The sequence below is a fragment of the Haliotis rufescens genome, unplaced genomic scaffold, assembly GCF_023055435.1.
Source record: "Haliotis rufescens isolate VD_foot unplaced genomic scaffold, xgHalRufe1.0.p SCAF_14, whole genome shotgun sequence".
Lineage (NCBI taxonomy): Eukaryota > Metazoa > Mollusca > Gastropoda > Lepetellida > Haliotidae > Haliotis > Haliotis rufescens.
Window position 1 is genome coordinate 5,396,130 of NW_025963824.1, and position 72,089 is coordinate 5,468,218.

Sequence of the window (72,089 nt, forward strand, 5' to 3'; positions counted from 1 at the left end):
GTGAGTTAAGATTCACAGTCACATCGGCAGTATTTCAGCCATATCGTGACTACAACTATGTAAACATACATACGAAATATGTGTAAACTTTCTAAAATACCTGTCAACAAAGGACAGTAAAAAAACTAGAGTATCACGGACATATTTAAAACTAGTATGGAACGATAAAACGCTATTACAATACATAACAATACATGATAAAAACGAGCTAGAGATCGCCAGCATCCAAAGTTAGGCCACCATACTAGGGACCGTGGGTACTGAAGTTGACTTTTTTCCTGTTTGATACAGTTGTAAATATAATCTATTACTCAACATTTGTAAGGTCAAAAAATAGTCATCTTCAATAAAAGGTGTCGTGTTACCAGCGACCATAAAATAGATTTGATGGTGTTAGGGTACCTCTGCTTGAAGGGATGATATAAATCCTGCCGGGGTCCGTGCAGGAAGCTAAGGTGCTGTAAGTCCCCATGGTCCCCAGTATGGTGATCTCCTTTCAGTGGCTGACGATTTCTAGCCCATTTTTATATTGTGATGTTCATTAATGCTTACTGTTTTTATTATTCACAACTAGTTTTAAATCAAGTCCGTGATATTCTAGTTATTCTACTGTCCTTCGTCGACAGGTTTTTATTTCGTATAATTCTGTGTATTATTAATGTACTTCTCGTCACGATATGGCTGAAATACTGCCGATGTGACGTTAAATCTTAACTCACTCAGTCACTAAAACTCGATGGTGACACTACAAGTCACTAATGTTGGCATGCACGCACCCCACTTTGTTTGAATAAAGAGAAAGCTAATTTGAGACATCTTTAGTGTCTGCATGACCAGATCGTTTTACTTTGCCCAATCTAACAGTTTGTACCAATCTCTTTGCTACACCGGGTACCTGGTTAGGATCGGGCAATAAGGGGTAGGTACCCGTGTAGTGTCGGGTAATAGGGTGTGTGGGGAGGGCAGTGGTGGTGGTGGTACCCGGGTAGGGTCGGGAAACAGCGGGATGGGTACCCGGGTATTGTCAGGTAACGGGGGATCGGCAATATGGTAATATGGGGATGTGTACCCGGGGATGTTTCGGGTAATAAGGGGTGGGGAGGGTCGGGTAATAAGGGGTGGGTACCCGGGTAGGGTTGGGTAATAGGGGGTGGATACCCTGGTAGGGTCGGGTAACAGCGGGGAGGGGGAGGGAAGGGGGAGGGGAGGGGGAGGGGAGGGGGAGGGGGGGGGGCACCCAAGTAGGGTCTGGAAATAGCGGGGTGGGTACCCGGGTAGGGTCAAGAATTAACGAGGGTCGGTACCAAGATGGGGTCCGTAATAGGGGCATGGGTACCCGGCTAGGTCGGGCAACAGGGGCTGGGTACCCGGGTAGGGTCGGGTATCGATCGAGGTAGTAAATATTTGGACTCGTCCCAGCCCTAATTTGCTCCCTAATTTGCCAACCCAGCAGGATGTACGTCGTCACTTAGTGAGTGAGTGAGTTAAAATTCAACGTTGCATCGGCATTGTCGTCACTTAAGCTACTGGTGGTTGTTCACAACACCAGCCAGTATTAAAGAATGTTCACCGAGTTGCTGACACTGGGTTGATGATAGTTTCAGTAAACTACGGTTGTAACGAACTCAAAGGGACCACTAATTTTAGTTCGTTATAAGTAAATATACAGCATATATGCAACAAATGGCCGGGACTAAAAATAAGTTCGTTAAATCGGTCAGTTCGTTATACGCGTGTTCGTTATAAACTTTACGTGGGAGGAAAGCCCGAAGTGATGCAGGTCTCAGACGTATATACCACTTCGGTGAAACCCACAAGCACGGTGAAATCCACGAGCACTGGTATAGTGCTGACAAACCTAGAAACATAATCGGGATTAGAACCCACAGTCATAGGTTCCTGGCGTGCCCATGGGACGCAACTCTACACAGCGAATCACGGCGCCAAAAACGACTGGGCCACCCGTGCCCCCACTACACATTGTACAAATGTTTTATCTATTCACCTGGGTGCCGTTGTACCAAGCGATCGTAGCGCTCAGACGACCGTTATACCCATACTTTAACATAGACTTACGACAGTCGTAGCGATAAGGATGTTTTGTACAACGGCACCCAGGAACCAAACCTAGGCCACCATATTGGGTTACCAGAGGGACTACATCTACCTGCATGGTACCCCAGCAGGATTTACAGCATGTCTCTGGCTACTGGCGAGTACCAAACAGTTAAAACCGACATGTAAAAATAAAACTTTCCTGTTGACAAACTATTCCAGTTATTGCCATCGTTTAAAGTGCAAGTATCATCACAAATAGTAATAGATTTTTCTTACATCATTACGTAGCCAATATGATGTACAATACGATTGCCGAGAAACAGTGTAAAAATGTAAATTTAGCGTTGTTGCGCTTACAAACCACTGAATAAATCATTAACTTGTATGAAACGGTTCAAAGCCAACAAACGTCAAGGAGATGCACTGCACAAAAACACTCACACGCGCACGTACGTATCAACCAAGTCAGCCAGCCTGACCACCCGATCCCGTTAGTCGCCTCTCACGACAAGCATAGTCGCCTTTCACGGCAAGCATGAGTTGCTGAAGACGTGATCTACCCGGATCTTCACGGGTCCATTTAAAAGTGATACACTTTAGAGAGTATGTATGGATGTCAACCCCGTTATTATGGAGTGAGTGAGTGAGTGAGTTGGGTTTAACGCCGCTTTTAACAGTATTCCAGTTATATCACAGCGTGTCAGCTTACTGTGGGAGGAAAGCCCGAAGTGATGCGAGTCTCAGACGTTTAACACTTCGGTGAAACCCACGAGCACGGGTATGGTGCTGACAAACCTAGAAACATAATCGGGGCGAACCGGGATTCGAACCCTTTATTATGGAGGAACACAACGTGGCGGAGTATATGATGTGAGGTGAAAGGGGGTTCAGCGTCGCGTCCAAGAATATTGCACTTATATAGCGACGTGCATGCACGTGTATGTGTGTGGCTGCTTGTACTAGTCCGGACTGATGCCGATTTATAGTGCTAGCTCACTGAGATACCATGCCGCAGTTTAACATGAATACCCCATTCAGACACAGTATACTGACTCCGAGCCGACTGGTCCTTGTTTTAGCCCCTTAATGCCGAGCGCCAGACAGGGTAACAACAAGTACCATCTTTTAACGTCTTTTGGTATGACGCGGCCGGGGATCGAACCACGGACCTTCCGCTCTCCGGGCGGACGCTCTACCAATTGCACTTATATGGTTGTTGTTTGTTCTTTAGCGCCGCATTCAGCTATATTCCAGCTATATGATGGCGGTTTGTCAATAATCGAGTCTGGACCAGACAATCCAGTGCAGCGTGGAAATTTCGCGCGCCCGCAATGCAGTTGGAGAAATGAGTCCTTGGTTGAAGACCTGTGAAAGGCCGGGTTAGAAAAGGTCTTCAGCAACCCATGCTTGCTGTAAAAGGCGACTGTGCTTGTAAGAGGCGATTAATGGGATCAGGTGGTCGGCCTCGCTAACGTGGTTGATGCATGTCATCGGTCCCAATTGCGGCGATCGATGCTCATGATATCAATCACTGGATTGTCTGGTCCAGACTCGATTATTTACAGACTGCCGTCATAAACCTGGAATATTGCTGAGTGCGGCGTTAAACAACAAACCAACCAATCATTGGTTGAATCGGGATTTGTTTGTTTGTTGTTTAACGCCTCACTCAGCAATATTCAAGCTATATGACGGCGGTTGTTGAATAATGAAATCTTGTTTTAAGACAATATTTAAGTAGAATAGTTTTGCACAAACGTTTGATAAACTTCAATAGATAAAATAAATTATGCTTCATCATTCAAACTTGAAAATACCTACTAGATCTACAGGATGTATAGACAAATCAATTGAAATTTGCAATCATACACTCAAATGCTCACTTAACATGCTGTGAAAGATGACAATTCTCTGTTGTATTCAGTTTGTCCGGCATGGTTTGTGGAAATCCCCATAACACGTGCACCTTTTTCATATAGGACTGTCACGTGACATGCCTTTTCAGCAATTGCAGGGACTGAATGTGCTAGAGGCCCGGATGTACCCGCCAGACCACAAGTACCGTGGGCTGTTCACGCCAACATCAGACAACTTGCAAGGAGTATATGGTGTACCGTTTGGGACACAAAGCATGATGTTAACCACATAAGTGTCAACTGAGCCAGTGACACCGATGTCAGAACAGATATTGACACAAGCTCTCAACACCGCTGGAGTTTGTATCCTTGGCAGAAGAGAGAAATACGGAAGCCTTTTAGGGCCTTTTTTTTTTTAAATTCGATACTATCTTGAAATTTAAAGATAATAAGTTGAAATTTCAACTAAGTATCTTGAAGTTGAAATTTCAAGATTTTGAATTTTGAACTTAGTATCTAAAATTTCATCTTAATATCTTGAAATTTAAAGATAATAACTTGAAATTTCAACTTAGTATCTTGAAGTTGAAATTTCAAGATTTTGAATTTTGAACTTAGTATCTAAAATTTCATCTTAATATCTTGAAATTTCAACTTGTTTCTTGAAATTTCAAGAGTGTATCTTGAAATTACGACTTAGTTTCTTGAAATTCCAACTGAGTATCTTGAAATTTCATCTTAATATCTTGAAATTTCAACTTCTGTATCTTGAAATTTCAAGTTAGTATCGAAAAAAAATATAAAAAACCAAATGGCCCTAAAAGGCTTCCGTAGAGAAACACAACATGGAGCCTATATTTTGACAAGCTCTCAACAGTGTTATGCACTTGCAAAAGGAGCCATCCCTGCATGGACTTTCACACATGAGCGGATGTCCAGACATCTGCGAGTGGTGAGTAAACTCTTCACATCCCCACACGAGAAAGTCCAGGTTGGATTGGTCTTCAGCAACCCAAGCTTGTCGGAGGCGACTAACGGCATCGGGTGGTCCAGATCGCTGCCTTGGTTGATGCATGTCACCGTGTCTCAATTGCGTAGATCGATGTTCGTGAAGTCAATCACTGGATTGTCTGGTCCAGACAATGACGCGCATCGAGCTAGTCAGCGAGCGTGACCACCCGACCCCAGTTGCATGGTCGCCCGTCATAGTCACCTCTTGCTGAGGAACTATTCTAATTTCTTACTTGGATGTTCATGGGTGTTTCCACATAACATTAACTTTTAATAACAGTTTTAACAATAATCAGAAAAAAATAAAAATAAAAATGATAAATTATACAGAGCTACAGACAAGCAGCGTATTTGTGTAAAATACCCACCCAAAATATTGAAAACAATGATTTTCAATAAACATGCATACAGAACCGCATGCATTAAATGAAAAACTCAAATATATTAAATAAGCACGCGTAAATAGCCAATGAAGCTTTTTCAGCATGCGTTCAAAGGAGCTAATTTCCGAAACACAATTTTGATTGGTTGACGCATGTCATCGATCCGAATTGCGTGGATCGATGCTCATGATATTAATCACTGGATTGTCTGGTCCAGACTTGATTATTTACAGACCGCCGTCATATACCTGGAATATTGCTGAGTGCGGCGTTAAACAACAAACCAATCAATAATGAAGTATTGAGACATGTTTGTTGAAGTGAGGTCCTGATGCATGGAACTGATGAGGTTGCACGCCATTATGGAATTATCAATGTTGATGAATTGTTTTGATGTTCAATTTCATAGTTTAGCATAAAAAACCAAATACAAGCAGGGTCATTTTTTCTGCTTATTTTGATCTTTACCGCTCTTCAGAGCTCCAGGTTACTTTTTGAGCAATTGAGGTTTTACTCTAGGGTTTCTATTTTAATTGGGTTATTACATTTTACATTTGTAACCAATATTTTTTCACTCATCTGTTCATGACTCTATTGGGGTTTTCCCAAAATTAGTGAATATTTTTAAAATGTTAAAAAATGAGATCATGTTTTAGATGTATATAGCTGTTCTAAATATATAGGCTTGACTCGGAAAGTAAATTACCTCGTAATTGTTATTCGGAAATTAGGTCCTTTGTACGGATGCTGAAAAAGCTTCATTGGGTATTTACGTGAGCTATTTTTATTAATTTGAGTTTTTCATTTAATGTATGCATTTCTGTATGCATGTTCATTGAAAGTAGTTGGGTTTTGAATATTTTGTGGGGGTACTTTACGCAAATACGCTGTTTATCTTTAGCTCTGCCTCTTTCTTTCAGTTAGCCATGCTGTTGCATGCCCCAGAATTAAAAGCATCAAACAAATATGGCCGATGAGTATCCGGTAATTGCACTTTGAGCCTACTATAGTTCATTGACATCGCTTTTATCTTTGCAAAGTTAACTGGATTATTGGTAGATCCACTTAATGAAAGAAACTTATGTTTCTTACTAAACCTTCCTCCAAAACGTATTTTGTAAAACCTACATACCTGAGATCAGGGATAGTAACCAATGCTTCCTGTGAGAGGCGACTATGCTTGTCGTATGAAGGGACTTAACGGGATCTGGTGGTCACACTTGGTTGATGCATGTCAACATAACCCAATTGGCCTGCGAAGATCTATAGAATAGGTCTTCAGCAACCCATGCTTGCCGCAAAAGGCGACTATGCTTGTTGTAAGAGGCGACTAACGGGATCGGGTGGTCAGGCTTGTTCACTTGGTCGATGCATGTCATCGATCCCAATTGCGCGGATCGATGCTCGTGTTGTCAATCACTGGATTGTCTGGTCCAGACTGGATTACTTACAGACTGCTATCATATAGCTGGAATATTGCTGTGTGCGGCGTTAAACAACAAACAAACAAACAAATCATATCCCAATTGTGTAAATGGATGCTCATAACATCAATGACTGGATTGTTTGGTCCAGACTCAATTGATCCATTATTTTTAGACCTCCATCATATGGCTGTAATATTGCTGAGTGCGGTTTAAGCAACAAACAACACCAACAGACAGACGAAGTTGTATTAAGTAGGCGATTATGAATGAGTACAAAAAATGGGGGTATTTTGTCCACAGTTTGGAGGATGGGATAATCAGTAATCAATCAACAATCAAGGGTTAAAAATAAGCACAGAATGTCGCTCTTTTCAGTCGATTATCGTGTAGGCCCACCACGGGAATCAATGCACACCCTATCTCCATGATGGGCAGAAGATGTGAGATGTCTGATCACAAGAAACTCAACACCATGCTTCTCATTGGGTCTGTGCTTACTGACCCTCTTGTGAAGGCGAACTGTTTGTGCTTTATTTAGACAGTCAAGGGTTCTGAAGGTGAGAAGCCTGGTGATCATGCTGGTCAAGGCAGGACGCTCATGCTGGCTTGCATTAAATGGCTTGCATGAAAGACATGCTGGATGGGGCTTGCATTATCTAACTGAAACAGGATCCAGGTTTCTGCTGTAAGAACATCAGTGAGTGAGTGAGTGAGTTAATATTTAAAGTCACAGCGGCAATATTTCAGCCATATAGTGACTAAATCAAGTTATATATTAATACATAGTGACATTAAAATCTGTCGACAAAGGACAGTAAAAACACTAGACTATCACAGATGTAGATTTAAAACTAGCATATCAGAATAAAATTCATAATTCAGTACAGTACACAATACAAATGGGCTATAGATCACCAATAACCAAAGGTAGGTCACCATACTAGGTACCATGGGGACTTACGATACTTCTGCTACCTACATGGTAACCCAGCAGGATTTACACCATCCCTCTGGCTACTGGTGATTGTCGGCAAGTTTAAGCCAAAACATTAAAAAACAACAAGAATTCTACGATTAAAAACATGGAAAATGAAAAATACTTTGAATGAAATGGGGAAGAACATCAGTACAACTGTCCAGTGAAATTTCCTTCCAAAATCTTGACTGAGCCACAGAAGCTGCCACCTGTAAAGGGTCTGACGTCTTGAACACGAAGTATTCCATCTGGTCTGAAAAGCTTGAATCTGCTCTTGTCTGTGAACATGACGCTTTGCCTGTTTCCCATGATCCCCAATAATGTGGTCTGGCTTTAGTTACTGGTGGTATATAGCTCGTATTTTAAAAAGATAAAATGTAAAGTTGATTTATATATGTTTGTTTGAGGTTTTAGAGTTGACTTTGTTAGTTTTTAGACTTCAATCTGTGATACCATGCTAATGTTTTACTGTCCTTTGTGACAGATATTTATCTTTCAATTTGTTCTCGTCACTATATGGCTGAAATACTGCCGATGTGACGTAAAACTTTAACTCACTCACTCACTCACTTTGCCTGTTTCAGAGGCACAGGTGGTGGTCATGAGTTCGAATCCCATTTTGTGCTGATTATGTTTCTAGGTTTGCAAGCACCATACCTATTCTCATGGGCTTCACCAAAGTAGCAAACGTCAAGACCTGCATCACTTCAGGCTTTCCTCCCACATCAAGCTGACATGCTGTGATATGACTAGGTTATTGTTCACAACGTTGTTAAATCCTACTCACTCACTTTGTCAGTTTCTGTTCCCTCAGTGTTGCAGTGTACGAGCCCTGTCACTGTCCAACAGTTTGGGGTAGAATGAACAGTATATCTCTCCTTCATCTCAGTCTTTGTAGGTTGGGATGCTGCAAGTGCAGCCAATGCTTCACATGTACCCTTTGCGTGACTGCAGATGTTGGGATTCAGTAAGATAGTGATTTGCCATAGTGTCGGCATTAGACAGATTTGTTTGTTTGTTGTTTAACTCCGCACTTAGCAATATTCCAGCTATATGACAGTGGTATGTAAATAATTGAGTCTGGACCAAACAAACCAGTGATTGACATCATGAGCATCAATCCGCGCAATTGAGATACGATGACATGCATCATCAACCAAGTCATCAAGCCTGACCACCCGATCCCGTTAGTCGCCTCTTACGAAAAGCATGGTGTGCTGAAGACCTATTCTAACCTGATAGATACCAGTCTCTTATTGACGCATGAAAAAAGGAATAGATGAATCAACTTTAACCAGTAATTAAACCATGGGAGGTTGCTCTTCACGAGTGCCCCAAGATAAAAGAAATGTATTATTAATGTCAGTGGGATGAGACAAAATAAAAAATCAATACTGTAAATCATGAAATTTATGCGAACATGAAATTACTGCGAAAGATGTGCGTGCTTTAAACAATATTTATTTGAAAAAGAAATGGGATTGGTCAACAGGCATATATGAAGACCTCCCCAGTACAGATAAGACAGTACAGCAATTCTGAAGATGAGTGAGTGAGTGAGTGAGTTGAAATTTTAAGTCACATCCGCAATATTTCAGCCATATCTTGACTATCAAGGGTTAAATTTTATAAATACAATTGAGGCAAATTAACAGGGAACAGAACTTTGTAACAGAATCATCCTCCTGTGGCAAGGGCGTTAACACTTTAAAAGCCCAGTTTACACCCTTGCCGAACTAGGCTGGAATTTCGGAGTTACGTTTTGACTGGTATGCATATTCCAATCAAAATCATGTTTTGAAAGTAGACATCTGGTTCGTAAACAACATGGATTTCAACGTGCAGATTTTGGTCGACTGCAGGATTTGCCAAACTTTGTACCGTCAACTGGGCATCGACTTATTTTGCAAATCTTTTAACGTTTTTGATCATGGTGCTCAAGTGATCTGATGCACTTCATGGGGTTAGACCCGTTTTGTTACAATATAGATCTTGATTATTGATCAGGGCTGTGGGGTGGCCTTGTAGTTCAACTGTTTGAGTTGGGTAGGTGGCGCTCATGTGAGGCGGTCGTTAAATTTCAGTGCTCCGTCCTATCCATATAAAATTACAAAAAATGACCACTACGAGAAGCATGATAAAGAACCTTGGTGATGAAGGCCAATTTAATGAATCGTCAAAACCCACCCAGGTGCAAATTGTGATCCAAGATGATTACCAGTATGGGTAAAACTTAGGCTGACAAGGATGTCACATGTTCGGGCAAGAGGGTTACATGGCCGCCATGACCAGCGATACAGTGGCTGATATGAAAGCTTTCATTAGCAGCTCGTTTGACAAACATTCCCTGAAGATGGAAGAACAATCCCTTCTTACCACGACAAAAATAGACTCTATTAAATTGGACATCTCAAATTTAAACAAGAAAGTAGAGGATACCATACACGCGTGGAATTCAACTCCTCCTGTATCAAGATCGAAATCAACAAACTTCGAGTGGAGTTTAAAGATAAACTTGCCGAGATGGACTCCCGGTTTGGCAATGGCAGAGTGATGACGCAATCGGCGGGGGCTCTAGTCAAAATCCGCCATTATCCAAAACATCATGGCCTCTAAGGGCAAATCAAAGAAGGGATCACCAAAAACTAAGAGTGAGATCTGTGTTGGGGGCACTGTTGGCCAGTATTTACAGTCAGCAATTCCGGTTGGCCAAGAAACTGTTTCGATGCCAGCTTCAGCTCCATCATCGCCCACACCACGCGTAGATAACGAATGGAAGGATTTCATTCGAAGTGAACTGAAACTCGTTACGGATAAAATATGCTGTAGAATTGATACCGTCACGGCGGAATTATCTGAATTATCGAAAAGAGTTGATGGTGTGGAATCGGCGACAGATTTTCAGTCAAAACGCATCAATGACTTCGCACAACAAATACACTCGACAGAAGTTAGTATGAAACACAAAATCAACATGCTGAAAATGAAACTTTAAGAAGCAGAAATTTCTCAAGAAAATCTAATCTTCTAGTCTACAGAGTGCCAAATACAATCACTACACTAGATTCGCATTGTCGGGGGATATTCAAAGATAAACTAGACTTGGATGAACAGACTGTAGAAAACATGATGTCTGTGAACATTCATCGTCTACCGAGATTCCACGAAAGTGACAAACCAAATCCAATCATTATTAAGTTTGTTATCATGCAGGATAGGGAAGCTGTTATAAAGGCTACTGTCGCCAGGAAAACGCCTATCAGAGGCTGGCCGTTCGATCAGAACGGAGCTACCGTTAGACTTGAAAAAACAGTGAGGAAGATTACTACAAAAATCAGCGATCATTTGTAAAATCTACAATCTATAGACTAGTGTTCACGAGAAGGGGACGGATGTTATTCTTTACTACAGAAAAGATATCAGGTCAGATTGGAAAACTCTAGGGGACAATCAGTATCCTGTTCTCATATGAACGTCAACACAACATGCCTGTCTAATGAATATTAATCGATGGGACTTTTTGGTTTCTACGAATATTCAGTGATTGCGAAAATAGTGAAATGTGTTATTTTATTTGACCTACGTTCCACTCGTTCAAAAGATTCTTCTACATCTACACATAGTATGAATGGTTCGTATGGATTATGTCTTGTGTTTCATTCAAGGACAATTCGGGGAATTCATATATTATTGGGTAAGTGTGCCAATAATGACTTTATTGTAACTATTTCTTATGATCTACCCATGTTTATCGACAGACCACGAGAAACTTTAGGAATATCATATCACGTGATCAACACATCACGTGGCACATCATGTGCTTCCAAATGGCGGACATATGTTTATTTCCTCGTGTTTACATGTTGGGACTCGGATTTCATGACCTGATGAGTAATTGCATCTCTGTAAGATGTTAAAATTCTGCCAAAGGATATGTGGAAATAGAGGATTAACCACTGTGTTCGGTTGTTACCGAAAAATCTACACACGAGTGATTGATCTGTCACGATTAGAACGAGGCTGTGCCTAGTGTGTAGATTTTTCGGTAACAACCGAACACAGTGGTTAATCCTTTTTCTCCCATAACAATACGCCATAAAAAGTCGTGCTCGTATTTGAAGATTTACCATCGTTTAGTAACCACTCGGGATTCCCCCCAGTGCTAAGTGAGACAACTGCGCCATGAACAGGTAAAAAGGATCTAGTGAAGACAACCCACACGAGTTTTCCGTGACAGGCAAGCCACTTGTTAACATTCATGTAATGTTTTTAGTTAACTATTAAAAGCTGATGGGAGTAACGTTTTGAGAATTAGTAATATGATTTGATATTTGTTAATGGTTTTGGATTACTCGGCCCATAACTTTATTTGCATTCGTCTCGCCGTGACTATCATTCTCAATGCGCAACACTAAATATGCCCACCCTTTTAGTGTATGTAAATACGTTATTCGTTTATTTGTTTGCTAGAAACAAATTTTATAAACCCAATTAAGAGGAAATTAAATATTGTCTTATATATTGTGAAATATTGTTAACGAAAAACAAGTGCCCAAAGGTACTGTGAACAGGATTGATCAGGCAAGATTCTATAAATACCAACTCAGGCAACTGATCAGCTGATTACATCTTCTCAAATTTATCGATGGATTGTAATGTTTTTGGACAAATTTTCCTCTTTAAAAATAATTTTACAGTGAATAATTTAATATGTAAAATGATGATTATTTCATTTCATCTATTTTTTGGGTTTTTTTTGTTCCTGAACATGGTGAGCACATGTGTTTTTATTATATAAAAAAAACCTTTTTTTCTTTTGAACATAATATTTAACATCATGACACCAAAAATGTTACTAAATGAGTCATCTAATTTTGCCATATTTGTGAATGACAAGAAACAATGTGAATTTGACAAGCACAATAATTTATTGTGTGTGAAACATAAATACATAGGATAAACAATAAATTATCATTTCAGTAGTTCTACAAATATTTGCATTTTAATACCCTTGTAATTTTACATTGTTATTTTACTGCAACAGTTACCTCCAAACTTTATTCTTTTGTTATTTTATCAGATAAGAAGTTAAGACTTACTGATAATAGGTAATTTAAAATTAACATTTGCTTCTTTTTATCTTCATGAAAACAAGACATAATAATAAATATGTATTTTAGTGACCTTGTTCATATGTGATTTCTTTTGTAAAAAGTATTAAAATTAAAATTAGACATTGCTAATGTAAAGAAATAAGGTTTATGGTAAAATGTTATGAGAGGACCTCTTGTTGGTCATTTCTTCATCACCCATAAATTTGATTTTTTTCTTTACTTACCATGTTCAGAAAATTTACACAATAGAATAATTTAAGGTCTCTGATTAAAATAGCGACACAGTTTTCCACTCCCAGGCAGCCAATTAGATTATGTGATGAAGATTTTATCACCCTCTTCATGCACACTAAGCACATGTTTAAAGACTGAAACAGAGCCCCCAGAATGTGAGGGGAATTTGCCTACCTGAAGTATACAACTGTGTGAAGGCTAATTGCAAACAAGTTTTTTTTAACCTTTTTTTGTTATTTTAATGTTGTTTGTGTGTGTCAGAAATTTTAGCGAAATACTCTCACTGGTCCTGATGATATGGAAATTACTGTTTCCCTTCAATAATGGGAAATTGTAGAGGACTACAGGATATACTGAGAAAAGAAAAGATGTCTTCAATTTTTTACGATCAAAATTATATTCACTGTATCTTTTACAAGATACACATTTTGCCAAAGAGCAAGAAACCATTATAAGAGCACAATGGGGTTATGACTGTATTTTTAACTCTAAAAATAGTCAATCTAGAGGAGTGGCAATTTAATTCAATAGAAATGTGGATTATAAAATACAAAATTCTCATATTGATGACAATGGGAATTTGCTTATTTTAGATATTACAACTTGTGATAGACGTTTAACATAAGTGAATATGTATGGCCCAAATACAGCTTCTGATTTCTTTGAGCATGTTAAAGTCATGGCTAAGAATATTGGTAATGAGGATTATATTTTCTCAGCTGACTGGAACCTAATCTTAAATAATAGCACTATTGATATTGGGAGAGGCAGGTAGGCATTATAAAATACCAAGGCAAGAACGTCTTTGTCCGTTTTGTATTGTGCCATATATAGAAACTGAATTCCACTTTTGTCTCGAGTGTCCATTCTATACGAATATAAGGGAACTGGTACTTTCTAAATATTATTGCGTAAGTCCAACTCTGGATAAACTAAAACAATTATACAGCTGCAACCTCTATTTTATAAGAAGATTTGCAAAGTATGTATTTCTCGCTCTCAAGAAAAGGAACACTCTTCTTAAAGATGTGCCTGTTATGTAGCACTATGCCATTGTAACAATGTGAGACAGTGTGTGTAACATGTGTTGGGACCCAATCCACAGGCGTTTGTGGGTTATGACCGGCCTCAGTAACCTTTTGTGCATCCTTCTCAGCACTCCGATGAGTGTTGACCGCTTGTTCGTGGCTCGCGGGCGCTTTTGTGAATCGGTTCCCTGATGTAATAATCAGCCCTCTCTGTACATGTGAACAGACTAATCCAATGTACCTTGTATAATGGGCCGGTGGCCCCTTTGCGGAATAAACGCATTCATTCATTGATGTAGATAATTATGTTAACATCAATAATCCTAAAGCTAGAGAAAAGGTTTTAGAACTTATTGGAGACTGAAATTTAGTAGATGTCTGGCGAGATTTCAACCCTGACTGTAAGAAATTTACTTGGCGCAAAAAGTCTCCACTAAAGCAAGCAAGATTGGATTATTTTTTTATTTCTGAAACTTTATAACCTTTTATAACAAATGCTAGGATTAAACCAGGATATAGAACTGATGAATTTATCATTGATATTGATATTTCATTCAAAGATACAAAAAAACGTTCTACTTATTGGAAATTTAATACATCGTTACTGAAGGACAAAAACTATGTAAAGGAAGTCAAATAAACTATTTTGAAAATAAAAACTCAATATACTTTGGACTATCAAGATGATATTGTTGATATAGAAAACCACTTACTTCAATTTAACATTAATGATCAATTATTTTTTTTAACATTATTGATGGAATTGAGAGGTAAAACAATTTCCTATTCAACTTTCAAGAAAAAGGAAAGAATTGAAAAAGAAAAGAATTTATTTGATGAAATTGAATCTATTGAGAACTCGTCCACTATTACCTATGAATTGTTAGAGGAAAAAAGAAATGAGTTAGAAGATATAGGAAACATAAAATGGCAGGTATAGCTATTAGATCTGGAACTAAATGGATAATGGAAGGTGAAAAAATTAGTAGTTGTTTTTGTAATTTGGAAAAAAGGAATTTTGTAAGCAAATCAATGACTAATGTGGAACTAAAAAATGGCTCTACTATTATGGATAGTACTGAAATAATTAAGGAAGCTGCAAACTTTTATGAAAATTGATTTAGTAGGAGAGAAGATGGCATACATGATGTTGATCTAGACTCTATTCTTGACAAAAATACTTTACCAATTTTAGACAAATCGGCTAAGAAAGATTTGGAGAATATGATTACTTTAGAAGAATTAGCTATAGCATTAAAAAACATGCCAAATCAAAAAAAGGCCATGTTCAGATGGATTTCTTTCAGAATTCTACGAGTTCGTTTGGAAAGATAAAGGACAATTTTTATTGAGATCTCTAAATTATGGCTTAAAGACAGGAGAATTGTCTGTTACTCAAAAACAGGGGGTCGTTGTTTGTATCCCAAGGCGACAATTTTTTTATTTCTTAGTTTACGGATGCGCCGCTCTTTTAAAGTCCAAATGTTAAAAAAAAATAAAAATGAAAATTACCCTTTTTTTTATTACCGCCGATCTTTTCGACAAAAAGTTCAAACAAAAAAAAGATTTCATTCCCTCGTCGAGCGTAAAGCAAAGGGAAGTCACTCTGATATTTCTTGCTGGGATCCTTCTTTAATACCATCAAAGCTTGTCAACGCAAAGCGCAGTGGTGACCAGTTTAACTAATTCAACACTGTTGACCGTTCAAAGCCACACCGCACGGTAGACCGTCCAAGCCACGTCAAAATAGTTTATAATTATATTAACCTACTTGTCATATCATTCATTTATTAAATCTATCGCATTTCACAATGTCTGAATTTGCGGAGAAGTTAAAAATGTAACACGTCTTCGTAGTGGCTCTCTTCTTGTTGAGTGTTCACGGAGACAGCAATCTCTCAATTTGCTATCTGTAACTACATTTGCAAATATTGAGGTTGCTGTGTCCGTACACAAAACCTTGAATTCTTGCCGAGGCATTGTTCGAGACAGAGCTCGTTGCCTGTCCGACATGTCGGAGCAAGACATTACAGATGAATTGACTAGTCAAGGGGTAACTGCAGTTAAGCGTTTCACCATGAAATCCAGAGACGGTGACATCATCCCGTCAAATACTTATATGCTTACATTTGCCCTATCGGCCCTTCCTAAGTCTGTTAAAGCTGGTTATCTAAACATTGGAGTGGAGGTGTATGTCCCCAATCCACTCCGATGTTTCAAGTGCCAAAAATTTGGACATGGATCAAAATCTTGTAATCACTCTGTAGTCTGTCAGCGCTGTGGTGACGACCATGACAGCACTGGATGTACAGCTGACATTAAATGTTCAAACTGTAACGGCAAACATCTGGCTTCATCTAAATTATGTCCAGTGTGGCAAAAGCAATCAAAAATCATAAAACTCAAACATGAACAAAATATCTCGTTTTACGAGGCTAAGAAGGTTATTGAAAGTCAGTCCCCGTCTACTCCACTTACAAGAACCTACTCTGCTGCTGCTGCTGCTGCTACTATCTCTGCTCCTCCAACGGTATCGATTTCTGTTCAAACAGAATTGACATGGATCAAATCATATACACCTATCAGCATAACTTCTGTGATTACGTCCAATTCATCCTCGAGTCAAACTGAAACTTTGTCTGTTTACCCTGATGCTGTTGAATCAGCTACTAAAGAGCCAGAGGCTACTGTTGAACCAGCAACAACTGGATCTGCCGATGTTACTCTGACCAGAAAAGAAAGGAAAAAACTAAATAAAAAACAGACAAACAGGAACTCCTCTTCTTCAGAGATAGTTGTCCATAACTCCTTTGATGCTCTGGACATGGATGTCACCCCATCGTCACAGAGCAGTAGTAGGAGTCCTTCCTCCACACGTGTACGTGAGCGTTCACCGATTGAGCCACCATGACTCAATCTCCTAACATAATTCAGTGGAATTGCAGAGGACTTAGGAATAATTTCAATGAAGTCCAATTATTAGCTCAAGACTATAAACCATCAGCTTTTAGTTTACAAGAGACCTATCTTAAGCATACTGATAAATTTGAATTGCGTCAGTACAATTCTTATCATTCTTTTTCACCTCCAGGTGATAAAGCCACTGGCGGTGCTTCCATTTTGGTGAGGCAGGGCATCATCCACAGTCCTGTTCATCTCAAATGTAACCTTCAGGCTGTTGCTGTCCGTCTTACTCTACAAGTAACTTTCACACTTTGTTCCCTATATATTTCTCCATCCTCAAATTTGCAGCAGTCTGAACTTCAGGATTTATTTGACCAACTACCTAAGCCCTGTATCATCATGGGTGATCTTAATGGGCATAACCCTCTATGGGGAAGTTCCAATATAAATAATAAAGGGAAAATCCTTGAAGATTTTATTGCTAACAATAATCTATGCATCTTCAACGACGGCTCGAACACATATTTACATCCTGCAACAGGTACGTACACTGCATTAGATCTGTCAATCACAGATTCTAACTTATATAATGAATTTGAATGGTCAGTCCATGATGACCTTTGTGGAAGTGATCATTTTCCGACAGTAATTACAGCTATAAACCCCACTGATGATCCACCTATAACAAGATGGAATTTTTCTAAGGCAAACTGGCCGTTATTTCAGAACATATGTACTGACAAATTGCAACACGACCTTTTTATGGATGTTCCTGACCCGATTCAGTTGTTTTCCGATCAACTGAAAGGTATAGCTGATGAAACTATTCCTAAGTCCTCTGTGAACCCACATATTCGTAAACCATGGTTTACTTATGAATGCAAACAAGCTAGGAAGCATAGGAAGAAGGCTGAGAAATACTTTCGACGCCATCCTACTGTTCATAATTTGAATAATGTAAGAATTAATTATGCCAAGGCTCGACGAACTTTTAAACTCATTAAACGACAGACCTGGAAGGATTATGTTTCCAAAATAAATTCTCGCACGCCTATGTCAAAGGTGTGGAACATGATCCAAAAAATCAAAGGCAAAGGTTCCAAATCAAGTATTCATCATCTCAAAGATGATAATAATTTATTGACAGAAAAATCAGATATTGCAAACAAACTGGGAGAAACTTTAGCCAAACATTCTTCTTCGTCAAATTATATTCCAAAGTTTCAGAAGTATCAACAACAACAAGAAAGGAAAAAAGTCAATTTTATTTCTGACAATGGCGAAGATTATAACGAAGTATTTTCACTACATGAGCTACACACTGCTTTAGCACAAGCTCATGATACTGCAACTGGTGCTGATGATATCCATTATCAGCTTCTAAAACACTTGCCTGAATCTTGTCTCACAACACTATTGAATATTTTCGATGATATTTGGACAACAGGACATTTTCCTCCTTCGTGGAGACATGCCATCGTTGTACCCATACCAAAGCCTGGCAGGGATCATACAGATCCATCCAATTACCGACCTATTTCATTAACTAGCTGTGTTTGTAAAACCATGGAGCGCATGGTGAATAATCGCTTAGTTTGGTTTTTAGAAACCAACAATTTAATCAGTGATATCCAGTGCGGATTTCGTAAAAACCGAAGTACAATTGATCATTTGGTTCGTTTAGAATCATTTGTTAAAAATGCTTTTATAAACAAACAACATGCTGTATCTATCTTTTTCGATCTTGAAAAAGCTTATGATACCACTTGGAAGCATGGTATTTTAAAAGATTTACATGACTTTGGTTTAAGAGGCCGCTTGCCTCAATTTGTATCACAGTTTTTAACTGACAGACAATTTCAAGTTCGTGTTGGATCAACCCTGTCTGATCATTATCATCAGGATCAGGGGGTTCCACAGGGCAGTATTTTGTCTGTCACATTGTTTAGCATCAAAATAAATAGTTTATCTAAAGTATTAAATGACTCAATAGATGGGTCATTGTTTGTGGATGATTTTAATATTTCATGTCGTGGTAAAAATATGCGTACAATTGAAAGACAGTTACAGTTGTGTCTTAATAAAATTCATAAATGGTGTCTTGAGAATGGATTTAAGTTCTCACAGACAAAGACAAATTGTATACATTTCTGTCGGAAATATAAAACTCATAAAGACCCAGAACTCTCTTTAGATGGTACTCCAATCAAGGTTGTAAAAGAGGCCAAATTTCTGGGATTGATTTTCGACCACCATTTGACGTTTTTGCCACATATTAAATATTTAAAGAGTAAATGCCTGAAGGCCCTCGATTTGTTGAAAGTCGTATCGAATTCTAAGTGGGGAGGGGATCAGACAACCCTCCTTCACTTATATAGATCATTAATCCGCTCTAAATTAGACTATGGCTCCATTGTGTATGCTGGAGCTTGCAAGAGTAATTTAAAAAAGTTAGATTCAATCCACCATCAGGGACTTAGACTGTGCCTTGGTGCTTTTAGAACTTCTCCTGTTGACAGTCTCTATGTTGAGGCTGATGAACCCTCTTTGAAACTACGCCGTATTAAATTATCTCTTCAATATATCACCAAATTACACTCTAACCCTTCTAATCCTGCATATGCCTCTGTTTTTCATCCACAATATGAAGAACTGTTTCTGAGGAAACCAAAGCTGGTTCCCCCACTTGGAATTCGGATTAAATCAAATGTTATTGCTGCCCATATAGATTTAGATCTCATCTCTCCTTACCGACTTTTGTCTTCTCCTCCCTGGCAGTTGGTGAGGCCAGAAGTAGACATTTCCCTCACACGTTTTATAAAATCTGAGACCAATCCACTCGTATATCAACAAGCATATTTACAGTTAAGAAATAAATACGACACTCACCGTTCAATCTTTACTGATGGATCCAAGGATGGTGGCCAAGTAGCATCTGCCACCGTCATTGGATCAAAACATTTATCGTCCAGAATACCAGATAATAGCTCTATATTCACTGCTGAGGCCAATGCTATCCTTACAGCCTTGGGATACATTCAACAACAATCTGTATATAAACGATTTATAATCTTTTCTGATTCTTTATCTTGTCTTCAGGCACTAAAAAAAGTCTCTTCTAGTCATCCAATCATTTTAAACATTTTAGAACTTTATAATGATCTTTCAACTGGCCAATACGACATCGTCTTTTGTTGGTTGCCCAGTCATGTGGGCATAAAAGGCAACACAATGGCTGATGCTGCTGCTAAAGCAGCCCTCAACAAATCTGTGACACCACTTCTACTTCCATACAGTGATTATAAACCTGTGATCAGGTGTTACATCAGAGATCTTATGCAAATGAAGTGGGACACCCAAGTAGGTATCAATAAATTACATCAAATTAAGCCAACTCTCGGTTACACCTACTTGGGGTGTCAGTCCAGATTTGAAGAGGTCATTTTACGACGATGTCGTATTGGCCATTCAAGATATACACACGAATATCTATTAAAAGGTGAGGATCCTCCGTTTTGTATCCCTTGTGATGAGAGAATCACAGTCAAGCATGTCCTGCTTGACTGTATTGATTTTTCCATTACAAGGGATAAGTATTTCAAAGTTTCGTCCATCAAGGATCTTTTTAGTATCAGTGCTCATTTACTCATCGGTTTTTTAAAAGAAATAGAATTAATAGATAAATTTTGATTATAATATGTATAGTATATAGAAAGTGATTTTAATTTGGTAAATGGAATTCATGACTTGGATTGATAGTGGCTGTATCTTCACAGGGGGTTGAAGTATCGTAAAACAATTGTCCCCCTGGGAAGGTACGTAAGTCCGGTATCATTCAAAGTATCTTTTCATTTTGCTGTGATTTTAATCGTAGCATTTTTGTTGATTTTAACTGTTTGGCTAGTCTTTCTGATCATCGCCAGTAACCCGAGGGATGGTGTAAATCCTGCTGGGGACCATGTAGGTAGCAGAAGTACCGTAAGTCCCCATGGTCCCTAGTATGGTGGCCTAACTTTGGTTGCTGGCGATCTACAGCCCGTTTTTATACTGTGTCGTCTGATTTAATTTGATCGTTTTATTGCTCTAAAATTAGTTTTAAAATTATAATCTGTGATATATTGCTAATTGTTGTACTGTCCTTCGGCGACAGGTTTTTATATATAATATAAATGTTTAACTTGTTCAAGTCACGATATGGCTGAAATAGTGCCGATGTGACTTTAAATATTAACTCACTCACTCACAATGTCTGAAATACGTATTCCATTTGATTTTATCATTTTTTTATCTATAGATTAAAAATATATTCACTTGACACTATTTCCCGCAATGTTATTGAAAATAAAATTCTTGGACACACTTCGACAACGGGTCCTCATCGAACATGTCAAATAGCAAAATAAAGACGTTTCACGCGCTGAAACGTCTTTATTTACAAAGTAATAAAATCATCAAAAATATATCTATAAAAGTTGCCAAACTGACATCTTAGTTATTATTTCCAACTTTTCATGCGATCGCATATCGTAAGTCAAATGACATCTCGGCTTTCGTCGCCTCGATTTCTCGGCTCGGACACGATGTCTTAATGCCAAAATATATGCATAAGAAATCTTTGTCACAGCTCGAAACCTAGCTCTATGCATCCATAAAGTTCCATATTTTTAATATAGATCGCGATTTCATGCTAAAATGTTCAGAATAACATGATTTAACCCAAACCTTTCGCCAAAATCTGAAAATTATCGTTGCTGTAATTTGATTAGCTGCCTTAGGTCACGTGCTTAAATTTGACCAATCACGGACCTTGTAGCAGATTTTGTCGGTGAAACAATATAAGTTTTTTTAACGTATACTGACATGGCAGGACGTATGTGTTATTCATACGAAGCTTTGAAAACCGAGGTATTTCCTCATGTTAGTGAGCGGACAGCCACTTTCATCAGGAAATGGGTGATGACAGATATTATTTGTAATTTTTTTTAAAATAATGTTCCAACAACGTAAACATATGAAAATTAAAAAGAAATAGGTGAGTGGATTTTATGAATTCTTATATTTGCCGAAAAAATCGTTAGATTTGCGCTTAATTTGGACGTTATGAATGTTTTAGCTTACATTATTATTGATTTAAAACGAACTTTATTTAGTTGTTCATGAATTATTTAAATAATGAAATACACATAACTTTCATATTTATAAACAATAGGATTAATTAGACCTTTCAAATAGTGTATGGCCAAACATGTAGTAGCAAAGATGTTAATTTCAGCAGATATTTCCTTGATAAATGTTGGTTTCATCTATCACACAACAGTCTCTGGGAACTTGGTGTCACAGCAGTAATCTTCTGGTTTGCTGGTGTTGAAAGAGTTAAACGTTGCCCATGCTGCCAAAATAGCAGCGTCTTTCATGCATTTCCACAAATGACATGAATATTGTTATGTTGCCATCCTTGCACAAGCTGAGTGCCAGGGATATAATAAAATGTTCTTGAAAAATTGAGTTATTTTACTTTTATTATGCCAGGATATTTTTTTTCATACCTACCTAACTTTTTAGGACAAAATTCAGGTAAAAAAAATGTGAGAGGCTTTTTTTTTTTTTTTTTTAATTGGCCTGCCTCACTTTTGAAATGAGTTTGAAGTCCGTAAACCAAGAAAAAAAAAAGTGTCGCCCAAAGGGTGACAAACCAAAACGTTTTTTGACAAATTGGAGACCTATTTCATTACTTAATGTTTCTTATAAATTAGCCTCATCATGTATTGCAAATAGAATTAAAGCAAAACTTCCATTTGTTATCAATGAAGACCAAACTGGCTTTATGTCTGGCCGTTATATTGGGGATAACATTCGTTTGATATATGATATGTTATCGTATACTGAAAAGAAAAAAATACCTTGCTTACTTCTTTTGATTGACTTTGATAAAGCCTTTGATAAAGCCTTTGATTCTATTGATTGGTCTTTCATTGACAAATGTTTGAAATTTTGGGGTTTTGTAGATAATTTAAGAAAATATATTTCTACTTTTTATGTTAATATTAAGAGTGCTATGTCTATAAATGGTAACATGTCCTCTTGGTTTAATATTCAGAGAGGTTGCAGACAGGGTGACCCATTGTCTCCTTATATATTTATTTTATGTGCAGAAATATTGTCGAATTTGTTTCGCTCTACTGCAAATATCAAAGGTATTTTTATTGAAGACAAAGAATTTTTGATGTGTCAAAATGCTGATGATACTGAATTACTTTTAGATGGTAGTCAGTCCTCCATTGAGGCTAGTATTGAAACACTTAATTATTTTGGAAATATTTCTGGTCTGAAAATTAATTTGATAAATCTCAGGCAATTTGGATTGGTTCAAAAAGAGGTTGTAAAGATAAGTACATGACAAATTGTCCAATAAGCTGGAACCCAGAGGTATGTAGAATTTTAGGTTTTAAATTCTCAGTTGATTTGAAAAAAATGTCAGACTTAAATTTTTAGGATAAGTTGTAGGAATTGAAAGTAATAATTCAGAAATGGATGAAAATAATTATTACACCAATTGGTAGAATTGTAGTTATAAAATCTCTACTTGTATCCAAGCTTACCTATTAGTTGTTATCATTGCCAGATCCCTCCCAAGAATTTCTTAAAACATTAAATGACATGCTCTTTAAGATTCTGTGGAACGGAAAACTGATAAAGTTAAAAGACTATAAAAGGCTGTCAACCTGTTGAACAGGGAGGGTCAGGTGTGATTATTATATTTTTGTACACAAAATCGATTAAGATTACTTGGATAAGGCGATTATTATGTGGAGATACCAAAAAATGGAAAGACATCCACAAGGCTGCATTTCCTTTGGAGAGTTTGGATCTCGTTTTATAGAAAAGAAGCTGTGTTTGTTTTATAATATATTTTGGGAAAACTGTTATGAAGCTTTTGTAGATTTTGATAAGAAGATTGTACCAGATACTTTCAGTAGTTTTTTTAGCTGAACCTATTTTTCTCAATCGCTACATCTAAGTTAATAAATAACCAATATTCTTGAAAGACTGGGTTGATAAAGGTATCACTCAAATAGCACACATTGTAAATCATAATCATGAATTCATATCTTTTGAAGAATTCAAAGACATGTACAAGATAAAATCAACTTTCTTGGCTTTTTATGGTATTGTTTGTGGTATTAAGAGATATTTGACCAGTTTGAATTTGACTAAACTCCCTACTGACTCTTTAGAAGAACATCTCAGTGCTATTAAAAAGATCTTCTCTAAAAGTACAGGCTCTAAATATATTTATAATATTCTTGTATTTGTTGATGTGAAAACAAGAGGCCAGGAAAAGTGGGAGTTACAGTTTGGAAAATTGAATTGGAATATTATTTGTATTAAGCCTTTTAAAGCAACACAAGAGGTGAAATTGCTTTGTTTTCAGTATCGAATCATACATAGAATACTTGCAACTAATTCTTCGTTGTTTAAAATGAATATTACTGATACCACGCTTTGTTCTTTTTACAAATGTTATGATGAAACTATTGTACACCTTTTTTGAGAATGTGAACTACAAGTATTTTTGAAAACCTTCTTAGATTGGATAAATAAATGTAACCATGTACATCATATGAAATTAAGTGCTGAACTTGTATTATTTGGTGTTAAAGAAAATATTGTTACTGACAAAGTTTTTGATCTTCTTATTTTAATAGCTAAATCTTTTATATATTTCTGTAGATTCAAAAAAACAAATTTTTGCTTTGCAATATTACAAAAAGATGTTTGTCTGAGATACAAAATTGAGAAGAATATAGCCTTTACAAATGGTCACCTGGCAACATTTTATAAATCATGGATCTTTTATCACAACAGCAATAACATATGTATCTCTTTCTTATATTTGTTTCTTGCCAGGATCAGTGTTTGAATAATATTTTGAATGCTTGACTTAGTGTATGTGTTGTTATATTTCTAAAAAATCACCTTGGCACCATTTCCAATACTTGTATTTAATTTTTCACAAATGTATACATACATTGTCTTCAGAATGTGAGGGTGACCATTACCCTGGATGGCCATCCTCCCCATGTAACAGGGAAAAGATGAAATAAAATGTATAAAAAAAAAACCTTGCCGAGATGGAGAAGAAACTCTTAATGCAGGAGCTGTATCAACGTAAAGGCAACTTACTGTTTTATGGTATCCCAGACACAGAGGAGGCTGAACCAGCTGTCAGAAATGTGTTCAAAGAACTTGGTTTAGACAGCAAAATGGATGTAGTGGCCATACATCGCCTACCCCGTACCAGTACAAACCCCTACACACAGAGTCAACCTAAACCTATCGTGGCCAAATTTGTGAGAATGTCAGATCGCCAGGCTGTCGTTGATGCTAGCTACAAGAGAAATTACTTAATCCGTAAAAGAAGAATTACTATTAGAAGGGACCTCTTAGTTGTGCTGAAAAAGTTCAGAGGAAGACTGGCCAATAAAGCTTACCAGATCAGACACAAATATCAATTACAAACTAAGATCAAGGAGCAGGGCTTACAGATCACCTTACTTTGTAGGAAGAACTCCGACAGTTCATGGAAGGAAGTGGGGGTTGATGATTCCATTGATAACTTGACATTCTTGGTTTCTTGCTTGGTTTGTTGTTTAACGCCGCACTCAGCCATATTCCAGCTATATGACGGCGGTCTGTAAATAATCGAGTCTGGACCAGACAATCCAGTGATTAATATCATGAACATCGATCCACGCAATTGGGATCGATGACATGTATCAACCAAGTCAGCGAGCCTGACCCCCCCGATCCCGTTAGTCGCCTTTTACGACAAGCATAGTCGCCTTTTACGACAAGCATAGTCGCCTTTAACGGCAAGTATGGGTTGCTGATGACCTATTCACGGGTACTTGACATTCTAACGGAGAAAATCACAATGAGATTTTGTATGTGGCGACATCGTGCCTACATGGTTATCGGGCTCACTATGGTACTTCCGGTGTTTTCAGAATGTGATACTCCGGTTTGATGATGACAACGAAAAACTTTATTGCAGGTTTGTGACATGTTATACAACAAAATAAGTGAAAACTGTTTGTTTTAAATTTTAGAAAATAATGAACCATCTGTATTTTCTGGTTTCCCGGTATCGGTAACCACACATTATTTGTGTAACGTTGAGATTCTCGTTTCTTTCTGATGCCCTGATCCAGTTCTGTTATAGACAGATATATCTGTTGTTAGAATAGTCCGTATTCTATTACTTTGTACTTACAGTGTTTTTTCAGGGTGGATACGCCGAAGGGTATAACAACATACACTGTTGATTGTCGATATATGTACTTACATGTAATCAGTAATACAATACAGCTTCAGATATTTTTAGAATTGATAGTCTACTCAGATTTCTATTTTTTTAAATATTATTGCGAATTTTTTTATATAATACGACAACAAAAACTTTATTGAAGCTCTGTGACATGTAATACAACAAAGTCTGAGATAATATTTCGTTTTTATTATTAGAATAATGAACAAACTTTTTTCTTAGGTGTCATGGTATCGGTAATGTTAACCATACATTATTATTTGTATAAGGCTGAGACAATATTTTCGGTTCTTTCCGATGCCCTGATCCGGGTCTGTTATAGAACTGATGTTGTTGGAAAAGTCCGGATTCAATTACAGTGCTTAATTCTTCTGGTGTTCTTTAGAGCCGATGCTCCGAAGTGTAAAACGATATACATACTGTTGAATGTCGACATATGACGACAACAAAATCTTTTAGTGACAAGTAGTACTTACATGTAATACAATACAGCCTTCGATGTTTTTCCTATTTGACACTCCGATTTCTATTTTTGAATAATATTGTGTAATCTTTGATATAAGATTACAACAAAAACTTTAATGAAGGTAGGTGACATGTAATACAACAAAGTCAGTGAAAACCTTTTGTTTTAAGTATTTGAAAACAATGAACACTCGGTATTTTCTGGTTTCCCAGTAACCATACATTACTATTTGTTAACACAATATTTTACGTTCTCTCCGATGCCCTGATCCGGTTTTGTTATAGAATTGCTGTTGTCGTAAGGGTCCGGTTTCTATTAGTTACTTTTTCCGGTGTTTCTCAGAGTTGATACTCCGAAGTCTAGAACACAGATATACTGCTTAATGTTGATACATGATGACAACAAAGAGATTTATTGAAGGTATGTGACAAGTTGTACGTTCATGTAATACAAAACAGCCAGTGAGAACATTTTGTTTTACCTGTGGGAGGAAAATGAATGCTTTGTACTCTGTGTCTCCCGGTATTATTTGTATCCATACTCAGATCGTCTTGATGACGGATATTTCAGAATAACTTTCTTTTGCCAGATTAATATCATAACTTCTTGCTGTATTTTGTAGTTAATATTGCGTAACTATGAGAGGAAATTTTTGTACTTAGATGCAAAAATGTGGTCATATCATAAAATTATCTTGCACTAGTCTAGATTGTAATGTGAAAAATATTTATGTAATGAAAATCCCATGATTATAAGGGACTGACTGTAGTAAAAAAAATTTGTACAATCATAATAATATTTGATAACACCATGAGTACTTTGGAATCTAGAAATTATACAAGTAAACTTTGATTGATAATAAAGGGGAAGAAATTACTGACGGGGACTTAATAATGAACAAAGAGAATTTTATGAGAAGCTTTGCTCATTACCAAAAGAAAATGTTACTGAAAATCCTGAGACACTCAAAAATGTAAAAACACCTAGTCTAAATGAAGACCTAAGGGTTAATTTAGAAAAAGAAAATCACTTTAGATGAAATATCAAAGGCAGTAAAACAAATGAAAAATAATAAAAGCCCAGGAATAGATGGCTTTCCAATAGAATTCTTTAAAAAAAATTTGGAAGGGCTTAAAAATATGGGTTTTTAGATACATAAATGAAACTTTTGAAAATAAGAAAATAACATATGCAATGAAAAGGGGAGTCATTACTTGTATACCCAAGGGAAACAAAGACAGAAGATTTCTAAAAAAGTGGCGTCAATATCATTGCTGAATGCACTTTATAAAATAATTAGTAGTTGTATTGCAAATAGAATGAAAATGACTTTAGATCATCTAATTCATGATAATCAAACCTTATATGATAAAATGGATACACCTACTAACTAATAATGCATCCTCCTGTGTATTACAAAACGGTCATATGTCTTCTTTCTTTATTAATGAAAGAGGATGCAGACAAGGAGACCCAATATCACCATGTCTTTTTCTTTTTGCTGTATAAATCTTAGGCTGTATGATAAGAGACAATAAAAGTATTTAAGGAATTGTATTGAATGAGTGAGTGAGTTAAAATTTAATGTCGCACCAGCATTATTTCAGCCATATAGCAATGAGACCAAGTTAATATATTTACAATTTAGTACTCAGGAATTTGAGTTGAGTTTATGGTGACACACAACATTTGCTATGACATGTATGAGTACGTACCTTAGGATTGCATGTGTCTTTTATACACTGCATCTAGTCTTTATTTATTGTAAAGTATGTTTCTTACAGTTACAGATTCACGTAATTGGACTATGGTAGTTACATTTAGAATGCAAGGGCAGTAACTCGCATTGCGATGCGCATGTTCCTTAGTGGTTTTCGTTCACAATCGCCATTGTTCTGTTCACATCGTAAGCTACGTTAAACGACTTGACACACTTACTACGTCAGTTTCGTTGCTGTTAGTCGGCTGGAACGATCTTTTCTTGTCATAGATCATTTTCATCGAATGATCGTCACGTCATGGCTACTCGCCGTCCAAAGAGACATCGAGGTAGAAATAGGTCATTGTTGCACACTACGGACGACATAGAGATCCAACATGGCGGCCCTGCTACTTCTGACCATGAGAATCAAACATCAATCGACAGCGCACAATCTGTAGACGCAGAGACTTTCCGTGCGAGGTATCGCCCCGAAAATCCGGGGATTTACGACGGAGATCCCAGGAACTGGTATGTGTCCCAGCTGAGAGCACGAATTGCCAGGGACATCGGTATTCAACATCTTCCCCCGAGTCTCACCAAAGCACAACTTCTGGCGATTTATTTACGCAACCGCCCATCAGAGTCGTCACGTGGACAGTCAGGAGAGCCTGAATCATCGGATGCCACCGAGGTTCACAGGACACACTTGCCCAGTAGGACTGTCTCCTCCAGTGTCACCATTACCTCAGCTGACCACAATGGGCCCAACTCGTGTGTGTCTGACCTTCAAGGTTTAACCATGACAGTCAATCAACTGGTTGCATCAGTGGCTGCACTAGCAGAGAAGGCCAATTCAACAACCAATAACAATGCCAATCACACTGTGTCTTCAAATACCATAGACAGTCAGTTTTCTCTGCAGACTGCCTTACATGACAGAGTTCAACATGGTCAAGGGCCACCAGGCTTCTCCACCACATGTCCCTTCACCCTCAATACTGTTTATGACAACACAGCCTCAAGCACTACCCATCATGTTACAGGTAAGTTTGGCTTAGACCCTAATTCCCTTCCCCGTGTAGATACAGTGTCTGCCAGTTTACGTCAGCACATAGTGGAAGGTAGAGATGTCAACCTAGCACTGCTACTAGTTCCAGATGATATACCCACTAACCCTCGTACCATTGAACTGGGGAATGGTGAATTACGACTTAAACCAGCCGGAGATCCCAGACTACAGAAAACCCTCAGTCTCAAACACTTCATTACTGCTTTCAATCGCTACAAGAGAATTATGTTGACCCGATGGCCTTAGAGAAGTGTAGAATTGGACAGATATCTTGATCTTATTTTGAGCCTTAGCAACGAAGGTGACGAAAGTGATTTCTACACCTACCATAAGATGTTTTCAGCCAAAGCCGCTTCAGCTCTTGTGCAGTCCAATGTCAAAGTAGATTGGAGCAAGTTGGATCAAGAGTTATACCTAAGAATTTTCAATTCTGACAAGACCAATAGGTGTCAACACTGTCATGGAATCAACCACCCCACAGAAGTTTGCCCTTTAGCCATCCACCAGGCTAGTGCCAACAGACGAGATAGGAATCTCCCACATATGTCCAATCGTAGCCAAGCCCGACCTCGAAACCAAGATGCTCAAGGTCGTCAAATTGTGTTTCATGAAGGACGTCCAGTGTGCAATAATTTCAACTACAAATCGTGTGTACGTCCAAACTGTAGATTTGCTCATGTCTGTGCTGGATGTCAGAAGAATCATGCAATCAAGAAGGGTTCCAAGACATCAGACAAATCAACACGGTCCAAGTGACTACCCCTCAATGCAGTCGTATCTCCAATGAAGGTAGACATTTTACAGCAACAACTGGGAAAAAATCCTGATAAAAATTTCGTGCAAGAACTGGTTTCGGGGATATCAGATGGGTATTTTACAGGCATAGATCACCCCCCTACTAGGACATATGAGTGCAAGAATTTGTTATCCACCAGAGGACGCAAGAAGTCTGCAGCTGTCGACACTCTTCTGCAACAGGAACGAGACAGGGGCTATCTCATTGGTCCGTTTGATATATCACCCTTCCCAATTCACCGCATCAACCCCATTGGACTGGTCGAAGGAAAGTATTCCAGAAAGCAGAGACTGATTGTGGATATGTCGGCTCCTCACGACGATTGTGTGAATCCCAGCCTCAATTCCTTGATCGACAAGGACAAGTATTCCTTGTCATATGTGACAGTGGATGATGCCATCAATGTCATCCAACAACTTGGGCCAGGATCTGTTATGTGTAAAACTGACATCACAGATGCTTTTAAACTTATACCCATCCACCCTGACCTGTGGCATCTTCACGGTATCAAATGGCGCCAACAGTTTTATTACTTCACTAGACTAGTGTTTGGATGTAGGTCCAGTCCTAAAATATTTGATCAGTTGTCCATAGCCATATGCTAGATAGCCCAAAACTGTTACCAGATACCACTCATTCTTCATCTGTTGGATGACTTCATATGTTTCGACAAAGACCATTCTCTTGGACAGACTATTATGAACAATCTGCTCACTATGTTTCATAACTTGGACATTCCCTTATCTAAAGCTAAGACGGCTGGTCCTTCGGAATGCCTAGAATATCTTGGCATCACCCTGGATTCTTCTCGGATGGAGGCCCGCCTGCCTACGGAGAAAGTACAGAGAATTGTCACCTTGATCGACCATTTAATCAAGAAAATCCATGTGACTAAGAGGGATCTCTTAGTGATTCTGGGACACATGAACTTTGCCATGCGCATCATTAGACACCTATTAGGGGTAGCTCACTCTGTTTCCAACCAACGGAATATTGTGCATCTCTCAGCTGACTGACTGCTGGATTTCCAAATGTGGCGCTACTTTCTTCAAAATTGGAATTGTGTCTCCATGTTTATTACAGACACTATCAACTCACCTGATTTTCAGTTGTACACAGACGCGGCAGCATCTCTTGGATATGGTGGTTTCTTCCAAGGCAGATGGTTTTCATCCACCTGGTCCACAGAACTGATTAGTTTGGCAGGAGAAAACTTGTCAATAGCACTCTTGGAGTTATTTCCCATTGTGACAGCTGCCCATTTATGGGGACCCATGTGGTCTAATAAGTGTGTGTGTTTCCACTGTAACAACCAGGCCACTGTTGCTATCATCAACAAAGGCAGATCCCCTATCCCTCTTATCATGTGTTTTATGAGACAATTAACTTTACATGCTATTCAATGGAATTATGTGCTAAACATGTTCCTGGTGTGGATAATGCTATAAGTGATGCTCTCTCACGATTGCAGATAGCCAGATTTCGTCACCTAGGACCAGATGCAGAGTGTCACCCAACCCCTTGTCCTCAGCTGACAGACCTGATGTACCCGTAACCCATGGAGGAACTATCGAGGCAGACATGGAACTTTTGTGGTCATCAGCTGTGTCTACCAGAACATATCAGGTCTACCAATCAGGAGTTAACACATTTCTCACTTTCATGACTATGCAGGTGTTCGTGTGGACTACTACTTTACCTCCTATCTCGGAAGACATTCTCATTAGATTTGTGGCACACTGTTATCGTAGATTGTTGCTGCGATATTCTACCATTAAATCATACCTGTGTGGCATTTGGTTTAGGTATTTACAAGTGGGTTTACCTAACCCTTGGACATCCGGTTCTTTAATTCGGTTGTAAACTATTGTGCAGGGGGTTAAGAGACATCAAGGGCTGTCCACATCACCCCGCTTGCCAATAACAACTCCTATCTTAACTAAGATGTGTATGGCTCTAAATCATGGTGTTTTTGATCCCTACACCTGTGGACTACTGAAAGCAGTGTGTTGTCTGGCTTTCTTCGGCTTTCTCCGTTGCGGAGAATTTGCTTGTGACACTGACAACTTTAAACCAGTTTACAATCTTACCCTTAGAGCTGTGCAATTCTCCAGGATCTCGGCTTCATTCACCTTGCTGTTGGCAGCTTCAAAGACAGATCCATTCCGGAAAGGAGTCACCATCACCTATACAGCCATGGGCAATTGTGTATGCCCTGTAGCTAGTATGCAAGCCTACCTCGTTCAACGCCATCACTATGCCTTGCATAGTGCTGATCCTTTATTTGTTACTGTAGATGGCAAGGTATTGTGCAGGACATATTTCATCGTGCAACTTAAGAAACTATTAAGACTGTGTGGTTATGATGACAATGCCTATAATGGTCATTCCTTTCGAATAGGAGCCGCTACATCAGCAGCCAGTGCTAAAGTACCAGATCACCTCATACAAGTCCTTGGTCGGTGGTCATCTTCTTGTTACACCAGATATATACGTACACCTCAAGATGTTTTGTGGCGTGCTCAAAAAGATATGGCTTATCTTTGTTAACATTGGCTATAATACCCTTCTCCACATCGCCCAGTGTATATATTCATGTTAGAATTTATCTGTAAAACCTTTTCTTCAAGTGTAATGTATTATCATGATTATATAGCATATTTCTTGATTCCGATACACATGGTAGTTCACTACATATTCTTACGATTGTTGTTTGTTTCTCTTGATACAGGTTAGAAGATAGTTACCACCTTGGTTATAGGGCATACAATTGTTACGTCCTTGTACGACTATGACCAGTTTACATTCTGTGTAGTTATTTTGGGGGGATTCTCATTTAAAAATTAATCATAGGCATACTTCTTAATTCTTTCATGTTCATTTGGCAGAGTATCCGCCGGTAGTTGCGGATATTCATGGCCCAAAAATGTTTGTATTTTCACCACTAGGCCTGGTCATCTCAGCGCTTGACACTGCAGGGCGTTTCCCCTCAGGATGGGGTCGAGTGGTTTGCTGTATTACATAAGTAATGGGAATCCCCCAGCCCAAAAGAAATAAATCATTATTATTTGTATGTGTCAGTATAAATTTGTCATTAATGCAAAGTTTTGTTTAAAAACAAGTTGTAAAACATATTTGACTATACTATATTCAGAAACAATTCATGAAACATATTTGAGCATAACAGTATTGAATGATAAATAGTATAAATTAGGTCAGTACACAGACAACACAATTTTTCTTAAACGGAGAGGCAGAGTGCCTGTATGCATCAATACATATACTTGATTGTTCCTTCAAAATATCTGGACTTAAAATAAATATTGATAAAACAAAAGCCATATGGATCGGGTCGAAAGCAGGTAGCTCAACAAATAATTGTGAAGATTTAAAATTAGACTGGCATGTGGGCAATTTTGAAGTGTTAGGAATTATTCTCAACCCCCATTTGCAAGATCTATGGGTTATCAATACCAGAAAAAGACTTGAAACAATAAATAGGCTATTGGCAAATTGGAGAAGTGAGTGAGTGAGTGAGTTATTATTTAACGTCACATGGGCAATATTTCAGCCATATCGTGACGAGAAATTACATTTATGATACATTTATGATACATATATTTAAACTGAATAAAAAGCTGTCAACGAAGGACAGTAGAATAACTAGAATATCACAGACTTGATTTAAAACTAGTTGAGAATATTAAAAGGCAGTAAGCATTAATGAACATCACAATTTAAAAATGGGCTAGAAATCGTCAGCAACTGAAGGGAGATCACCATACTGGAGACCATGGGGACTTACAGTACTTTTGCTTCCTGCATGGACCCCGGCAGGATTTATATCATCCCTTCAGTCACTGGCGACAGTGTACCAGTTAAGCCTTAGATTAAAATAACGAAGATACTACGTTTAAAAGCCTAGTGTGCAGAAAAATACTTCGAATGATTTGGGACTTACATACCCTCTTAGGGGGACAATAATTTTACGCTACTTCAACCCCCCTCAAGGGTACAGCCACTAACAATCTAAGTTATGAATTTCGCACTACCAATTTGTAAAACAATACATTGAACACATCAAAATTTATGAAAAAGCTCTATTTCCTTTAAAAAACATAATATTAAACGAGAATTAACATCATTAAAAAGGTCCTTAATTGTTTTTACATTGAAATATTTATCCCTTGTGATGGAAAAATCAACACAGTCAAGCAGGACATGCTTGACCGTGATTCTTTCATCACAAGGGATACAAAACGGAGGATCCTCACCTTGTAATAAATATTCGTGCGTATATCTGCTGTGGCCAATACGACATCGTCGCATAATGACCTCTTCAAATCTGGACTGACAGCCCAAGTAGGTGTAACCGATATTTGGTTTAATTTCATGTAATTTATTGATACCTACTTGGGCGTCCCACTTCTGTTGCATAAGATCTCGGATGTAAGATCGAATCATGGGTTTAAAATCAGTGTATGGGATCAGAAGTGGTGTCACAGATTTGTTGAGGGATGCTTTTGCAGCAGCATCGGCCATTGTGTTACCTTTGATACCAACATGGCTTGGTAACCAACAAAAGATGATGTCATATTGGCCAGTAGCAAGATCATTAAATAACTCAAGAATTTGGATTAAAAGTGGATGTTTTGAAGACATATTTTTAATTGCCTGAAGACATGAAAGAGAATCTGAAAACAGTATGAATTGTTTATGTTTAGATTGATTACTGATATATTTAAGTGCTGTAAAAATGGCGTTTGCTTCTGCAGTGAATATGGAACAGTTATCAGGTAAACGGGAAGAGATTGTTCTGGATCCAATGACAGTGGCACTAGCAACTCTGCCACCATCCTTGGATCCATCGGTAAATATAGATTTATAAGGGTCATAATTGTTTCTAAGTTGGTGGTATTCTTGTTGGTATATTAATTGGTTAGTATCTGATTTCTTAAGTTTGGTTAATGTCAGGTCTACCTCTGGCTTTACCATTTGCCAAGGAGGAGATGAGAAAAGTTGAGTAGGAGCTATATCTTGGAGTTTAATATTTGAAGCTGATATTGCAGATTTTATTCTAATTCCGAGTGGTGGATGGAGTGCCGATTTCTTATTGTAAAGATCTTCGTAGAGAGGATGGAATATACATTCAAAAGCTGGATTTGACGGATTAGAATATAATTTAGTGATGTATTGTAGAGATAATTTTAGTCGGCGTTGTTTAAGAGAAGGCTCATCTGCTTCTATATAGAGACTGTGAATGGGAGACGTTCTGAAGGCTCCAAGACAAAGCCTCAGACCCTGATGATGTATCGTATCTAGTTTTTGTAAATTACTTTTGCAGGCTCCACCATAGATGATGGAGCCATAATCAAGTTTGGAACGAATTAGTGACCTGTACAAGTGTAAGAGGGTTGTTTGATCCCCTCCCCACTTTGAATTAGAAACAACTTTTAATAGATCGAGTGCCTTCAGGCATTTAGCTTTGAGGTATTTAATATGCGGGAGAAAAGTTAAGTGATGATCAAAAATAAGTCCCAAGAACTTGGCTTCCTTAACAACTTTGATAGGAGTGCCATTCAGAAATAGTTCAGGGTCCTTATGCGGTTTATATTTTTGGCAGAAATGTATGCAATTAGTTTTTGATTTAGAAAATTTAAACCCGTTTTCTAGACACCACTTGTGAATTTTATTAAGACATAATTGTAATTGCCTTTCTATTGTGTGCATATTTTTACCACGGCAAGATAGATTAAAATCATCCACAAAAAGTGATCCATCAACTGAATCATTTAAAACTTTTGACAAACTGTTAATTTTTATACTGAATAAAGTGACAGACAAAATACTGCCTTGTGGGACACCCTGATCCTGATTATAATGATCAGACAGGGTTGTACCCACTCGGACTTGAAATTGCCTGTCTGTTAAAAACTGGGATATAAAATGAGGCAGACGGCCTCTTAATCCAAAATCATGAAGATCTTTTAAAATACCATGTTTCCATGTTGTATCGTAAGCTTTTTCTAAATCGAAAAAGATCGATACAGCATGTTGTCTATTTACAATGGAATTTTTAATGAACGATTCTAAACGCACTAAATGATCGATAGTACTTCTGTTTTTCCGGAAACCACATTGTATATTGGTAAGAAGATTATTTGTTTCCAAGTACCACACTAATCGATTATTTACCATGCGTTCCATCGTTTTACAAACACAGCTAGTTAAAGAGATAGGTCGGTAATTTGATGGATCAGAATGATCCCGCCCAGGTTTGGGAATGGGGATAACAATGGCTTTATGCCATGAAGCTGGAAACATCCCAGATGTCCAAATATCATCGAATATATTTAACATAGTTTCAAGGCATGATTCGGGCAAGTGTTTCAGCAGCTGATAATGAATATTATCAGCGCCTGCTGCTGTATCATGAGCTTGCCCTAAGGCAGTATATAGCTCATGTAGTGAAAATACCTCATTGTAATCTTCACCATTCTCAGATGTAAAATTTACTTTTTTCTTTTCCTGTTGGAGCTGATATTTTTGAAATGCAGGAGCGTAATTAGATGAAGACGAATGTTGAGATAACGTTTTCCCAAGTCTATTGGCAATATCAGATTTAGTCGTTAGTAAAGTATCGCCATCCTTTAGATGGTTTACTGTAGAATTTGATCCCTTGCCTTTGATCTTTTTGATCATGTTCCATACCTTGGACATGGGGGTACGAGAGTTAATTTTTGAGACATAATTCTGCCAGGATTGACGTTTATTTTGTTTGAATAGACGTCTTGCCTTAGCATTTGAAATTTTGACGATGTTCAAGTTATGGACAGTGGGATGTTTACGGAAGTATTTCTCCGCCTTCTTACGACATTTCCTAGCGTGTTTGCAAGTGTCATCAAACCACGGTTTATGAACACGTGGGTTGATCGAGGACTTAGGTATTGATTCATCAGCAATTTCATTCAGTAGATCTGAGAACAACTGAATCGGGTCAGTAACATTCTGAAAAGACGTAGGTAGTAATTTATCTTTGCATAAAGATTGAAATAAAAGCCAATCAGCCTTCACAAAATTCCATCGAGGTGAAGGTGGATCATCAGCAGGATTAATTGGTTTAAGCACCGTGGGGAAATGGTCACTCCCACATAGGTCATCATGGACGGACCATGAGAATTCATTCAACAACACTGAATCCGTCAAAGACAGATCTAATGATGAATACGTACCAGTTGCAGGGTGTAAGTAGGTGTCCGAGTCATCGTTAAAGATGCAAAGATCATTATCGGAAACAAAATCCTCGATCACTTTTCCCTTTTGATTAATGGTTGAACTTCCCCATAGAGGATTATGCCCATTTAGATCACCCATGATGACACAGGGCTTGGGGAGCTGGTCGTATAGTTTTTATAGATCATTACGATGAAGATTTGAAGATGGAGGAATGTATAAGGAGCAAAGTGTGAAGGCAATATGCAGTGTAAGTCTAACTGCAACTGCTTGCAAATTCGTGTCAAGCGGAACAGGACTGTGAACAATGCCCTGCCGCACCAACATAGAAGCACCTCCAGTAGCTTTATCTCCCGGAGGAGAAAAAGAATGATAGGAACTATACTGCCTTAAATCAAATTTATCAGTATTTTTTAAGTACGTCTCTTGTAAACAAATTGCTGATGGAATATAAAATCAGTTGTTAATAACTGTAGTTCGTTAAAATTGTGCCGAAGCCCTCTGCAATTCCATTGAAGTACATTTAAATGATTCATGGTGGTTCCACAGGAGATCGCTCACGTGAATGTGAAGAGGAGACACAACTGTTGTTGTGATGTGAGGATGGAGTAACATCCATCTCTAAAGGATCAAAGAAGTTGTGAACATCTGCAGATGTTTCAGTAGGAGTCGGGATCTTTGTTGTAATTTTCCTGTTTTGTTTTTTCTTTTGTTTTCTTGACGGGTCAGCTGATGTTTGTACAGTAGCTGACATTTCTGGAGCTGCTAAAGATTGAGTCAAAGTTTCACTCATAATCTTAGATGGTGGAGAAGGGGCACATGCTGTATTAGCTAACTGAGGTGTCTGGCTTTCAGATGTTGTCGTAATAGGCATTGGATGTTCAGAATTTGTCCATGTCAAATCAGTTTGACATTCTATGGATCTAGTTGTGGAAGGGCGAGAGACAGCTGCAGCATAGGTTTGTGTTGATGGAGGAGACCGGCTGGCAACAAGTTTTTTAGCATCTAGATAAGACAAATTATTTTGACATTTGACAGTCAAAATATCCTTTTCAAGTTTCCACAGTGGACAGGATTTGGAAGATGCAACATGTCGGCCATTACAATTAACACATTTGAGTTCAGCTGTACAATCAGAACCGTCGTGATTGCTACCACAGCGGCAACAAACAGACGATCGATTGCATGTCTTGGACCCATGTCCAAACTTCTGACATTTATAACATCGGAGTGGATTGGGGACATACACCTCCACTCCGATGTTGAAATAGCCTGCCTTTATTGATTGGGGTATCGTTGAAAGGGAGAAGGTAAACAAATATGTGTTCGTAGGAACGAAGGTCTCACCATCTTTTCTTGAGAAACGTTTCACTGACGTGACATGTTGTTCCTTTAATTCAAGAAGTATTTCGTCCTCTGACATCTCAGCCAGACAACGGGCTCTGTCGCGGATGATACCTCGACTTGAATTTAGCGTTCTGTGCTCAGAGACAGCTACTGCAGTGTTTGCAAACATTGTACAATTCAAAAGATTGATAGCTTGCTGTCTCCGTGCACACTCCACCAAAAGCGAGCCGCCCCGGAGCCGTGAAACATTTTTTACCTCTCCGCAAATACCTTCAATGGCTTTGCAAATTGCAAAGGGATTCATTTTTAAAGGATGTTCAGTTCCAGATTCGACTACAAGAAATCGTGACCAATTTGAATTTTGTTGAACAGAAGCAGTGTCAGATGAGAAAGTCTCAGCTTCAAAACGTCTTTTCTTTTCGTTGCGGTTTGAACCAGAGTGATTGGTTGCCATGGTGAAAGTAAATGATTCAGCACCCCTGCTCCCCACCCACCATGGAGTGCTACAAAGAGCGATGTTTTCCTGCACCGGATCTCCAACATGCAAACATCAGGGATACAGAGGTGGTATACTCCAGTAAGAACAACATGAATAGCTGTATTTGTCTAACAAATAAAATGTCAGGCTGGTTCGGCCCATGGCAAGAAATTGAAGACATACAGAACTCAGAGGTCGAAAGTACCAGATTGGCCCATGAGCCACCGCCTTCTGGCGTAAGACTCTAGGCAATTTATTCCATCAAAAATTGGTAATTCATACAAAGTATGCTTGGCCAAGTCCAAAATATACATTATAATACAACACAGGAGTGCATAAACAATATTACGCACAGGGCCTGGCATGACCAGCCGATTGATAAGACCGGGCCCATCTTACCACCCGTCTAGGCGAAGTAAGGGTCGAAGTAGTGTGTTGGGCAAAGGAACACAGTTCCAGGAACCAGTGCCCTCAACTACCAGACTCCCGTCCTCCGCCGACACAGGGACGCAACCCACGGCAAACGGGCTGCCCACTTTGGTCGCCTCTTACGACCAGCAATGGGGTGCTGTGGAAATATTCTACCCCGGTTCCACACGGGGGAAGAGCTATTAGCGCTACCCAGCACTCACCACGAGGAGGTTGCTCTTCACGAGTGCCCAAATTGGAGAAGAAGAAACTTGACACTTATAGGTAAAATTACTATTTTCAAGTCATTGGCTCTCTCAACTCTTGTCCATAAAGACTTTATTACAAACTTAAATACAATTTTGTTTAGAGATTTTAATGGAATGATAAACCAGATGAAATTAAAAGTCAAAATCTGAAAACAAATTATACTGATGGTGGGCTTAGAATGGTGGACATTAAAATATTTATAGAATCACTAACATTATCTACATTAAGAAGGTATTTAAAAAAGAGTAGATATGATAATTCTTCAGTTTTTTCTTTCACTGATTAATGAGTTAATGCTGATAAATATTTATGTGTGAAAAACCCTTTTTGGAGAGATGTTTTAAATGTTTGGGGAAATTATGGCCGAAAATTTACAACAGATTCAGAAAAGATTTCCGAAATTCTATCACTACCCCTATGGCTAAATCACCAATTTAAACATGAAAACTACATAATTAAAAATTGGGTTAAAAAGGGTATAATGACAGTTAAGGACTTATGTTATGAGAATGGATTTCTGCCATTTGAAATATTAAAAGTATGTTATGATATACAGGGTACAATACTAGATTATAATAAGGTTAAACTTAGTTTTACCTAAAGTGAGTGAGTGAGTGAGTTGGGTTTAACGACGCTTTTGACAGTTTTCCAGTTATATCACGGTGTGTCAGCTTAATGTGGGAGGAAAGCCCGAAGCTAGTGATGAGAGTCTCAGATGTTTACCACTTCGGTGAAACCCACGAGCACGGGTATGGTGCTGACAAACCTAGAAACATAATTGGGGCGAACCGGGATTCGAACCCACAATCATAGGTTTCTGGCGTGCCCAAGGGAAGCAACTCTGCACAGCGAATTGCGGCGCCTTAGATGACTGGGCCACCCGTGCCCCGAGTATACCTAAAGAATGGAGAGACACTATCAATCATTATATCCAAATACCAATATATGACTTAAATCTTAGTCCACAATTGAGGGATATATTTATACCCGTTCAAGGATCTTGGTACTTTTATGATAAGACTAATTACAATAACAAAACCACCCTTAGTAAATGGAAAATGGCAGTCTCTTTTTGACGATGATATTCCATGGAAAGAAGTTTATTTAAACTTCAGAAAATGTACTAAAGATATTAAATTGATTGACTTTCAGTTTAAGTTTATCCATAGAATAATTTACACCAAAAAGGAATTATTAAAAATGAAACTAGTTGATAGTGATATTTGCTCTTTTTGTGATTTAAATGGTGAAAACCTTATACATGAATATTGGGAATGTGAATATGTTTAACACTTTTGGAGCAAACTGGAAACCTGTTTAAACCTTGATATCAATACTAGAATAGGACTTCAGCAACCCATACTTGCCGTAAAAGGTGACTGTGCTTGTTGTAAAAGGCGACTTACGGGATCGGGTTGTCAGGCTTGCTGACTTGGTTGATACATGTCATTGATGTCAATCACTGGATTGTCTGGTCCAGACTCGATTATTTACAGACCGCCGTCATATAGCTGAAATAGTACTGAGTACGGCGTTAAACAACAAACCAACCAACCAACCAACCAACTAGGATCTCACTTACCAAATACTCAGTTATATTTGGATTTGACAAAAATAAACTTTTACTAAATCATATTATATTATCCAGTAAAAGATATATATATTTATCATATAATGGGTAGGTTTCCCGGCAGGATAAAGCCAACGGATAAAAACGATATCCGTTGGGGTCATATGCGGATAGAGATGCAAATATCAAAGGTCAAGTAGGGAAACATGGCGTCGCCCTCGTCATTCGGCGATCGAGTCAGAATTGACCATCGGGAATCTGGATAAACTAAAGAGATAATTCTATCATTATCAAAAGAACCGTCAATTCTATGAATTGTTAAAGTATGAAGCAATGCACACATTTCTATCTAAATTTACAATTACTTGTATTTGCATTTTCGCCATCAAATATTTTGTTACTTCAGTCATAATAAACCTCTCCTGATAAATAGCAGTTCCATATTACATTCAACAGACAGACATTATTCATCAAAGTATTTTAATGTTTCGCATGTTTTATGACCTGTAGGAAAACACAATGAGAGAAAAAAGTAATACTTATCCTTCTAATTGTTTGGCTTTACAAAGGTGAAATCTTATTGTGTCTAAGATTAGGAACTAAGAGATGAAAACAAATAATCAAGTAGTGAACTATAATATGTATTCATAATCACTTCCATTATTACTGATTATTTAATTTTAATATTGTGACTGAATAAAGCACTAGTGCTTATTATCCCTGTAAAAGTTTCAAACTTAATGCAGAAAAAACTACATCCACTGTAAATGTAGAAATGGCAAATAAACTATGAAAAATAACCATCAGTCATATCAGCCTTTGAACTAAATTAATGCAGACAAAACTACAGTTGCAGTAAGTAACTATATTGAGCACAAAAACAATGCCAAATAAACTATGAAAAATAACAATCGCTGTCATAGCAGCCTTTGAACTAAATTGATGCAGACAAAACTACAGTTACAGTAACTGTTCTCCCTGACATCCGCAATGTAGGCTACCTAATGTCCAGAACATGATGGATATTTATTTAAATATGGAGTGTCCATGAATGTTTGGGAGCCTAGCAACAAATAAATTGTGTGTACTGTCAGCATTTGTGCTGATCAAGATCAACCGTTCTACAATCTGTTCAACAAGTACACAATCAGTTGCTCTGGTTCTACTGACTGGAATTATGTGCAGTCCAGAAGGAAAACCATGAACTACATTCAGTCCTTTAATTTTGTATAAATTTAAGATGGCATACACAACATTTGAATGTAGACAAAGTGCAAAGTACTTGATCGATGCCACGCTTCCATCTTGAAGAAGTACAACACTGCAGTCCCTTTTCTGCATCCTTGTATATGCTTCTGCATACAGTCGTTTCCCATCAGCATTCAAAACTCTTGAAACTTTTTTCACTTCTCTCAGGTTGGTCACTGGTAATCTTCTGAATATCTCGTCAGTAAGGTCATCTTCAGCAACGGGTTGAAGTGAACCAGCCATTGAACAGTTTGCAGCATCCTGCAACTTCTTCCATTTTGAACATTCACCTTGGGTGATGTCAAGTGTACGTAAAAATACCCTTGCTTGTCGTGCCCTCATAACTTGCTTCAGGACACTCCCTGTCCCATGAACTGACTGGAGTAGCATTGCATTGGAATCTTCAAATGCAAAGCAACTCCAGGCCCACATAGGACCCCACTCTTTAACGTAGAAGCACAGATGTTCTCCAATGTTGTGAACATTAAGGCCACATGAACCGGGGGGATACAAGTCACCAAACTTCTTGTAGAAAGACTCAAGGAGGCACCTGGCTCTACATAGGCTTTCATGTGTTATCTGTTCACCCAACAGCAAAATCACAGCTTCTGATAAGGATGCAAAATGTTTCAGGTACACATCTGGCTTTATGTCAAGCAAACAAGGGACTGCATAGTGTAACAACCACGCATGTAGTTCTGTAGCCTTGAAGTTGCTATAATGTTTCTCTATATCTCTTGGCAGTCGCTCAATACATTCAATTGGTTTGATACTTTGCAGGCGACTGGAAATTTCTTTTAACTTATTGGCAACAAAGAAAGGATTTCTACTTTCTGTAGATGAAAACCAGTTATACATCAGGGTTTTTGTCACTCCTATCAGCACCCCATGCATATAGTCTGGCACAACACCAATGACTAAGTCAAACGCTTTCAATGACAGCAAACCAGACTTTCCCTCGAATCCTTTACTTCGCCTTCTTTCTGTGCCTCTCTCCATCGACAATCTAACATCTGTATCATTCCTGAGAGGGTGCTTCTCATGCTCAGGTCTGAAAGGATAACACCTTGAGTGTCCTCTTCCTTGCTGCACAACCACACCTGGTTCTTCACAAGTTATGCAAGCTTCTGTCCCATTGTAGTAGGTCATATTCAGAATCCCGGCTTTGGCAGGAAGGTCAAATATACCACATACAACAGATAACTTGATAGGAATCCATTCCTCTGCTGTTGTGCTCAGTTGTATGCCTTCTTCATAGAGAGGATTGAGTTGCTTGGATAGAAGATGAATGTAGGGTTGGAATGGAGGTTTACCTTTGCCTTGCCATATCCCAACAAGGAGCATGTTATCACGCGCAAATCTAAGTGATGGTGTCATTTCATTTACAGAAAGAAATATTGGCCATAACTCTATTTTCGAAGATGTGTACAGGTTCACTCTATCTGTATTTAGGAATGCTGTCAGGCTGTTTGGATCGGAGAGGAGTTGTCCCTCATCTTGCAATCTGCAATAAGCTCTCCCATCAGTAATGTCTCGCAGAATGTCATCACGTCTTTCTGCTAGAGTCTTCTTCCTTTCCTTAAGTTAACATTGCTAATAACTTTTATAAAGGATAAGACACTCAGTCAGACCTCATTAAAGATGCTTTTAAACCTTATGAGTTCTTGTCAGGGTATTATCTTTGCACGCTGCAGCAAATTACATAGCTATTTTACTATAGCTATTAGCTAATAAAAGTTATTTTGGTGAAATTTGAGGTGTTTTACTTGAAAGACAAAAGAATCTGGAAACCAGTAATACAAAACGTACACTTAATCCTGAAATGAACAAATTTTACAGCTTCCATATTTTCAATCTTGCAACAGCCTTTCGATAATGTCTTATATTTTTTCTATGGGTAAAACTAAAAAATAGTGCCACGACACTAACGCTCACCTGCTTTAACTTAAATATTACATTTCCATATATTGCATTATATGCTATTTTGATTATATTCACAATGTCTTCAAGTCAAATAAAGGTCTAATATAAAAATAACGCAAGCACCATCAGACATCTGTTGCTTCTCACCATTAGCGGTGTAACGATACGGCGATACAGTATTGTATCCCGATGCACATCCCACGATACGATGCATCGATTTGGAAAAGCATGTATCGCGATACATATGATATTTTCATAACACAATTTTACTTACTTTTAAACATGAAATACGTTTAACAGTTTCAAAGGAATGTCCAGTGAATGAAAACCAGACAATCTGAACGTGCCACCTGCCACGTGCTTGACTATTAACACCTTATATTTTCTTCAACTGTACTTGTCACATCTTTAAGAGAGCAGTAAGACATCAACTTGGCTTAGCCTGTACCAGTAAACACTGTATTGTGATACGTATCGTATCGCGACCCCTGTATCGCGACCCTCTCGTATCGTTACACCTCTACTCACCATGTACATGTACCAAATTAAATATCATTATCTGCAAAAATGGCAGTGTAAGGGTCAAAAATAGCTTTCTCAATGTGGTTGATATGGCGACCATTTTGAATTCCCTGATCACAACAAAATCTTTAGTGCAAACTTATCCTTGCAAAGTTCAGCTTGACTGCTGCAGAAATTTCCAAGAAAAAATCCATATTTCAATACATAAATGACTGGGGGAGTCATGCAAAATACAATGGTCAAATCATACTCCATGTTCTCAGTAATGTCTGCAGCTGTGAGCTGAGACTTTGCAAGGGTGATAAGAGCAACAGTGCAACTCTATGCTGCAGATATAATATAATACCAACATCCACTGATTTAAAATAGGTTTGATCAAATTTGTTCTTTTCAGTATCATAATGCAAGCTATTCCAGGTGAGCTGCAGCTAAATTTCACTTCATTATCTGCATACTGGCCAACTAGTGACCCTGTCTTGAATTTGAAAATTGAACTGGAACGCCCGCATGGGTGGGAACATGCATGCTAAGTTTCAGCTTCACCAGCCCAGTCGTTTCAGAGAAAGTATTGTTTACACATGCCAGAGTTGCTGACGATGACAGGTGACGACAGACAAACAGGCCCTGACTTAAGCTCACTTGCATGGGTGGCCCAGTCGTCTAAGGCGCCGCGATTCGCTGTGCAGAGTTACGTCCCTTGGCACGCCAGAAACATATGATTGTGGGTTCGAATCCTGGTTCTCCCCGATTATGTTCCAAAGTGAAAATAATAGTGGGATGGCATTTAAAAGTTATCCCAGTGGGCTATTCGGGTTATAGCTAAAACGGCACCTCAGCAAAACGTCACTTGGCGAAAACGGCACCGATTGGCGAAAACGGCACCTCGCCTCAAGCGAAAACAGCTACTATTGCCTGGCTAAAACGGCACCCTATTTGTTTTTACCTTGGTAAAATAAATGAAATTAAACTTACATGGTCGCTTGCAAACACCAATAATTGTGAAATGTTAAAACAAGTTCACATTTGAAATTAGCCCCTACTCCAACTATATTCCAACTTAGCCCCAGTGAAAAAGTGACCGGGATCCCACTGGGATCCCGGTATATCCCGGCGGGATTCCGGTTTGTAGACCAGGATTGGTCGGGATTTGGCGGAATGACCGGGATTTCATTACCAACAAGCGGGATTCCGATATATCGGGATTCCGGTATATCGGGATCCCGGTCAATAACCGTATCCCGGTATGGAAAAAAATAATTTGTAAATCACAGCAATGCTCAAAACTGGTCCCACTGCAATTGCTGCAGTTTTGTAAGAAATTGTGCTCTAATAATTAATCATGGTCAGTATATAATTTTTCAGACAATTCTGCAGAAGATATGTTGTAAAATCATTCTGTTGTTTTTAAATTGTTGCATAATGTGTCTGAAAGATTACACTGCATCATAAGTCAAGTCATGAATAAAAAGAATTAAAAAAAAAAAAAAAATACATAAATCAAATTCATTGACTGGTATTTATGAATGAAATATAAGTCGATATTTATGTCACAACAGTATGCATCTCTCTCAGTATGGAAAATAGATTGTTTGTAATGTCACAAAAGCCACAGTTTTATCATGCTTCAAGGAATATTCCGGTCGGAGGTAAGATTTAATCAGGTTAAAATATACATAAATATAAACATTTGTGCAGAAAAAAAACAAATCTACATAGTATCATATTGAAGATACAGTCAAGTCAATCGGACACTCGGCTTAATCCGACACAAGTTTGTGCAACAAATTGATTTAGTTAAAAATACTCCCGTTAATCCGACATTCTCGCAATCCGACACCGACATCAATCATTTGTTTTGAGAGCATTGAAATCACTCTCGTTAATCCGACCGCCATCTTGAAACTAATCACGCGACATGTGCTCGCGCGAGATAAACAACCGATCTTGTGTGTATACAACTGTTGACCGATCACTGTTTATACCTATTGTTTGTGTCCAAATAAACTTGTAAATGATCATCTGTGATGAAATCATATATAGATCAAGGAATAATTCATGAGAATAATTCATGATGAATGAATAAAACAATGAAATGAACGTATTTATTGTTTTTTATTGTCTATATTTCACAAAAGGTGTCTTCCATGTTATCCTGTTTAAGTCTTCTGTGCATGCTCATGACGCAAACGACACACCAAACTTGTATCGCTTGCCGTTAACAGAAGTGGGTAAACGGCAATTCAATTTGTTTAAAATGTTACTTTGCGTAACAACATGGTGGCGCCCTAGGAACATAAATAATTAATGTTAAATTAGAAATAACTTTTGTAACTATTGAAAATTTTCTTTCAAGAATGGTCAAACGCTAACATTATACAGAAATTTCACTTTGAATAAGTTCTTTGAGGCTGGAATATTCCTTTAACTGTGTTCAACCAAATTTGGTGGCACCGACAAGTAAGCACCATCTGGGCTGATAGGTATGAACACACATTTAGTTCTGAGATCAGAGATAGGAACCAAATGCATGGTGTCATTTGTGACCACAGAGACTATATGTCCACACAAAGATGACATATTTTGAGTGTAAGATGACAATATACTGTGCTGCTTGCAATTATCATCAAACTTGATGACCGAGCAGTTTAATGGTCTCATTTCCTTAATAACTGCAAACAGCTCAACATCAGCTTCCACAAAATACTCCACCACACCATATAAAGTAACACCTTGTTGCTCATATGCTACAGTGTACGAATTTCTACACTTCACACGATCATATTGTCTACTGAAAAATATTCCTTTGGCACTTAATGCGCGGAAGAACTTGCAAAATTTGGTCTCTTTCTTCAATTTGAAAGTATCAATGAAGGCGTCATCCGGCACATATTCTTTCTTCTTTCCCAGCACAGTTATAGCTGTTACATCATCTTGCACCCTAAAATATATGCAAGTTGATCCTTTTGAGAAGTTTATCAATTTAGTGAAAGTATAAATCTATAAACAGCATTTTAGTGAAAGCCATTTCCATTACTATGCCTTTGTTAATTACAACATTGATGCAGTTTTAATTATGTCATTATTTCTAACTATAATGAAACATTAACTGGCTGTACTCTGTTGTGATATACCAAAACCATCAGACTATAGAGTGGTTATTTTCTTACCTGACTAACTGCATTGACAATGAATGCAAGAAATCCTGGACAGTAGGGTCAACATTGCCATCTTTTGTCAAACTCTGTACCAAAGTAGGAAGTGATTTTGCCATATTGACAGCAAATGTAACCTGGAAAGGAAAAACTACATATTTTATTGTAATATATTGCATCTTCATTAAATTAGGGCAATATTTTAAATTCAGGTGAAATATGAAACAATGTTCTCCTCGATAATTCTTATGTGCTTTTATTTCCGGTTAAATTCATCATGTACAAAATAATATTTGATTTATTATTGTGTATAACTGCGATGTTATATACATTATTTTGAGCATAAAAATGAGGATTTTCAATAAACCAGTTGTTGGTTTTAATTAACATTGATAATGGTATGACATTGCTGTTCTTGTTAAAATGTTATGAATTTAATCTGAATTAAACTTACCTGTTGAGTAACATGACGTGTGCCATGCACCATGCTCTTGAGATGAGAATTCATGGATTCAAACCCAAAGCAAGATGTGGTGAAGAGTGGTCCATGCAGTTTCACAAAATGGGGGAGATGCCTCAACAAATGAACATTCATTGTTTGATGTACAGCACCTGCAAATTTTGTTAAAAGAGGTGAGAGGAAACGATACAGGAGAAATTAGAGATTTTTTTTTTGTGAAAACTTCACTTGGTTTGTAAACCAATTAGCAAAACAAATGATACCATTTATCAACTGATATATATACTTTTCCCAATTTTGTTGGCATTTTGTTAGTTTATCTGTTACATTTATACCTAACCCTGGTTAAATGCTGGGCATTGCCAAAAAACGTAAACAACAGCATTATCAAAGCAGTTAAATTTGTTAATTATATACTTAGCTTCAAAAATAAAGGAACCCCTTAATTGGTTGTTTACTGCATGTTCTTTAGTATATGACACCTGATATAAAGGGTCCTTTCATACAGAGATAGAGGGTTCCTATCTTATTAAAAAGCATAACATATTTACCATATATTTCAGGGAATATTTTACAGAAATCCCTCATCATCTTATTTGCAAAATCCAGCTGCTCTGGTTTTATTTCTTCCAGGTTCAAAATGACCATTGCAGTGACGAGCAAAGAATAGTGGCAAAGATACACAGGCTTCATGACGCTGGACAACAAGGGGATGGAGTGAGTGAGTGAGTTAAGATTTTAAGTCACATCGGCAATATTTCAGCCATATCGTGACTTTCAAAAGTTATATATAATAAATACATGTAAACCATAAAAACCTGTCGACAAGGGACAGTAAAATAACTAGACACAAGGGGATGGAAAAGTGGAACAACCATTCCCGACATTCAGATGCTATGGAAGATATAGACAATATATATGTGTTGTAATTTGAATTAAGCTACATTATTGTGATGAAGCGTGTTTAACAAAGTGGATGCTGCCACAAATTTGTCACACTGACAGCATAAATCTTTGGTACCCGTTATGGGCGATATTTGTTTCAAGCTGAGTATTGTTGACTTAACTATTTACATTTCATACACAAATATGAAGAAATATTACAGCTGCATTGAATATTAACTCCATTCATATTATTACTGAGCTTATATATTTTGAACACTGCCTAATCTACAATAAACAGCCAAGCATATATAATACATGATAATACGCTATTTCATGCACATCAGATGACAAGGCGACTAGCACACAGTTAAACAAACCTAACTAGTTGACCTAAACATTAACCATAAGATGTCATGACATGTACCTTTCCAGTGACTATGGTCTGTGAGGGTCCTGGGTGTCCTTGCCACAAAGTCTGGTACCTTGATGGCTTGGAATTTCTTGTTTAGGAAGGCAACCTATGAATTATGAAAAACATTGTATTTCTTTTGTACTGAATATAAGACCAACCTATTTTTTTAATCAAAGTTGAGTTTAGAGTTTGGGTGTTTAAAGAGCATTGCAAATGTGATTCAATTTTTTCCCCTCACTTTTGCATTTTTAGGGTCAGCCAAAAACAAATAAAATAACAGAAATGTGGATGATTTAATTGGACCAATTAAAAACGTACCTTATCTCCAATATAATATTCACTTCCACGTGGTCCTTTAAACCAGTACTTCATCAGGGCTTTTACCACACCAAGAAGAACGCAATGCATCCAGTCTACAGCAAAGACCTTTGGTAGGTCCACATAACTTAAAGTGGCAAGAGGTGATGTTCCTTTAATTCCACGAACCTGGAATAATGAGGGGAAAAACTCATTGACTACAACTTTTGTCACTTCATATAAAAGATGCAGGCAATTTGTTATAGTTAATAATCCATTGTATTCCATTCAAGATCCGAACGAGAAAACAACTAAAGAAACATCTATGAAAAATTTTCAAACTGACATTGACACTATCATGCAGGGCTCCAGATAAGGGCTGTAGTGTTCTATGTACATATATATATATAAAAAGATACAATGTGATTAATAATTAATAGCATATCGATTACGCTTTCAATAACAAATATATGCCCTCTGATTTATGACCAGACGTATTTCACAAGGAAATATTTTCAGTCCTAGCTGTTACTTGTAGTAAAAAGCTAACAGATAATGGAGATTTTTCTTCCAATGTAGAGAAAAAACACTGTCTCATTATACATGAATATATATGTACTAATTTTCACTCCGTACTATAGTATAACATGGTTGATTTATGCCGCTACTCCTTTACTCCATAAAGGTGGAGTACTCATTATATTTAAAACTTATCTCGAGCCCTGAAACTATACTAATTTATTTTAAAAAAGCCATGTTTATATCTGCACACGAGTATGACTTACTGCATCATTGTGAACAGTGCCATTAGCATCATCTAACCATGACACATGTGTTCTCATTTCATTATCATCAGTGAATGGGTAGTAACGAAGCATGGGTAAGTTTGGACGAGGAACTCCTTCATCAAGGCAGACAGAACATGCAGATTTCCCATTAAACTGTTTCATGCAGGCCACCATAGCCTTTGCTGGCAGATCCAAAGTTGCAACTAATAGATGTCCAAAAACTCTAATGGTTCCACTTTTAGTTATGACATCAATTCCTGTAGGAGTGAAAATGTGTTCGTCAAGCAACTTTATGTACAATGACTGTTGACACACAATCAGACTAAAATTATAAACAATATTATATTTGCTCTTCGTTCCTATAAAAATAACTCCATCTAGTGACTTGGGAAAGAGTTGATGATAAAATGCCCATGTTGTATAAAACTTTTATGAATGCTTTTATTGCAGTAAATATTTCTTTCAATGTTGTATCTTTTAGTAAATTCATTATTATTATTTTTATTTTATTAAAATAAAGACATGTTTGCCTAATTAAAATATGATTCTTTCGTGGGCCTCGTTGTTCCCCTGGACAAGAGGCCCATAATATGTTACATGTAAAAAAAAATTAATCATAAAAAAAATAATAAATCCCAACACATCATGCCAATTAAAAGAAAAAACCAAACAATTACCTTGCATGTGTAGTTTCTGAAGTGTAGTGATCAGTGGTTTGAGATAGGTTGTCATGTTAGGTTTCTCAGCTTGACAGAAGACATAACATGGAAGGAGGTACTTCTTTGAAAACCTGCAAGTCATTGGGATTTTCAATCATGAATTAATCAAATTAAATATTAACAGGAAGTAATTTATGGTCGCCTATAAATTTGTGGAAAGCCCTATAATGCTATCATGTTTATCTACTGTAATGATTTCTAATATTCTTTTGTACATAAGTTAACATGATCATAATGTCATTACATCCACTAACCTTAGTTTTATGGGCAATTCATTTATTGCCATATAAACAGGCCACAGAGAACTCTTTTTGGCAGATGAAAAAACTGAAACTCCATCTGTTTAAAAAAAAAAGCAAAGTGAAACTGTTCAATTTAGTATGATAAATAAAAAGGAATTGGAACTACTAGTTAACTATTTCAACTGCGCTGAATTTGAACCATGTACACACAAGCAATATGTTAGAAATCTTTAACAACAGTCTTTGAAATCATGTATTGTCATTCATCAACTTCAACAAAGAACAACATTAAACATTATATTTAATACCTGTATTCATGGTGAATGTCAAATGCAAAACCTTTTGCATTGTTGCCACTGTTGATGAACACTTGGCTTGAAAAGCAGCAAACACTCGCTTGTGTTCACTTCCATCTCTGATATCTCGAATGTTGTCTATGTCATCAGCATTTTTTGGTCCGAGTTTCCGCAACAAGTTTTTGGAAAGTATCCTCTGAAAATAATATTCTGCAGTTAAAGTGAAACCAGGCAACAATTTTACCTGAAGAATGCATAGTTGGTGGACTATTATGTATTATTATTTAATATATGTGTAGGATGTAGTATAATAATTGTTATTCAATTAATGATTCCATCAAAGACACCTCCTTAAACATGTTCAAGACCATATTTAGTTTATTTACCTCTGACAAGATCTGATAACTGTTGTTCAAAACCAAGATCAGCAAAATCCAACACTGTGGCATCTTCACACACAACACAAGTTTTTCCACTGGCAAGAAATCTTTGACATCTACTACAGAAATTGTTACTACAAGGTTCTGGCATGTGCAGAAAAGACCTCAAAAACTGTTTCAGTCTGTGGACTGAAGATATTCCATTGTTGTTATCTGGCAAGTGTAAATTAATGAGCTTGATCAGATCTCTAAAAGCTTCTTTTGCAAGACCATACTTCATGACAAACATTATAATCAATAGGCATGACATCAGTAGTGATAATCTGGATCCAGCAAACAATCTGTCGAATGCCGACATCTTTTGTTGCACGTTTTCATCTTCAGAAGTTGTATCCAAGAATTTTGAGTTGGTGTCGATGAAACCGTCATTATCAACAGATGCATCCGTATCATCTGAAATATTTGTGGAACCTGATGATTCAGTTTCTGTGGAAAAGTCGGTGGTTGTAGAATATGTACCATCAGAAATGCTAGAAACATCTGAAGAACGGTCCCAGTCGATCGTGTCATCGTTATCACGTCTGTTCTCTCTTGTAGCGGATTCATCTTTATTCGGATTCTGCATTGGACATGTTGAACTGACACTTTCAATTCGCTTTCTTTTCAAAGAATCGAAGTAAATTCTCCTTCTATATCGTCTTTTCTTTGGTGTAACGAAATCATCGTTTGATTCTGAATCAGAAGATAACTCGTCGGTATCTAGTTGCGTTTCTGAATCAAAATCGTCCGCCATTTTCCACTAGTACTTGGCAATGACAGTTTTTCCTTAGCAAGAACAACGTTTGGTCAGTTACATACAATCAAGGTTAAAAATTCTCGCAATAGAAGGCACTCGTGAAGAGCAACCTCCTCGTGGTGAGTGCTGGGTAACGCTAATCGCTCTTCCCCCGTGTGGAACCGGGGTAGAATATTTCCACAGCACCCCATTGCTGGTCGTAAGAGGCGACCAAAGTGGGCAGCCCGTTTGCCGTGGGTTGCGTCCCTGTGTCGGCGGAGGACGGGAGTCTGGTAGTTGAGGGCACTGGTTCCTGGAACTGTGTTCCTTTGCCCAACACACTACTTCGACCCTTACTTCGCCTAGACGGGTGGTGAGATGGGCTGGTCTTATCAATCGGCTGGTCATGCCAGGCCCTGTGCGTAATATTGTATATGCACATCTGTGTTGTATTGTAATGTATATTTTGGTCTTGGCCGTGGTTACTTGTTTGAATTCTCAATTTTTGATTGACTAAATTGCCTAGAGTCTTACGCCAGAAGGCGGTGGCTCATGGGCCAATCTGGTACTTTCGACCGCTGAGTTCTGTATGTCTTCAATTTCTTGCCATGGGCCGAACCAGCCTGACATTTTATTTGATAGACAAATACAGCTATTCATGTTGTTCTTACTGGAGTATAACACCTCTGTATCCCTGATGTTTGCATGTTGGAGATCCGGTGCAGGAAAACATCGCTCTTTGTAGCACTCCATGGTGGGTGGGGAGCAGGGGTGCTGAATACATTAATTTCATCATGGCTCACAATCCTTCTGGTTCAAACCGAAATGAAAAGAAGAGACGTCTCGAAGCTGAGATTTTATCATCTGATGATGATATTTCCGTTTCACAAAATTCTAATTCTTGGGCTCGATTTATAGTAGTTGAATCACGAAATCAACTACCGTTGAAAATTAATCCTTTTGCCATATCAAAAGCCATTGCGGGTATTTGTGGTGAAGTCAAGAATGTTTCATGGCTCCGGAGCGGTTCTCTTTTGGTAGAGTGTGCACGGAGACAGCAAGCTATCAATCTTTTGAAATGTACTACATTCGCAAACACTGAAGTTGCTGTCTCTGCGCACAGAACGTTAAACTCAAGTCGAGGCATCATCCACGACAGAGCCCGTTGTCTGGCAGAAATGACAGAAGAGGAAATTCTTGATGAACTCAATGATCAACATGTCACGTCTGTGAAACGTTTCACAAGAAAGGATGGAGATAACATTGTCCCAACAAATACTTATTTGTTCACCTTTTCACTGTCCACCATACCACAATCTATAAAGGCAGGATATTTTAACATCGGAGTGGAGGTGTATGTCCCCAATCCACTCCGATGTTACAAGTGTCAGAAGTTTGGACGCGGTTCCAAATCATGCGATCGGCCGATTGTTTGTCACCGTTGTGGTGCAAATCATGACGCCTCAGATTGTACAGCTGACCCCAAATGTGTGAATTGTAAGGGTAAACATGTTGCTTCTTCAAAATCATGTCCTCTTTGGCAACATGAGAAAGATATTTTGACAGTCAAATGTCAAAACAACATTTCTTTTCAGGAAGCAAAAAAAGTCATTGCCAGCCGGTCACCTCCATCAGTGCACACTTATGCTGCTGCTGTCTCTCGACCTTCTACCACAAGATCAATAGAATGTCAAACTGACTTGACATGGGCACACTCTGAACACCCTATGCCTGTGGTTACAACATCAGAGAGTCAGACAGATGATTCAGATACTCAATCATGTGGCATCTCTCCAGCATCTCAGGTTGTGACTCAGACTATGGCCCAACCTAAACCGACTCCTGAATTACCAGCAACTAACAAACCATCGACTGAAATGCCCAAAAAACATAAGAAGAAACAAAACAAGAAAATTATTACTAAGATTCCTACTGTCACTGAAACATCTGTTGATGTTCAGAATTTCTTTGATCCTCTCGAGATGGATGTTACTCCATCTACTATGAGTGGTGACTCTTCTTCACGTTCACGTGAGCGATCTCCTATTGAACCACCATGAATCATTCTAGTCTAATTCAATGGAATTGCAGAGGGCTTAGGCACAACTTTAATGAACTACAGTTATTAACAACAGATTTTATTCCATCAGCAATTTGTTTACAAGAGACGTACTTAAAAAATACAGATAAATTTGAATTAAGGCAGTACAGTTCCTATCATTCTTTTACTCCTCCGGGAGATAAAGCTACTGGAGGTGCTTCTATGTTGGTGCGGCGGGGCGTTGTTCACAGTCCTGTTCCGCTTGACACGAATTTGCAAGCAGTTGCAGTTAGACTTACACTGCATATTGCCTTCACACTTTGCTCCTTATACATTCCTCCATCTTCAAATCTTCAGCGTAACGATCTACAAAAACTGTACGACCAGCTCCCAAAGCCCTGTCTCATCATGGGTGATCTAAATGGTCATAATCCTTTATGGGGAGGTTCTATCATTAATCAAAAGGGTAAAGTCATTGAGGATTTTGTTTCTGATAATGACCTCTGCATCTTTAACGATGACTCGGACACCTACTTACACCCTGCAACTGGTACGTATTCATCATTAGATCTGTCTTTGACGGATTCAGTTTTGTTGAATGAATTCTCATGGTCCGTCCATGATGACCTACGTGGGAGTGACCATTTCCCCACGGTGCTTAAACCAATTAATCCCGCTGATGATCCACCTTCACCTCGATGGAATTTTGTGAAGGCTGATTGGCTTTTATTTCAATCTTTATGCAAAGATAAATTACTACCTACGTCTTTTCAAAATGTTACTGACCCGATTCAGTTGTTCTCAGATCTACTGAATGAAATTGCTGATGAATCAATACCTAAGTCCTCGATCAACCCACGTGTTCCTAAACCGTGGTTTGATGACACTTGCAAACAAGCTAGGAAATGTCGCAAAAAGGCGGAGAAGTACTTCCGTAAACATCCCACTGTCCATAATTTAAATATTGTAAAAATTTCAAATGCCAAGGCAAGACGTCTATTTAAGCAAAATAAACGTCAATCCTGGCGGACTTATGTCTCCAAAATTAACTCTCGTACCCCTATGTCCAAGGTATGGAACATGATTAAAAAGATCAAAGGCAAGGGATCAAATTCTACAGTTAACCATCTGAAGGATGGCGATACTTTGTTAACTGATAAATCTGCCATTGCCAATAGCATTGGTGAAACTTTATCTCATCATTCTTCTTCATCTAATTACGTTCCTGAATTTCAAAAATATCAGCTTCAACAGGAAAAGAAAAAAGTAAATTTTACATCTGATAATGGTGAAGATTACAATGAGGTATTTTCACTACATGAGCTATATACTGCCTTAGGGCAAGCTCATGATACAGCAGCAGGCGCTGATAATATTCATTATCAGCTGCTGAAACACTTGCCCGAATCATGCCTTGAAACTATGTTAAATATATTCGATGATATTTGGACATCTGGGATGTTTCCAGCTTCATGGCATAATGCCATTGTTATACCAATACCCAAACCTGGGCGGGATCATTCTGATCCATCAAATTACCGACCTATATCTCTCACTAGCTGCGTTTGTAAAACTATGGAACGCATGGTAAATAATCGATTAGTGTGGTACTTGGAAACAAATAATCTTCTTACCAATATACAATGCGGTTTCCGGAAGAACAGAAGTACTATCGATCACTTAGTACGTTTAGAATCATTCGTTAAAAATTCCATTGTAAATAGACAACATGCTGTATCGATCTTTTTCGATTTAGAAAAAGCTTACGATACAACATGGAAACATGGTATTTTAAAAGATCTTCATGATTTTGGATTAAGAGGCCGTCTACCTCATTTTATATCCCAGTTTTTAACGGACAGGCAATTTCAAGTCCGAGTGGGTACAACCCTGTCTGATCATTATAATCAGGATCAGGGTGTCCCACAAGGCAGTATTTTGTCTGTCACTTTATTCAGTATAAAAAATTAACAGTTTGTCCAAAGTTTTAAATGATTCAGTTGATGGATCACTTTTTGTGGATGATTTTAATCTATCTTGTCGTGGTAAAAATATGCACACAATAGAAAGGCAATTACAATTATGTCTTAATAAAATTAACAAGTGGTGTCTAGAAAACGGGTTTAAATTTTCCAAATCAAAAACTAATTGTATACATTTCTGCAGAAAATATAAGCCACATAAGGACCCTGAACTATTTCTGAATGGCACACCTATCAAAGTTGTTAAGGAAGCCAAGTTCTTGGGACTTATTTTTGATCATCACTTAACTTTCCTCCCGCATATTAAGTACCTAAAAGCTAAATGCCTGAAGGCACTCGATCTATTGAAAGTTGTTTCTAATTCAAAGTGGGGAGGGGATCAAACAACCCTCTTACATTTATACAGGTCACTCATCCGTTCAAAACTTGATTATGGCTCCATCGTCTATGGTGGAGCCTGTAAAAGTAATTTAAAAAAACTTGATATGATACATCATCAGGGCCTGAGGCTTTGCCTTGGTGCCTTCAGGACGTCTCCAATTCACAGTCTATATGTAGAAGCGGATGAACCTTCTCTTAAACAACGCCGTCTAAAATTATCTTTACAATATGTCACTAAATTATATTCTAATCAGTCCAATCCAGCTTTTAATTGCGTCTTCAATCCTCTTTACCAAGATATTTACAATAAAAAGTCATCTCTTGTTCCACCACTCGGAATCAGAATCCAGTCTGCCTTGTTTGCTTCCAATATTCAACTGCAAGATATAGCTCCAACTCAACTGTTTTCAACACCTCCTTGGCAAATGGTACGGCCAGAGGTTGACCTTACATTAACAAAATTAAAGAAATCAGCTACAAACCAATTAATTTACCAACAAGAATACCTTCAACTAAGAAACACTTACGACACTTATAAATCTATATTTACAGATGGATCCAAGGATGGTGGCGCAGTTGCTAGTGCCACCGTCATTGGATCCAGAACAATATCTTCACGTTTACCTGATAACAGTTCCATATTCACTGCAGAAGCAAACGCCATTTTTACAGCACTTAAATATATCAGTAATCAAGCTAAACATAAACAATTCATACTGTTTTCAGATTCTCTTTCATGCCTTCAGGCGATTAAAAATATGTCATCAAAACATCCACTTTTAATCGAAATTCTCGAATTATTTAATGATCTTGCTACTGGCCAATATGACATCGTCTTTTGTTGGTTACCAAGCCATGTTGGTATCATTGGTAACACAATGGCCGATGCTGCTGCAAAAGCAGCCCTCAACAAATCTGTGACACCACTTCTGATCCCATACACTGATTTTAAACCCATGATTCGATCTTACATCAGAGATCTTATGCAACAGAAGTGGGACACCCAAGTAGGTATCAATAAATTACATGAAATTAAACCAAATATCGGTTACACCTACTTGGGCTGTCAGTCCAGATTTGGAGAGGTCATTATGCGACGATGTCGTATTGGCCATTCAAGATATACACATGAGTATCTTTTAAATTGTGAGGATCCTCCGTTTTGCATCCCTTGTGATGAGAGAATCACAGTCAAGCATGTCCTGCTTGATTGTATTGATTTTTCCATCACAAGGGATAAATATTATAGTGTCAAAACAGTCAAGGACCTTTTTAGTCAAGTTAATTCTCATTTAGTATTGCACTTTTTTTAAAGGAAATTGATTTAATACATAAATTTTGATGTACATAATATGTTTTTATATATTGGTAGTGCTAATATATAACTTAGATTGTTAGTGGCTGTACCCTCGAGGGGGGTTGAAGTAGCGTAAAATTATTGTCCCCCTAAGAGGGTATGTAAGTCCCACATCATTCAATGTATGGTTATGCATACCAGAATTTTAAAACGTAGTATTTTTGTCATTTTAATCTAAGGCTTAACTGGTCAACTATCGCCAGTGACTGAAGGACTGATATAAATCCAGCCAGGGTCCATGCAGGAAGCAAAGGCACTGTAAGTCCCCATGGTCCCTGGTATGGTGTTCTCCCTTTAGTTACTGACGATCTCTAGCCCATTTTGATATTGTGTTGTTAATTCTTTCTGCTTTTATATGTTCCTCAACTAGTTTTAATACACTCTGTGATATTCTAGTTATTGTACTGTCCTTTGCTGACAGGTTTTTTATAAATTATATATACTTATTTGTTATTAATGTATTAATTCTCGTCACGATATGGCTGAAATATTGCCGATGTGACGTTAAATATTAACTCACTCACTCACTCACTCGCAATAGAAGGCCTGTTGTACAAAGATAACGCCGTTCTGTGATGTGTGAAACACGCGCCAAAATACGCCACAGTTCTGCACCAATTCTCATATATTCCTTGCACGGTGCCAAGAGGTATCGCTTTCTCATGGAATAAGAACAGTGGTGCTTTTGAACTCACGAGAAATTAGGAATTACATATTTTTAATCAATTTAAAGAAACGTATTTTTTTTGTCCCACATAGAATTACAAGTAAGAATTTAAAAGCAAGACCTATTTTAAATAATATCCCTAATTTGTTAGATTGAGACCTTTTGGTGCGGATTAGTCGAATTTAGGCGGCAAAGTCAATCGAGCGTGTGTGTGATTGTAGGCTTTTTGAATTTTCCCTTGTATATTCTTCAAACAAACAAAAATGTCTGGTAGATTTGTTGCCATATTGTGGGACAAGGAGGACCGTTGGACAATCGGGGCTACCAAAACCTTGCTGGGTCCAAAAGGCCAAGAGGATCTAAAGCCTGGCGACGACACCATGGCAAAACACCGAGGCAAAAAATACCATGCAATTGTAATGAAATTTTCCGGTGAGTAGACTTTGGATGGTGCAACCGGGGTGGGGGTGGTTAGGGGGTTGCTAGCCTACATATCTGTTGGGTAAATGCACTTTTTAATTCGCAGTAGATCTCGATCTACGACGGAGTAGCGGTGTCAACTAGTCCTATCTCAAATTGTAAACAAATAGGCCTCAAAATTTGGGTGCAGGCTAAAACGGCACCTCAGCAAAACGTCACCGATTTCCCTGGCGAAAACGGCTACTATGTAGGGGGCTAATTTCTACTGTAAACTTGTTTAAACATTTCACTATTATTTGTGTTTGTAAGAGGCGATGTGAGTTTAATTTCATTATTTTACTTCAAGGCATGTTATGTTTTCACAATAAGTTGAGTTGCGTATTGGCTAAGTTGGAAAATAGTTGGAGTAGAGGCCAAATTCTAATGTAAACTAGTTGTAACATTTCACAATTATTGGTGTTTGCAAGCGACCATGTTAGTTTAATAACATTTATTTTATCAAGGTTAAAAAAACATAAGGTGCCGTTTTCGCCAGGCATTAGTAGCCGTTTTCGCCTGAGGCGAGGTGACGTTTTCGCCAATCGGTGCCGTTTTCGCCAGGTGCCGTTTTGCTGAGGTGCCGTTTTAGCTATAACCCCTAAAAAAATCCACAAATCCAATGTCTTTGAGCTAGGACTGACCTAATAAGTTATTGAAATAACAAAAATTAAATCAAAAAGGCCAATCAGGAGGATAATATAAAACTTAAATTTTTCTCAAAAATACTCTTCCACTGGTAATTTTGTTTTATTAATATTAATTTTATTGAAATGCCAGCAGAGATCTGTCTCTGACCTAGGGTTTCTTGAAAGATAACGTATAAAAAATAAATCTATTTCTACACAGAAATTGACAGAAATTATAATGAATTGTATGGGAATTTCGTTTTTATTTATTTAAATGTTGCTTTTCAGATTGTGAGCAAACCTTAAAAGACGAGATTCTCACCCTGTATCAGCAGTTCAAGAGACCAAGCATCCCTACTGCAGACATTGCAGATACCGACGAACATGACGGTATTGTATATGTGTATATATATATACATATATTTATATTTATATTTATATATATGTGGAACCTCATGATTCAAAATCAACCAATGATCCCCACTTGTGCAGACTTGAATATGTTGAATTATATTTTTTGTAGTAATATTGATTAATAATCTGAAAATTTCTGTGCAATGTATTTATCTGATGTCAGTCATGATATATAAAGTTCATTTATGTGTACATTTATATAACAATACATAAAATAATAGACTGAGTGTATAATTGCATTTACCCACCGATCCTGAGAATAGGTTCCTTTCCAAAAGTTTTATTTTTAACCCAACTTCTATCGGGATGCTGGTACACAATTTTGAATTCCTCAAAAATGAAATATCTCAACAGATTTGACATTGTCACCTTTTAATTATAGCAGGTGTTGATTCCAAGAGGAAGAGGAAAGCTGCCGAGAGCAGTGACTATGACAGTGACAATGCTGGTAAATTGTACTTGTTAATTCATATTTTGTTAAGGCTAAACCAAAATATACCTCTGTTCCTTTACAGTACATATGTTCCACAACAATAGGCAGCAGGGTTAATTTGATTCATTATTTACCTTTTTTATTGGGGGGGGGGGGGGGGGTAACAACTCACCATTTGACCATGTTATGAATTAACAAAATTGCTGCAGACTAATTGATAAAGTATAAGCTGATGGAGAATTGTAGATTTGCCCTGTAAGTGGCTATTGTTATATTGCTACATGACCTTTTTCTGGGTTTGTGTTAAAGAATATAATCTGCAAGCACTGCAAATTAGAGGAGAGGAATTGGACCCAGTGTCGCACACAAGCATTATTTTAAGCCATGCATCTCCCAATTTTAACAAAAAGTATTCTATCTCAGTTTTAAATGCCAGCGAAAAACAGCAATTAAACTTTGTAACAATCTTGCTAGTAATGGTCCGTGACGTGTCTCATGATGTGTTTAATAACTTGGCTTTATATAAGCAAATTAATTTTTTTGGATGTCTTACACAATTGTGAAAAAAGGTCATTTGTTGTCACTGTTTCTACCTTTCTCAATCCTAAGGTGCAAATGAGTCTCATGACCATGACAGTGACTATGATTTGCCAAGGATTACAGTGCCTAAAAGGAGGCCCAACAAGAAGAAGGCAATTGATGAGGTAATTAATATGTTTATATAGCTAGTCTGTGAGCAACATAGATTTGATCATTTTTTTGTTTCTTTTATCATGTGTACTGTGTTAAAACTGCTTTGAAAATCAAGAGCTTGATATATCCTTTTTAGCTCACCTGGCCCGAAGGGGCCCGGTGGGCTTATGGCATCACGGGTGATCCGGCGTCTGTCGTCTGCGTAAACTTTTCTACCTTTTGGGCTCTTGCTGTAAAACTACTTGATGGATTGACTTCAGATTTTGTTTGGATGAACATGACCACTAGGGGGTCATAAATTGTTCATCTTATCACTGTTGATCTCATCAAAATCCAAAATACAGTATATATTTATTCCACTAGGCCTGGATAGCTGTAACTTTGTCAACAATGTCGTGACCATGTCTTCTTAAATTTTTCATGCCTTCTTTATCTGAATGGTTTATAGCTTGAGTGCAATAATCTTGTAGACCAGGTGAGCTACACTAAGTGCCTTGGCACTTTTATTCCAAGGAGATATTGATATGTAAATACAGGTCACAAACTGGTAAATACCTGTGTGAAAAATTATACACATTATTTTCAAGCCAGGCTTTATGTGTTGAATTTTTTTTATCTAGGCAACAAAGGCTCGAAAAGAGTTAAATTTTTCCAAAAAAACCCAAGAAGACTCGAGGAAATTGGCCAGTCAGGAGGCCACAGTCCAAGCCATGATTTCCCAACGTACGGCGGGTCTGGAGGAGAAGGTACTTCGTTTGTTTGACATGTATCTACCGTATTCGCTGTAATAAGTACCCCACTCCAATAAGCACTCTCTTTAACTTTTTAATCCATTTCAATGTTAAAATTCAAATAAGAGTCCCTCAAAGGAGTTCAATATTGAAGAGTTTTGTGCAAATTTGTGCAATATATGACTATTTTTCTGACATATTTATCAGCCAGGGGCCCGGTGGGCTTATGGCATCACGGGTGATCCGGCGTCTGTCGTCTGCGTAAACTTTTCTACCTTTTGGGCTCTTGCTGTAAAACTACTTGATGGATTGACTTCAGATTTTGTTTGGATGAACATGACCACAAGGGGGTCATAAATTGTTCATCTTATCACTGTTGATCTCATCAAAATCCAAAATACAGTATATATTTATTCCACTAGGCCTGGCACTCGTGAAGAGCAACCTCCTCGTGGTGAGTGCTGGGTAGCGCTAATAGCTCTTCCCCCGTGTGGAACCGGGGTAGAATATTTCCACAGCACCCCATTGCTGGTCGTAAGAGGCGACCAAAGTGGGCAGCCCGTTTGCCGTGGGTTGCGTCCCTGTGTCGGCGGAGGACGGGAGTCTGGTAGTTGAGGGCACTGGTTCCTGGAACTGTGTTCCTTTGCCCAACACACTACTTCGACCCTTACTTCGCCTAGACGGGTGGTAAGATGGGCCCGGTCTTATCAATCGGCTGGTCATGCCAGGCCCTGTGCGTAATATTGTATATGCACATGTGTGTTGTATTTTAATGTATATTTTGGCCTTGGCCGTCCCTAACTTGTGTGTATTCTAACTTTTGGATTGAATACATTGCCTAGAGTCTTACGCCAGAAGGCGGTGGCTCATGGGCCAATCTGGTACTTTCGACCTCTGAGTTCTGTATGTCTTCAATTTCTTGTCATGGGCCGGACCAGCCTGGCATTTTATTTGTTAGACAAATGCAGCTATTCATGTTGTTTTTACTGGAGTATAACACCTCTGTATCCCTGATGTTTGCATGTTGGAGATCCGGTGCAGGAAAACATCGCTCTTTGTAGCACTCCATGGTGGGTGGGGAGCAGGGGTGCTGAATCAATTACTATCATTATGGCACACAATCATTCTGGTTCAAACCGCACTGACAAGAAGAGACGTCTGGAAGCTGAGATTTTCTCATCTGACGACGATGCTTCTATTTCACGAACTTCAAATTCTTGGGCTCGGTTTATCGTAGTGGAATCACATAATCAACTACCTTTGAAAATCAATCCCTTTGCAATATCTAAAGCCATTGAAGGTATCTGTGGTGAGGTGAAGAATGTTTCACGGCTCCGGAGCGGCTCTCTTTTGGTGGAGTGTGCACGGAGACAGCAGGCTATTAATCTTTTAAAATGTACTAGCTTTGCTAACACAGAAGTTGTTGTTTCTGAACACAGAACGTTGAATTCGAGTCGAGGGATCATCCGCGACAGAGCTCGTTGCCTGGCTGAAATGTCAGAAGATGACATTTTGGAAGAACTTAAATCACAGAATGTCACATCAGTGAAACGTTTCAATAGAAAAGATGGTGAAAATTTCATTCCAACAAATACTTATTTGTTCTCCTTTTCTCTTTCAACAATTCCACAATCTATTAAGGCAGGCTATTTTAACATCGGAGTGGAGGTGTATGTCCCCAATCCACTCCGGTGTTACAAATGTCAGAAGTTTGGGCACGGCTCCAAATCATGTGATCGTCCGACTGTTTGCCACCGTTGTGGTGGAAATCATGATGGTTCAGGCTGTACAGCAGACCTGAAATGTACAAATTGTAAGGGTCAACATGTAGCGTCATCAAAATCCTGTCCTTTTTGGACACGTGAAAAAGACATTTTGACAATCAGATGTCAAAACAACGTCAGTTACTTTGATGCGAAAAAACTCTATGATAGCCGGACACCTTCATCCAAACAATCTTATGCTGCTGCTGCTGCTGTCTCTCGCCCTTCAACCAGTAGATCTATAGAATGTCAGACGGACTTGACGTGGACACATTCTGAACACCCGCTGCCTCTGACAACATCATGTGACAGTCAAACAACTCATTCTGTCAGCCCAGGTGAAATGTCTTCAGATTCTATCATTGTGACTCAGGTTGTGGCCCCATCTACACCCACTCCTGATAAACCAGCTACCAACAAACCATCAACTGAAATGCCAAAAAAACAAAAGAAGAAACAAAACAAGAAAATTTCTACAAAGATCCCTACTCTCACTGAAACATCTGTAGATGTTCACAATTACTTTGAGCCTCTTGAGATGGATGTCACCCCATCTTCACACCACAGCAGTGGTGACTCCTCTTCACGTTTACGTGAACGATCTCCGGTAGAACCACCATGAATCATTCGAATCTAATTCAATGGAATTGCCGAGGACTTAGGCACAATTTTAACGAACTGCAATTATTATCAACGGATATTTGTCCATCAGCAATTTCTTTACAAGAAACGTACCTTAAAACAACCGACACATTTGATTTAAGGCAGTATAGTTCGTATCATTCCTTCTCTCCTCCGGGAGATAAAGCTACTGGAGGAGCTTCTATTTTGGTGCGGCGGGGCGTTGTTCACAGTCCTGTTCCGATTGACACGAATATGCAAGCTGTTGCAGTTAGACTTACACTGCATATTGCCTTCACACTTTGCTCCTTATACATTCCTCCATCTTCAAATCTTCAGCGTAATGATCTCCAAAAACTGTACGACCAGCTCCCAAAGCCCTGTGTCATCATGGGTGATCTAAATGGACATAATCCTTTATGGGGAGGTTCTATCATTAATCAAAAGGGTAAAGTCATCGAGGATTTTGTTTCTGATAATGACCTCTGCATCTTTAACGATGACTCGGACACCTACTTACACCCTGCAACTGGTACGTATTCATCATTAGATCTGTCTTTGACGGATTCAGTGTTGTTGAATGAATTCTCATGGACCGTCCATGATGACCTATGTGGGAGTGACCATTTCCCCACCGTGCTTAAACCCATTCATCCCGTTGATGATCCACCTTCCCCTCGATGGAATTTTGTGAAGGCTGATTGGCTTTTATTTCAATCTTTATGCAAAGATAAATTACAACCTACGTCTTTTCAGAATGTTATTGACCCCATTCAGTTGTTCTCAGATCAACTGAATGAAATTGCTGATGAATCAATACCTAAGTCCTCGATCAACCCACGTGTTCGTAAACCGTGGTTTGATGACACTTGCAAACACGCTAGGAAATGTCGTAAGAAGGCGGAGAAATACTTCCGTAAACATCCCACTGTCCATAACTTGAACATCGTCAAAATTTCAAATGCTAAGGCGAGACGTCTTTTTAAACAAAATAAACGTCAATCCTGGCAGAATTATGTCTCAAAAATTAACTCTCGTACCCCCATGTCCAAGGTATGGAACATGATCAAAAAGATCAAAGGCAAGGGATCAAATTCTACAGTAAACCATCTAAAGGATGGCGATACTTTGCTAACGACTAAATCTGATATTGCCAATAGACTTGGGAAAACGTTATCTCAACATTCTTCTTCATCTAATTACGCTCCTGAATTTCAAAAGTATCAACTCCAACAGGAAAAGAAAAAAGTAAATTTTACATCTGATAATGGTGAAGATTACAATGAGGTATTTTCACTACATGAGCTACATACTGCCTTAGGGCAAGCTCATGATACAGCAGCAGGCGCTGATAATATTCATTATCAGCTACTGAAACACTTGCCAGAATCATGCCTTGAAACTTTGTTGACTATATTTGATGACATTTGGACATCTGGGACGTTTCCACCTTCATGGCATAATGCCATTGTTGTACCAATACCCAAACCTGGGCGGGATCATTCTGATCCATCAAATTACCGCCCTATCTCTTTAACTAGCTGTGTTTGTAAAACGATGGAACGCATCGTAAATAATCGATTAGTGTGGTACTTGGAAACAAATAATCTTCTTACCAATATACAATGTGGTTTCCGGAAGAACAGAAGTACTATCGATCATTTAGTGCGTTTAGAATCGTTCATTAAAAATTCCATTGTAAATAGACAACATGCTGTATCGATCTTTTTCGATTTAGAAAAAGCTTACGATACAACATGGAAACATGGTATTTTAAAAGATTTACATGACTTTGGTTTAAGAGGCCGTTTGCCTCATTTTATATCGCAATTTTTAACTGACAGACAATTTCAAGTTCGTGTTGGATCAACCCTGTCTGATCATTATAATCAGGATCAGGGTGTTCCACAGGGCAGTATTTTGTCTGTCACATTGTTCAGTATAAAAATAAATAGTTTATCAAAAGTATTAAATGACTCAATTGATGGGTCATTGTTTGTGGATGATTTCAATATATCATGTCGTGGTAAAAATATGCGTACTATTGAACGCCAATTACAGTTGTGTCTTAATAAAATTCATAAATGGTGTCTTGAGAATGGCTTTAAGTTCTCACAGAGGAAGACCAATTGTATACATTTCTGTCGGAAATATAAACCCCATAAAGACCCTGAACTCTTTTTAGATGGCACTCCAATCAAGATTGTAAAAGAAGCCAAATTTTTAGGATTAATTTTCGACCATCATTTAACCTTTTTGCCACATATTACTTATCTGAAGACCAAATGCCTGAAGGCCCTAGGGCACTCGTGAAGAGCAACCTCCTCGTGGTGAGTGCTGGGTAACGCAAATAGCTCTTCCCCCGTGTGGAACCGGGGTAGAATATTTCCACAGCACCCCATTGCTGGTCGTAAGAGGCGACCAAAGTGGGCAACCTGTTTGCCGTGGGTTGCGCCCCTGTGTCGGTGGAGGACGGGATTCTGGTGGTTGAGGGCATTGGAGCCAGGAACAAGTGTTCCTTTTGCCCAACACACCACTTTGACCCTTACTTCACCTAGACGGGTGGTAGAATGGGCCCGGTTCTATCAATCGGCTGGTCATGCCGTGCCCTGTGCATGGTAAATGTCAATTTTGATTATATTAGTATATCATGCAGTATATATGGCATATTATCGCGTTCTGCACATATCACAACTTTGCCTAGAGTCCTATGCCAGAAGGCGGTGGCTCATGGGCCAATCTGGCATTATTGACCTCCAGGTTCTGATTGTCATCAGATATTTGTATTGGGCAGAACCATCCTTACTCTTATTCTGTTTGACATTATTAGCTACCTGTGTTGGTATTGCTTGAGTATAGCACCCCTGTAACCCTAGTGTATGTAGTTGGCTTCCACTGCAATACTGTCCTTGTTGACACTCCATGGCGGGTGGGGAGCAGGGTTGTCGAATCTGTTTTCTTTCATCATGGCTTCCCCACAAAACACTGGTTCTCGTTTCAAAAATAAGAGAAGACACGTTGACACAGATACAGTTTCATCTTCTGATGATGAAACTTGTGTTACTAATGTAGATTCATGGCCTCGATTTCTGGTTGTGGAAGGTGTTCATGGCCAACCACTCAAGATCAATCCTTTTGTTGTTTCTAAATCTATACAAGGAATATGTGGTGATGTGAAGTACGTCACTCGTTTACGGTCTGGTTCTCTTTTGATAGAGTGTGCAAGGAGACAGCAGTCTCTAAATCTGCTAAATGCACATCATTTTGCGGATACTGAGATAGTTGTCTCTGTGCACAAGTCTCTTAATTCATGTAGGGGCATTGTTCGTGATCGGGCTAAATGTCTGTCTGACATGTCAGAGGATGAGATTGAGGTGGAACTGAAATCTCAAGGGGTGACTTCCGTAAAACGATTCACCCGGAAAGATAATGGCAGAATAATCAATACCACTACTTATCTTTTGACCTTTTCACTGTCAAAACTTCCGACATCCATCAAAGCTGGATATTTTAACATCGGAGTGGATATATATATTCCAAATCCACTCCGTTGTTTTAAGTGTCAACATTTTGGACATGGGGCCAAATCTTGCACTCACGATCCAATTTGCTCCCGCTGCAGTGGCAAACATGACAATATCGATTGCACCAATGATATCAAGTGTGCAAACTGCAACGGTGAGCACATGTCCTACTCCAAGTTATGTCCTGTCTTTGACAGAGAATCTAAAATTGTGAAATTAAAGTACACAAACAACATTTCGTTTTCTGAGGCCAAGAAATTGGTAGCAGACCAAGCTCCCAATACTCCTTCCTCAAGGTCATACTCTGCCACAGTTTCTTCTGCCATCAAAAAGGTGATTACTTCATGTCAGACAGCAATTAGCTGGGTCACGGATCAGCAAACTATGCTCTACTCTCTTTCTGAGATGACAACATCCGCTGCAACACAGACTGTTATACCATCTCCCCCTCAGTCTCAACCAGCTGACCTACCTAAACCAGGCCCTGAGCCAGATACTGCTTCTATGCAAGATGCTGAACCTGTGCCAGATATTAACACAGATCAAATCATTGCAACGAAACGTTTAACCAATAAAGAAAGAAAACAGCAGAAACGAAAAGAAGCTAAGGCCCTTAAACATATTAAGGAGTCTTTACCAATCCCTATAGAGGTTCACAACAGCTTTGAACCTCTTGAGATGGAGGTCTCCCCATCGCTGCCACTACAGCGTAGAGGACCTTCCCCACGCTCACGTTCTCCAATTGAGCCTCCATGAGTTGCTCTACTAATCTAATCCAATGGAATTGTCGAGGACTTCGGCACAATTTCACTGATCTTCAGCTATTAATTCAGGATTTCAAACCATCTGCATTTTGTTTACAAGAAACTTTCCTTAAAACTACTGATAAATTTGATATAAGACAGTATGATTCATACCATTGCTTTTCCCCACCAGGGGATAGAGCAACTGGGGGATCTTCTGTTATAGTGAGGCAGGACGTCATTCACAGTCCTGTTCCTCTCAATACCCCTCTTCAGGCTGTTGCGGTACGTGTAACATTAAATATTGTTTTTACATTATGTTCATTGTATGTACCACCGTCGTTCTCTCTTCGACAGTCTGATATTCAAGCACTATATGACCAACTCCCTAAGCCATGTGTTATCATGGGAGATTTGAATGGCCATAACCCTCTTTGGGGTAGTAATGACACTAATAATAAAGGAAAGATACTTGAGGATTTTCTCTTGAATAATGATTTGTGTATTTTCAATGATGGTACTCACACCTATCTACATCCTGCAACTGGCACTTACTCTTGTTTAGACCTGTCAGTTGTAGATTCCAATTTACTTCAGGAATTTGAATGGTCAGTCCACAATGACCTATGCGGAAGCGACCATTTTCCTACCATTTTACAATCTGTGACACCATCTGATGTTTCTCCGTCATCACGATGGAATTTTACTAAGGCAAACTGGGCTTTATATGCAACCCTTTGCACTAATCATCTAAAACCTGATGGTTTTATTGATGTTTCTGATCCTATAAAACTTTTTTCCGATAAACTAATTCAAATAGCTGATGAATGTATTCCGAAGTCCTCTTCAAATCCTCACATACGTAAACCGTGGTTCAGCAATGATTGCAAACTAGCTAGGAAGGCAAGGAAAAAAGCTGAACAATATTTCCGTCGCCATCCTATGGTCCACAATTTAAATAAATTTAAAATATTAAACGCTAAGGCAAGGCGTACTTTTAAACAAAACAAGCGTCAGTCTTGGCAAAATTATGTCTCCAAGATAAATTCACGTACGCCGATATCTAAGGTATGGAACATGATTAAGAAAATTAAAGGTAAGGGTTCTAAATTTGGTGTTCACCACCTTAAAACTGGGAATGACTTATTAACCGATACTTCAGATATTGCTAATAAACTTGGTGAAACTCTGGCTCAACATTCTTCCTCCTCGAACTATGCCCCTAAATTCCAAAAATATCAAAAGCAGCAAGAAAAGAAAACTATAAATTTTAATTCAGATAATGGCGAGGATTACAATGAAATCTTTTCCATTCATGAACTCAATACTGCCCTTGGGCAAGCTCATGACACTGCTTCAGGGTCTGATAATATACATTATCAACTCTTAAAACATTTACCGCAGTCCTGTTTAGAAACCCTCTTGATGATCTTTGATAAAATCTGGACGTCAGGAGAATTTCCTTCTTCATGGCGTGATGCTATAGTAATTCCCATACCTAAACCTGGTCGTGATCATACTGAGCCTTCCAATTATCGACCAATTTCATTGACTAGTTGCGTTTGCAAAACCATGGAACGCATGGTCAATAATAGATTAACCTGGTACTTAGAATCCCATAACTTAATCACAAATATCCAATGTGGATTCCGTAAAAATCGCAGTACCATTGACCACTTAGTTCGACTGGAGTCATTCGTTAAGAATGCCATTGTAAATAAGCAACATGCAGTGTCTATCTTTTTCGATCTAGAAAAAGCATACGACACTACATGGAAGCACGGTATTTTAAAAGACTTACATGACTTTGGATTGCGAGGCCGTTTGCCTCAATTTATATCCAAGTTTTTATCTGACAGACAATTTCAAGTCCGCGTGGGAACTACCCTGTCTGATC

At 38.3% G+C, this 72,089-nt stretch overlaps 1 protein-coding gene and 1 pseudogene across 1 annotated transcript; both read left to right on the plus strand.

The window, feature by feature from the left end:
- The first annotated feature begins 16,098 nt into the window (after positions 1-16,098).
- On the plus strand, positions 16,099-16,998 carry LOC125379304. The gene has a single exon (XM_048395579.1). The coding sequence runs from the start codon at positions 16,099-16,101 to the stop codon at positions 16,996-16,998; it is 900 nt and encodes a 299-aa protein (XP_048251536.1).
- A 13,341-nt stretch (positions 16,999-30,339) lies between these two features.
- LOC124111855 lies at positions 30,340-33,425 on the plus strand (annotated as a pseudogene).
- The last annotated feature ends 38,664 nt before the right edge of the window (positions 33,426-72,089 follow it).

Bases quoted from the DNA above. Each gene is read 5' to 3' on its own strand.
- LOC125379304 (XM_048395579.1), top strand. From the start codon at position 16,099: ATGTCGGAGCAAGACATTACAGATGAATTGACTAGTCAAGGGGTAACT.